The sequence below is a fragment of the Hippocampus comes genome, unplaced genomic scaffold, assembly GCF_001891065.2.
Source record: "Hippocampus comes isolate QL1 unplaced genomic scaffold, H_comes_QL1_v1.1 scaffold381, whole genome shotgun sequence".
In the NCBI taxonomy this organism is placed as follows: Eukaryota; Metazoa; Chordata; class Actinopteri; order Syngnathiformes; family Syngnathidae; genus Hippocampus; species Hippocampus comes.
The window spans coordinates 679954-745054 of NW_017805016.1; the positions used below are offsets into that span (position 1 = coordinate 679954).

Genomic DNA, 65101 nt, shown 5'->3' on the forward strand with positions numbered 1-65101 from the left:
AGTTATGCGTAGGCCTAAGAAAGATGCTTAGACAAAGAAGCTTTCAACTTTCAGGTCACAGGATTCGATTGACAGTTGAGCGTGTTATGGCTTCAGTGTTCAGGGAACACCCCACAGCATTTGAGAGTGGAAAGAAGAACTTCACTGTTGATGCATTTGAAGCCTCGTTTTGTGTACTTGGCAATTGCTTTTTTTTTTTTTTTAATCATTTCAATTTTGGCAGTGTTCTTAAAAATTTAATACATTTCTCTTCACCTAACATGGAGTTTAATGAACATGTTTTGTTCTGACAGGCAAAATTCAAAGGGACGCCCACCCTCACCTGCAATGAAACATCCCCCATCGCCTCAGCCGACGTCAGCCAAACCCCCTCCGATCCAAAAACCGGCTCTCACCCCGCCAGGTCCCCCTACCCTGCGCAAGAGGGACTCCCGCTCCAAGGACATGCTGTTACCCATGCAGGCTGGCTTGCCACACTCGTCCGACTCTAGCAAATCCAAAGAGAAAGACGGTGAGCATCTCGGCGTGGCGCTCACAGTTAATGCCATTACGTGTGGTTTTATTTCAGTTGACTCAACAATGTTTTATAATTCTGGACTGGATAGGTAGAAGCTTCTTTCAAAGACTTCTTAAATTGTGATGCCACACAAACAGAAACATCAAACCATGTCAGCATTTTTCTTTGTATTCAACACACCACTAGCTTTGTCGCTGATTGCTGGCCTGAGATATACACAGTATATATATTTCTCCCCCTCTCCTTGGCCTGTTTTCCCTCTGGTTTATACTTTTGTTTGTGTCTGGTGTACAGTGATGTGGCAGTAAATCTCAATGGAGCAGCTCTTGCAAATCCCAACTGTTGTCACTTCCTGAGCTTCATTCGAGTTGTTGATGCTCCCATCTACTGGACAGAGTTGTGCTCTACAATATACACGGTCACCATATGTAATATCTCGATATCTAAGTCCCTACATGTTCTTGACTAACTCAATTAAATTGGCCACATGCCGAAAAATGAGAGCTTTATTTCTCAAAATTTGCTCGCTCATTTGATAGGTTTCATGAAGCTTCACATGCTCAATATTCGCATCGGCTGTGACTCAACACATTTTCCTTTTTTCCTTCCTCTTTCAAATTTTATGCCCTGTCCAAATCTGTTTTCCAGTTAGAATGTTATGGAATTAGTCACGTCCAATTTATTTATGCAGCCCTTAATCACAACACAATCTCAAAGGGTTTCCCAAGACCACATCTGACAAATATTAATGACATCCTCTGATCTTAACCCCATGAGCATGTGGAGGGAGAAAAAATCATCTGAGGAGTAACAAGAAAGCTTGAATTATCTCGAGTATGCACATAGTACATGCTTGTCTGTGTTCAAGCATATTTTATAACACATAATGCCTTTTTTATCGCAAAGTAAAAAGTTGAAATGTTAAAGTAACTGAAAATGTATCATTTAACATGATTAGTTTTTATAAGTCTTGTTAAAATTTGAGATAATTTGTGCGAGCACTTGTTTTCAACCATTTTTAAACATTCCAGCGGACAACTTGTTGCTCATTGTCTGATGCTGCAAACCTGAGCCAATTTTAAATGACTGACAAAACAGTGCACGTTATCAGTGCCAACAATGGGTGTTCGAAGACTACGGAAGCCACTAATCGAGCAAAAAAAGAGATTTATTGACTAAATCGATACATCATCCAGCCCTAGTATTCATGAGCAACCATCTTGTGTGCGTTGTGAAATAATCCAATTTCACTTCATTGTTCCAACAATTATTTACTACAAATAATCTATCTTTGCTCATTTTCGTATGCCAGTGGGGAATAGTGACAGGCAGAACAATTAAACCCTCTTACACGAGATGGAGTTAACCAGAGTATCCACTTGTTGTGAAATTTGGGCAACACTGTACTATAACCATCACGTTAACGCAGCAATCATATAACTTGTATTTGTCTTTCCTTCCTGTCAGATGCTAAGACGGGAACCAATTCTGCTGCTGAGGCAGCCAAGCTCTTGGCAGAGCACCGCAGACAGATGCGTGAGCAGAAGGAGAAAGATGAGCAACTCAGGATACAGCGTGAGGAAGAGGAGAAGTGAGCATCTTTAATTTTCTCTCACGAGGGGCATCATCAACGAAGATGTTGTCTTCCTCCATCTCAAGTACGACGATGAGAGTGAAGGTTAAAGCCCTTTCGTTTGGTCTTTCAGGGTCAGGAAAGAGGAGGAGCAGCGTCTGGCGCAGGAGGCTCTGCTGAAGCGCCAAGAGGAGGAAAAGAAGCTGGCAGAGGAGAGAAAAGTGAAGGAAGCGGAGGAGGCCCAAAGAGCGGAGGAAGAGCGGGAGAGACTGGAGGCTGAGGAGGCTCTCAAGCAGGCGGAGCTGCAGAAGGAGCGGGAGGAGGCCGAGGCCAAGGCCCTGGAGGAGGCCGAGAGGGTCCGCCAGGAGCGCGACCGCATCATGCAGCAGAACCAACAAGAGCGTATGGAAAGGAAGAAGGTAATTATTGCACACTATCAACAGTATGGCAGGAAATCAAAGATATACGAAAAACTATCTGTGGTTTCAGAGAATTGAAGAAATAATGAAGAGAACTAGGAAAGGAGATGGAAATGACTTTAAGGTGAGAAATTGATATTTCTATCAGCGATGTTCACAAAATAGTGTGATTTACAAGTGTTGCCACTCCTATGCAGAGAGATGAAGACAAGGACCAGGAAGACAATGAAGATGGAATGGACACGTTGAGCTTTGATGCAAGGAGTATGTTCTCGTTACTACCACTTATCAGACAGGGCTACTATTTCAAGGCCTAAAACAACAAGCTGATGCACATCAATTCACTTGGCAGGCAGACGCTCTGAAGCTCTTTTGTGAAATGTGTCCAGGCCCAGAATTAGTAAAGCACTCCAAACTATGATGCCCCTCCACCATTGATTAATTTGTTGGGATGATGTTTTGATGGTGGTGTTGTTGTGTGTTCAACATAACAGACAACAATCAAAAATCTGTGTCAGGAAAGGGAAATATTTTTTGTACCGGATGTTCAATATAAATGTTCAATCAATTAAATAAAATGGGTCAACATCTGTTTTGACTATATAACTGATCTCCTTCAAAGATGAAAGTCAGATGGGGGATGTTGCCATGGAGATGCACAACTGTGGCGATGGAGTCCCACAAAGAGAAGAACCCCTGGGCTGCCTGAATAGGAGAGAGGAAACGGACGACAAGGAGAACAACAACGCCCCGGACGAGACTCAAGCACTCAGGTAAAGACGGCCTCGAAACATTCACCCATACACGCTTCATTTGAACAGAAAAGAAAAGTATTTATGACGTTTGCTGTCGACTGAATCACATTAGTGTTGATATTTGACACATCCCATCGTGGCCAGAACTAGCAGTTAGATTCGTTCTATTTCCCTACAAAGCCTTTTTAAGTCTCTTAACTATTAAATATACGATGATTAGAGTATTCGTGTTCACATAAGCTATACAGCAGGGGTCCCCAACCTTTTTTGCACCACGGACCGGTTTATGTCAGACAATATTTTCAGGGACCGGCATTTAAGGTGTGGCGGAAATAATACAACAAAATTATATGGTATGAGCTGCATGAAAACTGTGGTGTTTTCGAAATATAATAATAAACACAAGGAGCGTCTAATCTGGCCGCAACACTCTGATCGCTATGGTAATGTTTAATGCCTTCAAAATACGATACAATGCAAATTCAAAGTGCATGAAAATGACCACTCACCACAGCCCCGAGCTTGATTTTCTGCAACCAGACGGTCCCATCTCGGGGTAATAGGAGACAATGACACCTCAAGTGTGTGTTTTGCGTCAAGTCTACTTCGTAATTTTGTTTTAGTCGCCGTTGCTGCAGAAAAGCCCCGCCTCACACAGGTAGCATGTCGGAAATAGCAACAGTGCTACTGTGGCGATCTCAGAATATTCAGCCATAACTTTAATCCATTTGTATCGAACGTACTTTGAAGGCCGCTGTCATTTGATCTCCAGCAGTTTTTTACTCATTTTGCGAGCTCTGGTGTGTTTGTTTTTAAGCGGAAATCGGTCACGTGACGGGGGAAAGCGTGGCTTGACGTGTGTCAAGCGTGACACAGACGGATGTAACGGAGAATCCGGTAATTTTTCAAAATAAAACTTCTTTCGTATTCCGAAATAAAACGGAATTAAGGCAAGTTCTTTCTGTGCGGCCCGGTACCAAATGCCCTGCGGACCGGTACCGGTCCGCGGACCGGCGGTTGGGGACCCCTGCTATACAGGCAGTGGATTTATCTAATGGAATAAAAGTACCCTTTATGAGCTCCCGTAACCCATGATTATCTCACATAAGATGACATTGTTAGTTGTCTATGTGCTGGATTTGTCTAGCTATTTTTTTAATCAATTTAAACCACGAGCGCAGCATCAGAAAGCCTTGATCAATTTACTCACAACCTACTCAGTGTGAAATATGGTTGGGAGTCACTTATTGGCAGATAATCAAACTGGCCTTCCTCTCTCCAGTCCAGTTCAAAAGAGCCGTCTGGTGGAGGGCTCGGAGTTCCTGAATGAGCAGGACCCGGCCAAGGTGGAGCTGGTGTCGAGCCTGGGCAACAAGTCCAACCAGTGGAGCTTCGAGGAGCTCATGGACCGCAATGTCCACTCCAAGACTCACGGCCTCATCGAGGCCGAGGACTGTAACCCGGTGCTGATTAACTGCGACGGGCCGGATGGCACCAAAGGAAGCCCAGTCAACTCCCTGCATTCCTCCAGTCAAGCCATCGAGACCCTTTCGGGTGAGTAGAGTATTCCTGTTGAGGTTTAAAGTGCCTTACTCAGATGAGTAACGCATTTTCCAATTCAGCATCTAAAGAGCACAACGTGTCAGTAATCTGAGCAAGCAGAAAATTCAGGATGAAGCCATCATAGTTTTCTTTGACCTTTCTTCGCCAAACAGATACTGAAGTCAAACATCAGTCAGCAAAAGAACCACTCAGTGTGAGGCTAGGCTCATTTTCACATGATACTTGTTTTTTTTTTAAGCTAAATTAACTAGGTGAAGGTATTTCACTGACGGTGGAACCTCGTTTTTTTTTGTATGCTAAAGTTCTAAGTCGATTTTTGAGCAGCTAAAAATGGCTCATACCGAAACCAGCGGTCTGCCCGTGTGACTCCACCACTCTAGAATCGAGGGCCCACACAAAGCAGCCTAAGTGCATTTTCAACATATTTTGTTCTTGTCGTACCTGGGAACGTGTTGTCATGTGTTGCATCATGGTGGTATCAGACATTTTTTATGCTTCTGATCTTTTGTTTACTATTCGGACATGCTCTCTCTTTTTTGATTTTTTTTTTCCCCCCCAAGTCCGTATTTTGTCTGCTGAATTTAAGCTTTGTGAAATGTTGCTGTGGGGTATGGCTCCTCCACACGCACGAGTCGGCGCCACACTGTGCATTTCTCAGAAAGCGTTAAAAAAAAAAATCATACTTATACTATGTAATGAGTGTGACTGTTCAAAAGCGAACAAAGGGTCAAAAAACAGGTCCAAGTGCTTTTCATAAAGAAGACGAGAAACAACATGGAATTCAAGAAAGAACTTGTAGCTTAGCATAAAAATGGCGGGTTTTCCCTCCAAGTAATAACCTCTCCCCGCTTTCTCCATCTTCAATAAAGGTAAAAGTGATGTTTCATCTTCATTTAGGTCTTTTCATCAGTCACTTTTTCTGCGTGTAAGTGTAGTCATTCTATTTTTGGGGGCGTTTGGAAACTGAATTGAATTAACATCATGTTCTGTGGGAAACGTGTTAGTCTTAATACTTTTTTATTTTAGGGTTAGGGTTAGACTTTTTGGAATAGGTTCTACTATATTTCTATTTCCTGAATTGGTTAGGCAATCCCTCAATGTGTGAATTTCCACCACATCTACTCTATTTTTCACTCCATTTAACTTTTGCAATATAAATTAGGGTCGCGAGTGGGTCTCCCTTCCAAACTGTGTAGAAGGCAAAAGTCATCGTTCGGTCTCTTTTCTCAATTTCTCCGCCTTGGTCAAATGACACCTAAGGGATTTGTTTATGAGTTTTGTCATTGGGCATCTTTTCGGCTGCGGAACTTGACGTGACGTGATGATGAATTGTCCACTCAACAAGCTTTTCAACAGTCTTCTCGTCTATTTGCAGAGATATGATGTTGCACACACCCAGCCGGCACCGGAAAGCCTCTCCACTGTTGCACTCCTCAACCTCCTGAGCTCAGTTGAAAAGTTTCCAAACCGCTTCTTCCCATTAATTCCAGAGGGAAGAGGCCAAGGTGAAATGTAAAGACCTCGCCCCAAGTGCTTATGTGTCTCATCTACAAGATGAATGAAAGCTTCAGGGAAATTTCACGTTCCTTCTTCTCGCGTCAGGTCTTCTTCCTTTTGTTTTATATGTTGTGTCTCAGATGTTTTTAAAGTGTTTTTTTTTTTTTTTTGTCTTTGCTAGAGGTCCACTATTGTAATTTATTCATTCATTTTGGCTTATTTGTCATTGGTTGTTTCGATGTATTCCTCTTGTATGAGAGCGTTTTCGTTGTGCACCAACGTTAAAGGCGTGCTTGTTTTCGTATCTCTCTGGGAAGTTGGCAGGTGGCTCTTCTAAATTTACTTGACTGACTGTCATTTTGGCAGCATCTGACAATTATGGCCTTACCCATTTTTTTCCCCCCTCCCCAAAAAAAACTAGTTTGGGTGTGGGGGTGAGGGGATGACATCGCCATGTGTGAAGCATGGAAAGCGGTTTGCCATTTATTCAATCCCCTTATTATCCAACTGAAGGTTCATTTGCCCTAGTAGCCTCTTTATCAAATATGTTAAGATTTATGTACTAGTATGTACATTGTCCTGAATACTAAAGACAATTCAACGTACTAGTAGAAAGAGTAGTGCTCGCTCGTCCGCATTATCTGATAGCCTTGATATCTGTACTGGTAGTGTGTTCTTTGTCCTCACTTGTAGGACAACTTTGGCATACTATTGGGACAACTTTGTTACTAGTGAAGCCATACTGAACTTTGTAACACTTGCACGCTATTGGCACATGTATTTGATTTCCTTGGTAAGACAGCGACTAGCATGAGATATATGCCTACCAGTTGGCTGTGGCAAAGTCATTTACGAGTAAATTTTAATTGCAAAGTAGCAGGCAAGAAGTGTCAGGGGTAGTGGGGGGGAAAAAAAAAACGTTACTAGTCAGACAGTCATTTTTACTAGTGTGCTGATTGTCTCACTAGTGAGGACAAACAATGTACTCGTACATGATTCTTAAGATGACTGTCAAGAATATAAAATAATGCTCAAACGGCTTTCGACATGTTATGTTGTCGTGGCTTGAGACACCCTGCGTTGCAGTCTGTTTTTGGCCACCAGACGGCATAGAAAGAATGTGTACATTTCTATCACAACTTAGAACTGTTTATTGCTATTCAGGGCTCAGTTGGCTTTGTTGAATTTTTGTACATTTGTATATGGAGCTTCTGTTTACTAACAAGATGGTTTTAGTTTACGGAAGTCTGTTCCCTTTAGGAAAAAAAATTAAAATATGCAGGAGAATCCCTATATTTTAATTAAGTCACATCACCAACCCGTTCCATCGTCTTGTACTCTGCACATGCTAGCTGCTACATTTGTAAGTTGGAAAAAAAAAGCATTTCAGCTGTTTCTTTTATTTAATGTGACGTGTGGCTGTTTATATATGAAAATACAGTTCAGCATATATTTATGTGTTTGTATATGAAATCAGTGTTAGGCCAATGAAGCCCTGGTGAGGCCCGAGTAACGACTCTGAAAGTGGATGACAATTTTGAGCCTTTGGCCGTCGTTTTGTTTCCGCAGTTAAAATCGTAAATTTGTCGAATGCGGAGGGCGGGGGGGCCTCCATTTTATGCCTTGTCTGTCGGCGCTCACACCCTCTCGCTAAACCAACGTAAGGACCTGAGACTGCTTTAAGAAGAGCCTTTGTACATCGCAGCGTTCTCCACCCGTTCTGCAGTCTCACATTGAACGTGGTGACATTTTCAGGACAGTCGCTCTGCTCGAGCCACGGCTATTTAGTGCCGCCTGCTGGAGGGAGGCTGCTACCACTTTCCGCTTGATCAGAAGCCGTTTAACCATTTTCGTATCCTTGACCATCTCCCTTCAAGCACTAGTACTGTCTTTGTCCTCACTCGTCAGACAATGCTGCATATTAGCAGAATGAACATCTTAAAGGTTGTTTTTCCTCCACTACTAGTGCCACTTTTGCCCTACTAGTACTGTATACAATTATACCTTGCTACTGTGGGGGGGGGGGGCTCGTACCGCTACTCAGCCCAACTAGTTCCTAATGAAGGGCTCACACTCTTTATCCTCACTCATTGGGACATTGGCATATTATTAGGACAAAGTATGTTACTCGTGAGGGAAAATTTGTTGACAACTGTGCGCTACTACCACATTTATTCCATATGCTGGATAAGGAGGCTCCTCGTGTTTGACACATGCCTAGTTGTGGTACTCATGCAGCACAATAGTTTACTAATAAGGTTGAATTGTCTCACTAATTGTCTCACAACTGGAGTAATGACAAAGGGTTTACTAGCTTCGTATATGGACCTATCTTACTAAGGGTTTTTTTTTTCTTCCACTGTTGTGAAGAACATCCTGCAGACGAGTGGGACAACTTTGGAATAGTCGTACTACTAGCGAGTCACCAGATGTTAACTAGACGTTGATGAGTAGCACGGTTTTGCCTCACTTGGAACTTGTAGTTGACCAGCTAGTATGCCAAAGTTGTCCCACTAGTGGGGACAAAGACTGTACTAGTATATCGATCAAGAACATGGCTGTCCAAACATACCGTTTAGTTACAAGATAGCACTGTGCCTTAGATGGAGGTTTAGAGTTTTTAGTGTTGCTGTTAACTCACAATTGAAAAAAAATTGTGTCCTTACCTCGGCCTCTGACAATCAAGATCTTTGTGAATGGAAAAAAAAAAACACAACTTATCAGCCTGTCCCCAAGTAACATTTGTACTGTAAATATATTCGTGTTCTGAGATGATATAAACTGTTAATAAAGTCTCTCAAAGCTAGACTTGAGATTGCAACCGTCTTTATTCATTCTTATCCATTTTATTTTCCAACTTCACTGCAAAAGTCTTGAATACATGCCCTGCTTATATTTCAGCTTTAAGCGCAAAAAAAGAGAAAAAAAACACCCAAGAAGAACCACATTCCAAAAAAGTGCCGATTCATCAAAACTGGTATGCATGTTAAGCAGGGATGGATAACAGTGAACTGTATTCCCCCCTATTGAAAGCAGCATGTATCCTCAAATGAAATGCTGTTTGCATGTTACTATGTAGATAGAAGATATACACACACAAAACCTTTTTCAACCAAATTATGTTTTTTTTTGTTTTGTTTTATGCTGACTGTAGCCACCGAATATTTTCAGTATCATTCCATCATTGAATTGACTAAAAATAATTTTGCATTCTTCTAACGTCAAACAAACTGAAATTACATCTGGCATTTTGTACTCTCTAATTGCACTTATTTTTTTTGTTTTTCCCCTAATGATGTTAATCTATTGCAGAGGGAGTCAGATGCCATTTCTTTCAGGGCGTGACCACTTTGAAAGCCGTCTCACATCGCACATCTGACGCAGTACATGTTGTCCCCGGTGCGGACGAAGCGCTTGTTGGCCAAGGACAGGCTGCACTTCTTGCAGGTGAAGCAATTCTCGTGCCAGGAGAACTCCTCGTAGTTCAGCACTTTGGTGCCACGGGCGAACCCTGTGGACATGCGTAGACGTCAGACAATGTTGAAAAATCTTTGCAATTATTGATTTGAGTTGTGAAATCAGGGACATTCACAGTTTTTGGGGATCAATGAACATTCTGCTGTGGTCCTAACAGACAGTTGGTAGGTCGGTGCATCTGTTTCTTTTTTAGACAGGATGCAATTGTTTGCAGGAGCACACATTAAGGAAGGCCAAACATTTGTAGCCAGCTCAACGCCGGTTGTGACGACGTCACCCCCCGGACACGGACGTGGAAGCAAAGGAGATGAGGTAAAAGAGAAAACGGTGGAAGCGAATCTTCAGTCTTTGCCAGGAGCAGAACTTGCTGCTGACTCTTTGAACTTTTGCCATACCTTTGTTAATTTGTAATTAAATTGTGATCCATTCAAACCAAATGTGATTATGTCATGCAAGGGGCATAAATGTTGGAGGCAAAGGAGACAAGAATTTTAATTCAGGTCGTTTTCATTAGCTTTTATAGTGGGGCGGGGGGTGACGTTTTTTTCATTAGTTTTAGTTTTCTCATATTGAGGTGTTTGTGAGTTCAGGATAAAACAAAAAGGAACACTAATTGTGAAATAAAGTAAACAATTCTCAAAACGGCGGTTTGACCTTCCTTTGTACGAACTTAAAGCAATACCAAAATAAATGCATCTGAAATGTGAAACTCCGAAAGCTCATGTGTGATATTACAAAAACAAAGGACATTGTCATTAGAACTGTACATAAAATATAGTTTCAGTGTTCGGTTTTTTTCCCTCCCCCTGTTAATTTTCATTAGCTATAATAACCTTGGTCTTTCCCAGGAGCCTGACCTACTGCAGATTGGAACATTTGAGCTTTTGCCATACTTCATTTACATTTTTCTGGCAATTAAGTCAATAATTGATTACGATGAATCAGAAATCTGACGTTTAAGTCATTATTGGATGACGGGGACATGGGTCGGGCTTGCTGATGTAGACAAATAATCAACCCCTGTTTTACTCGTGTCAATAAAATTAAGACAAGTGTAATTCCTCCAGAATGGTGTGCATTTTTTTTTTCAAAAAACACTCAAAATTAAGGGGCAGCGGTATACATACGAGCACAGAAACAGCTTAGAGAAATAGCCTAAGGTGCTGTATCTCTCAGCTGTTGTAAAACAAAGTAGGGGAAAACAGTCATGGCAATCACCGATCATCTCTGATGTTTACAAGTGTGGCCGAGGCGAGAGCATGGTGGAACAGCGTTGCGGTGAGAAAGACTTGATTTGGAAAGTACTTCTTTCTGTCTTGGGAACCCGCTATTATCCAAAACACCACACCGGGTAAGTAAGCTATGTTTGTTTTCGTTTACGGACATTTGACTTAGTCCCCAGAATATAAACGCTTATGCGAATAGATTAAATATGACCATAATTTTCCCACCCTAATCTAGCGTCCTCATTTCATGGTCTGACCTGTGATGGGGTTCTTGCAGCCATGGCACATCTTGGCCACATCGGTGCGGTAGCAGTCCACGCAGTAGAGGGTGTTCTCGTGGTTGGTGAAGCGAGTGCCGCTCAGGGGCTTGCGGCAGGTGACGCACACGAAACACTCTTTGTGCCAGGGGTTCTCCTGGTAGGTGATCCCGCCGGAGGCAATGGGCTGAGGAGGAAGCGCGGGACGTTAGATGTACCGGTAATTATTTTAAGTCAATAAGGTATTTTAGCCTCTTGCAGACCACATAAAATGATGTGGCGGGCCATGTTTAGCCCACAGGCCTTGTTTTTGACACTGCTTTCTTCCTTAACCCCACCAGAAAATGTTGGCTGTACCTCCTTGCAATGGAAGCAGTTCTTGGCAAACTTCTTTTCATGGCAGGCGTTGCAGTAGATATTGTCGCCCTTGGCCAGGAAGCTCTGCGTGCGGATTGGCTGGTTGCACTCGAAGCAGGTGAAGCACTCCTCGTGCCAGAGCTTTTTCTTGTACTCCACGTTCTTGGCGCCTGCAACACGAGCACAATACGTTTCACTTCAAGTGTCCAAAAAACGGCCATTCCTTCAAACCGGTGACACGGGCTCCCTCTAGTGGTACAGTTGGATTTTAACTTTTCAAGTTCAGTGTGTTTGCATGAACATCAATAGTCCAAGTATCAATAGCATCTGATTACCTGGAAAAAAAGTTGAAGCTGATTAAGTATCAAAATGTTGACGCTTTGGCTTTTTGAGCTGTTCACGTAATCACTGTGACAGCATGTGCTGTAACACGTCATTGTTTATTTTGCACTTGTCTCCTGGTCTATTTTGCTATGAAAATGCCGTATGGCGTTGTCAAGTATTGTCATCATTTAGATAGCACTCCTGACCATCTCAGGTTTCATATGTGCTTTGGAGAAAGAGGAAAAAAAATCGACACGTATAGCGGCAGTAGCTGGCAAATGCAGCTAGCCTCCGAAACAGGTTTATGAAAAGCTCTCCATCCGAAAACAGCGATCAATCCCTTACCAAAATTTCTGTGCAAATGTAAATGCATACCCAAATCAGTCTTTCAAAATATTAGAACAAACGTCCATCCATCCATCCATTGTCTACCGCTTATCTAAGGTCGAGTTACACGGGCAACCGATTTAGCAGGGAAGCTCAGACTTCCCTCTCCCCTGCCACTTCTTCTAGCTCTTCCCGTGGGATCCCTAAGCGTTCCCAGGCCAGCGGGGATACATAGTCTCTCCAGCGAGTCCTGGGTCGTCCCCTACCGGTGGCACATGCCCAGAACACCTCCCCTGGTAGGCGTCCATGGGGCATCCTAATCAGATGCCCGAGCCACCTCATTTGGCTCCTCTCAACGTGGAGGAGAAGCGGCTCGACTCTGAGCCCCTCCCGGATGACCGAGCTGCTCACTTTATCTCTAAGGGAGAGCCCGGACACCCTGCAGAGGAAACTGATTTCGGCCACTTCTATCCGGGATCTCGTTCTTTCGGTCATGACCCACAGCTCGTGACAATTGGTGTAGAATAGATCGACCGGTAAATGAGAGCTTCGCCATTCGGTACAGCTCATTTTTCACCATGACAGATCGATACAAAGCCTAATTGGGGTGATCGTTTTATAATATTTTCGGAATATGAAATGGATATGCAATCAATCACATTTTTTAAAAACATGAAATGGCGTTAGTTCATTCGCTCATGACATCAATTGAGATTAAATTTGCTTAAGTTTTGCTAACGCCCCATCTCTAACTAAAAGATTTTTCATTTTCCAAATCTTCCATGTTAACTTCAGACGAGACTTGAAAGGAGTCAAATTGTAAACAAGGGCGAATGTGTTGGTGTGTCTCACCTGGCATCACCACCTTGTAGCATCCCTGGCAGCGGTTGCCGTCCTCGCGGGAGCTGCACTTGCCGCACATGATCTTGCCGTCGTCGCGGGCGCAGAAGGGCTCGCTGGCCAGCGGCGCGTAGCACTTGGCGCAACGGAAGCAGTCCTCGTGCCAGTGGCGATTCTTGTGGTGCAGCTCCTGGACGGGAGGGAACGGAGGTGTCGGTTAAGGCCACTCCAGCCGACGTTGCATTATGCTATGGTGGAGCCAGCTGTGCGCAAGTACATTTTCAGATATCGCTCCTTGACTGGTGTATTGATTTTTCTTAAACTTTTTGCTTTTACCACTGACTCTCTTGAACCTCTCATACTCAAAAAAAAAAAAAAAACTCAACAAAAGTCAACACTTACTCCCACCACAAAAATCTCACATTCACCAAAAGTACTTTCACTCACATCACAAAAACTTTTGCACACAAGAAGTCTGACACCTACTACAAAAATTATCACACCAAGAACTCTCAAATATCAAAAACTCTTTCTCTCTCACACGCAAAAAGTCTTAAATTAAAAAAAAAAACTAACAAACACATAAAATTCTCGTGCACAATAAACCTCTCACACTGACTGAAAAATCTTGAAGGAAAGAACTCACATAAAAATGTCTTACACACCAAAAAAACCTCACACTTACCAAAAATCTCTCACACTCACAAAATGACCCCAAATAACACCTAAAACCTCTCACTCTTGCCCCCCCCCAAAACTCTTACTCTCACCTTAAACTCTCACTCATCCAAAAACTCTCACACTCTCTCAATCTCTTTTGCCCTCAATCTCTCTCTCACTCTTTCTGTTTAACTCATGCTAACGTGCGCAAACCAAAAAAAACTGTACCAAAAAAAGTTAACAAAAATCTCACATCGAGCACACAAAATACATTACACCTAAAAACTTTCATACTTGTCCCTAACACTAAAAATCTTCACTTACATCAAAACTTCTGCCCACATGAAAAATTCTACCTAAAACACTCAAGCATAAAAAAACACTCATAAAGCATCCTAAAATACTTTCACTCACACCCAAAAAAACTCTCCTGAAAAAAAACCCCAGTTACATTCACTCATTAAAACACTTACACAAAAAAAAAACCCTCACTCACGGGAATCTCAAAACAAAAAGCGTTCACATCAATCGATAAACCTCTCGCAAGCCAAAAAAAAACTCTCACTCACACCGAAAAAAAAAATTTTTTTCTTTGTGTGTGCGCGAATGTGCATGCATGTTTGTTCCTCTCTGACCTTGGAGTCTGCTCCGATGGGTCGCCTGCACTCGGCGCAGGTGTTGGCGCAGATCTTGTCAAAGCACTTGGTGCACACATGCTTGTCGTCCTTCTTGACGAACTTCTTGCCGTGCAGGTTGTCGCGACAGTAGAAGCAGTCAAAGCGGTCCGTCATGGTGGAGGTCATGTAGCTTCTGGGGCCTGCCAGCAGAAAAACAACAGCGCAACGTCACTTCTTTGTCTCGGCTCGCGCTGAGGGACGTGTATCTGCGTGGCTGCTGTTGAGGCATATGCCGCTTTGCTGAAGGTCTTGGGATTTCTTGTATATATTCGGTGACAAGTTTGCTGATTGGCGTGGAGGTGATGTGTATATTCCTGTACACCTACAGAAAGCACGGGTTTACCCGGGGGGTGGCCTGACATATATGCCCACCTTAAAAAAAAAGAAAAATGGTACGGATGCTTGGTAAAGCTCGGAACAAGTGGTTTCACATTGCAGTTTGAGAGGCAAAAATAACATTTTGCGCCCCATCAAAGCACACTGAAGAGAATGAACCCCTGAGATGTCCCAGTAAGCTCCTCTGGGCTGAATGCACGTGTCGCTCACGTAATCTACAGTCGGAGGTCGAGACAAGCTCGGTGCTACTTACACTGCAACACCTAGCTAGCAATGAGCTTTGTCTGTCTAAACACGTCGCGGAGTTGCTCCTAAATCGGGAATGATTTGTCTCCATGGTGGCGAATAAGATACACTTCTGACAAGTATTTTTCTGATGAAGGAAGAAACCATGCTAATTGCTAAGCTAACATAAGATTGTTACGGTTAGCGCGTCTAACAACGGAATGAAGTGTCTGGGTGATTGAGTTCACTTTTCACAGAAGTCTGTCTGGAACATCTTTGAATAGCAAAATAGCAGTCAAACTAATAGGTTCAGTGTTAATAAGATACACTTATGACGAGTATCGTTCTCACCAAGTGATGAGAAGACGGAAAGCCATGCTAATTGTTGAGCTAATGTAAGCTTCACAGAGCTAATGCATTTAACCCGCGAATAATGTGCTTGGGTTATCGAGTGCCGTACACTTTGCCTCAGTTTGGCTTCCCCTAATCACCTAATAGTTGTTCCGGTTTGTAGTCTGCCTGGTATGTATTTGCTGTGGCTGCCCTTTCGTTCCTATCCACAAAAAAGCCCCATGAGACGTAGTGATGACAATCTCAAAGGGCAAAACCAAAAATGACTTTTATCCAGCTCCATTCCAAAATTCCATTGCAAACCCCGCCTGCGCACAAAGATGCCCCCGGGGTTGACTGCATTGTTATTGGCAATCCACTTTGGTTTTCGTGCTTTCCATCGCAGGAATGCAGACTGATGTGTGGAAAAGATTTAGCCTGGGTTGCTCTGGCTTATCGGAGAAAAAGTGATTGATGCTGGTGCTTTATTTAGTTGAATACCTCTACAGCTGGAGCTTTGCGCCAAGGGTCAAGGGTTGTGACATTTGGGCTTGGTTAGCATGGTGACACAAATATTTGGGAGCCATGACTGCAAGCAGACTCTTCGACTGACTGTGTGCGCGTGTGCGTGTGCGTGTGTGTGTGTGTGTGTGTGTGTGTGCATTCATGTTTCGATATGCTTGTGTGTCTATATTAGGGATGGGCGAATACCGATATCAGGTATCAGTATTGGGTTGACACTGGGCTTATTCTGGCCACCATGACATCCATCCATCCATCCAGCCATTTTCCAATCCGCTTTTCCTCACGAGGGTCGCGGGCGCGCTGGAGCCTATCGCAGCTGTCTTTGGGCAGTAGGCGGAGTACACCCTGAACTGCTTTCCAGTCCAATCACAGGGCAGACATAGACGAGCAACCGTTCGCGCTCACAATCAGACCTCGGCACAGTTGCAGAGTGTTCCATTCACCTGCCATCATGTTTTGGGAATGTGGGAGGAAACTGGAGTACCCGGAGAAAAACCACACAGTCACAGGGAGAACATACAAACTCCCACACAGGAATCGAACCCTGTGCCTCTGCACTGCGAGGCGGACGTGCTCACCAGTGGACTACCATGCTGCCTGCCACCAAGACAAAAGATGGGGGGGAGAAAAAAATAAAACCATCAAGTAAGTCCTCCTTAGCAATAGTTGGCACTATACATTGATTTATATACCATAAGTACTTGAAGTATTGGTAATTGGTATTTGTGAGTACTCTAAGAGTGAATGTTTTAAAAAAAAAAAAAAAAAAACAAGTGATATCGACCATCCCTACTCTGCAGTACTGTTGTGTGTTTGTGTGTGTGTGTGTGCGCGTGTCTTTGTGTTTGTACATCGAGTGTGTTTGGATATTTGTGTGTATACTTGTGTGTCTCTATGTTAGGGTGTGTTTGTTTGATTCTCTGCACATTGGTGTTTGTTTCTGTTACTGTGTGTCTGTATTATCGTTTGCTTCTGTGTTTGTGTGTTGTTTGCGTGCTTGTGTGCGTGTGTGTGTGTGTGTGTGTGTGTGTGTGTGTGTTTTTGAGTGTGCTTGTGTGTCTGTGTTATTGTGGGTAAATGTTCGTTTTTATGTATCTAAGCATTAACGGGGGCCAGTAAAAAACCTGGAAATGCATGCTGTACTGCATTATAATTACACAAAAGATGTGAAATAATACCTGACGTATTCTTTTACTTTATCCTCCATTATCACAAGTTGGAACCAACATTTTTACGTGTTCCCCTACTTCAATAATTAAGGTGGCACTGCCTCTTTTAAATTGTGCTCACCCCACCGCCCCCTTTTTTTTTCCTGGATGTTCATTTGGAGCATTTTTAGAGCTGGAATTTTTTTTTTTTTTTCATTTACTAGTTTAAGTATTTTAATACATATCCTTTGTGTAAGGGCACGCTGTACCCCTATAAGTGACTGGAGGACACTGCTTTTGCTGTTACCGTCAGGTTTTGCGATCAAGGCTATGAAACGCGGCCCAAGAAATCCCACAGTGCGTCGTCAGTATCCTTCAACACAACGCAGTCAGACACCACCGTAGGGTGTGTCAGGTGTGTGTCTACTTGTGTGTCTGTGTACAGTGTTTGTCTGTTCATGTGTGCTTGTGTGTCAGTGTTGGATGAATGCTATCAATGCGCAGCTGTGCCAAGGGGATCAAGTGGGTCACTTGAGGAAGGAGTCACAGGGCCCTGAATCAGTCATCAGCGTCATCACGCAACAAATCACAGTGGCTCTTTTCTGAAGTCCAAGTTCTATTTTGGGCCCACTAAGCCTCCTCTGGTTATTGTGCTTCCAGTGGGGACAAGTTCAGGACTTGGCCTTTAATCTTTGTTCCCGAGCGCGACAGCTGACTGCCACCGATGCCGTTACATTTCTGCCAGAAGATGAGCCGCTTGGGGTCAGACCACTTTGAGGTATGAGTCAGATCAGCGCAATGTGGGGTCTTGTGTGTGTGTGTGTGTGTGTGTGTGGGGGGGTGGGTGTGGTTGTTTTGCGTTAAGTCTTATTACATGTTGTTATCCTTAAATATGTTCGTGTAAAAGCAGTTTCCTCATAAGATTGTATTCTGTGACAATATAAGCACTGAAACAACCAAAAGAAAGAATAGACTCTTCTTTCACCAGAACGTTTTTCTAGCTTTTGAATTCTTTAGTGATCATTCGTCAAACATAGAGAGGTCGCTTTCACCAAAAACACCGGTTTCTGAGCAAACAGTAGAGAAAGGCGGCTTTTTGTGAAAAGAAACCTGTCAGGATAAATGTTCCTCCTGTTGCCCACTGCAGATCGCAAGGTCATCTGCTGAACATCATGGTACCTGGCGGATTCCAGTCGAACCTCATTTGTCAGACTATCCTTTGCATTACAAAGAGAAAGGGGCTCAGATGGGATCCCTGATGGAGTCCCACCTCCACTGTGACTTCTCTGTCACACCCGCAGCACACTTGACCGCAGTCCGATTGCTCTCATGAGTATCCCGTGCTACTCCAACATACTATGTGTGTGGTTACACACTCACTATTTCTATTTCTAGTTTTACGTGTTTGTGTTCACCTCGATGTTTCCATGTGTGCATTTCCGGGTGGGTAGGTTTTGGGTTTTATTTATTTATTTACTTATGTATTTGTGGGTGTTTGTGTGTGTTAATGTTCGTGTGTCTGTGCTTTATTTCGTGTGAGTGTTGGTGTGTGTGTGTGTGTGTGTGTGTGTGTGTGTGTGTGTGTGTGTGTGTTTGTGTTATTGTTTGTCAATGTTCTTGTGATTGTGTGTCTTCTTTTACGTGAGGGTTTGCATGTCTGTTTGAGGGTCTCTGTGTGTTTGTGTGTGTGGGTGGTTGTTCATGTGTGTACAAGTACAGTGTGTGTGCATTTTTTTGTGCATTTCATTATGTGTTTGTGATTGTGTTTACATATTGGTACATTATGATGTGTGTGCTTGTTCGCATTTGTTAGTGTTTCATGTATGGTCGTGTCTGTGCGTGTGGGTTCACTTGTGTGTTTGCCTTATCAACACAGGGGGCCTTTCATTATTAGATCCAACGCAATGTACGGCTTGCGATCGCCTGGCAACCAATCTTGTGTGTACTCCACTTCTCATCCAAAGTCATCTGGGCGAAGATGGATTGTTGGTGGCTACATCGGCTGTAAATTGAAGCGATTACACGTTGCCCACTGTGTTCCCCAGTTAGTTACGATGGAGCCGGAATGTTCCACCGTGGGGGACTTGACATTTTAGTAGTTTTTTGGGATGTGACCACTTCCCCGCCGTTATTGGACCCTGTTTTTATTTGGGGGAAAAATGATGACTCCATCCTGGGCCAAATATTTTTTTTGAAAGGTCACCGTGGCCTTTGACCAATCCACTCATCCCTCAGTCAGAGCGAATCGCACTTCCTCCGGAACATGTTTGTCACGGTTTTAACAACCACACATGATTTAAGATCACAAATATGCATGGGTTACTTGACTCGAGTCACGTGACTTAAGTCAGACTCAAGTCGTCAATTTTTGGACTTCAAACTTGCTTGGCTAAAAAAAGTCTGTATGGTGAAAATATATGCTCAAGACTCGAGAAAGAAATCGTGACCCATTAGTGCTGTAATGCCCGTCTCTCTGTGATCACATACATTTTTGGGGATACAAAATAGCTTAGGTGTGTGAATGCTTGTTTCTCAGCATTCACGTCAACTTTTGATAGCATATTTCTCAGCGTTGAATGCTGATGCTCACTCAAGGAAAAACAAAAGGTATTAAAAGTCCTTTTGGTGACTACTCATGCTCACTAAGTCTCGAAAGCAAGTGATTGTCTCTCAGCATTTGTACAAAGCAAACAGGAAAATAGTTGGAATGCTTATCGGTCAGCCTATACTGTAAAGTCATATGCTCACTCTGCAGAAATCATATAGTGCAAATGTAAATGCCCGTCTCCAAGCATTCAACAGAAATCATACTTGTGGCTACTAAATGTCAACGTGTTAATGTCTCTCAGCATTCACACATCTATACTAGCAAGAAGGCATATGCCGAATATGACTGAAAAAATCATTCATTGACTCGTCTCTCAGCATGTACGATACAAAATATTTTCCAAATAACGTAGCCTTAATGCGAACGCTTCTCTCTCACCATAAATAAATCTGGTGACCGGTCATATTCTCAAAATAAATAAATCCTATGCTCAAAACTGTAAATGCTTTCTCTCCGCATTCACACTTTAACATTATGGACACAATATAGCATTGATGGCAATTTTTTTCTGTCTCAGAATTCGCACTCATTAGGAAGCATATTGCATATTTACATGCTGGGGAACATATGCTCGACAATGCGAATGCTTGTCTCAGCATAAATTTGATTGCATGTCTCTCAGCAGCAACAGAACTGTTCGGAACAAGGCTCAATATTCTCTGTCTGTGCTCATTATAGTCGTTGGTGTTCATGCTTGTCTCTCAACATTCACACAATGTTTTCAATGCTGACATCTCAGCATTGCAAGCTGCATTTGCTCACTATTACATAATCATATCCTAGAATCACTATCGTGAATGCTTGTGTCTCAGCGTTCACCTGAATTGACTGTATTATCTGGTACTGTTTTGAACTGGGTTCAATCCAATTATAGCAACAGAGTTTTTTTGTTATAGTTTTATGAATGTTCATTTTCACTATCTGAACTGAATCATGGTGTCCCTCAGGGCTCAATTATAGGTCCACTTCTTTTTAACTGTATTTTAGACATTAAGTCATGAATGGCAATAAACTTCTTGCAGCTCATCCAAGAAAACAGTGCTTGTTAGTCATGAAACACTGCCAGGAAAAAAATAAAATAAGCCCTAAAACGGAAGCCGGTTAAACCAAAATTTTGAACCCTGCATCAGACATATCATCAATGGCTTTTATCTTCTCAAAAACATTGCCAAAGTGTGTGCATTTCTCTCTAAAGTCAACAGACACACACTAATTTGTGCTTTTATTCTCTATTCAATTGACTATTGTAGTTATGGTGATTAATTGCCACAGCAAAGATCATTTCAGCCTCGGCATTTGCACACAATACTGTCACTGTTGTTGACACACATTAGCACTTGCTTGAATGCTTGTCTCTCAGCATGCACACTAAACTGTAACTAAATAATCTGGCTGCAAAACAGCATCGCGAGTGAGGCATGCAATCAGCATGGTGTGAATGCTTGTCTCTCAGTACCAACTTGTCACGTTTACAGCCAAATTATGCACTTTACGCCATCCCAAATAGGAGCAGGTCTACCTTTAACATCACCCGTCAACCATTTCGTTAAGTTGCTTCTGTACTTGTAGTCATACCTGAGTGCTTGAAGAAAGTCATCTTGCTTGTCTTCAGGAACAGCAGCAGATGTCGATACAAAAGATGGAGGCAGTGGCAAATGAGGTTGGAACTCACATACGCTTCAGTTCCGGGGGGTCCGTATATACACTCTTGCATACACCCACCCCAGACCACACCGACCCCCCACCCCAGTCCAAATCCAACCTTTGCATCCTTTTTAGGCCTTGGAGAATGGATAGCATAGATTAGATGATGGAGATTCGATTCCAGTGCTGTCCAATCAGAAGGTTAAAAATAGGATTAAAAATCATTCTGAATGATGGCAAACCCACAAGGACAACACATACTCCCAAATCCCCCCTCCCTGTTGAATGTTTTGTCTCTGCCGGCTGGACCGCGTCAGCATCGCAATTCGTCCTGATGACTCAGAGGGGAATAAATTGAGCACGGTCTTTTGAAGTTTATTTTTGTGTTTGCACGTTTTTTTCTAGTGGTCATTTTCAAGGCTGTCAGTTGGGAAAATGGCAAGCACACATTTGGGGTCCAGAGCTGTGATGTGATTGGTGGTGGCAGCCATGTGGCAGATATGCTCCAGATATATAGATCTCTCTCTCTCTCTCTCTCTCTCTCTCTCTCTCTCTCTCTCTGTCTCCCCCCCCTCTCTCTCTCTCCCCCCCCCTCTCTCTCTCTCTCCTTCTCTCTCTCTCTCTCGATAGATAGATAGATAGATCGATATTATAAGGGGATTATGAAAATCATCTTTCATATGAGTCCCACTTGTGTTAAGTGGGTCACCGCTTAATTTTATTTGACTTTTCTTTTCAAATATTTGAGATTGAGATCATTTATTTAGATTATAACATAAATTATATAGATCTTCAAATATCTGGTGACGTATTTTTACTCAACTTGTAACTTCAGTTTTACCTTTTTTTTTTCGTATTTTACACTCTTATTTTGACAATTGTCTTACTTTCACTGGGTATGCCACAACTGAGGAAGTGGCGCGAGAATCTGACTGCTGTTCAAGTCTAGCTTGCGACAAGAGGCGACATTGAGTAGAAACTGGTGTAAATTTCGAAAAAACACGGCACTCACCATTTCAGAATGACTATACTGCCATTCCATGTTTTTTTGTTTTGTTTTTCGATAGATTGAATGGCACTGTTAAATTGGGCCTCTGGGTGTTGGATGAATTTTTACTCTGAAAGTTTTAAAATTCTTTTTACCCGCTTCGTGATGCGTTCACTGACAGTATGAGTAAGTGCTGTGATATGTTTTATTCATTTGAATACTAACATTTTCAGACTGTTGGCTTTCAATTGATTTTGCCACAAACACAAATCATTGCGGTGAGCTCGTGCATGTGCGTGTGCGTGCGTGAGTGTGTGTGTTTGGAGGATCATCTGGATTTAATCACACAGGCCCTAAAATTGTGTTTGTCACTTCTCATAACGCCCTAGCTGATTTCTATTCAAGTTTGTTTTTCAACAACTCTCCCAAAATTGTAATCGATGTTTGCATTGCTTATCAGAGGCAATCAATCACTTTCTTCCCCTTGAGTTGTTTGTCCTTTTTCAGTGCGCGGCTTTCACGTCTGCTTTTGAAATGTGGTTGAAATACCAAACTGATGACCGCAGGAAATTGAATCAAATTAAAAGCAAGGGTTTATTTTATTTTATTTTTTTTGCCTGTACAGCCAGTCGGTCTGATCTCAAGGCAATGAAACCACATATAGGAAAGCTTGATTTTATGGTTAGAGGAGAGTAAGTCTTGTAAACAACAAAATATACAGTACTTAGTGTTTTTTGTGTGCTGCCTGCAGGTACTTTGGACCCCCAAAAATATTCATTAATTTCTTTCAATTGCTGCAATTGTTACATTTTTAAAGCAGTTAAGGTTTAGGTTCGAAATACTCCTTTAAATACGTTCAAATGTACTTGCAAAAAATATTTGCCATGTTGGTAGTTCCATGCTTCTGTATTTTTTTTTTGGACATTTTTAAAAATGTATAAATCTTCATAGGTCAGGTTAGTTTACAATTTTACCAGACAGCAAAATTTAAATAGTTTCACAACTGTCATTTAAAAAAAATGTCTAAGTTATAGGGGTGCTTAATTTTTCTTTTGTAGTGCATGATTTTTCTCATCATTGTAATTCTTTTTTGTGAAGGGGGGAAAAAAGTAACCATATCCACTTTGGTCACACTCGGTTACAATATTTCACAATTTAGTAAGCTGCTGGCAACAAAAGTGAGTACACCCCTAAGTGAAAATGTTCACATTAAAAACCCAATAAAAAAATATAACCCCAGGGACTTTTCGGGGGGGTCTTTTTAAATTAGCATTTTGATAATATTCATTTTGAAATCATTTTATAACTACAATAATATAACATATCGCACCCCCGCCACCATTTCCCAAGTTCTCATTGTTTAGTTAAAATGACATTTCTTTCTTTCAGCATGTTGTGTTTTCTAGTAGGTGTTAATTGTTGGTCTGTTCATCCCATTTCCTGTGTGTTACACTGGAATACGCTTACACCAACACACACTTGTAAAAACAGGAAATCTGGCCAATCTTCAGCATTATCCTACCCGAGAAAATTGTTAGTCTGCGTCCTTAATATTGAGTTAGGGTGCGGACAGAGCAGTGGCAGGCTGCTCTACATTATCACCGGCATGGTGGCAATGACTCATTCGAGCGAGCACACACACACACACACACACACACACACACACACACACACACACACACACACACACACACTTGTGAAGCAAAGGTCACACATGAAGGTTGAGGTATGTGTGCAGTAAAGGCCACCGGGGCAACTGTCTATCAACACACACACACACACACACACACATGCAGATAAAAGTACTTGAGCTCTAATTTAGTCCCATCTGCTTATGCGATGAGCAACTGGAGGCTTGACTACACATGTTGATGTAATTTCGTTTCGTGATCAGATGGTCAAATACGCTACGCAGTCCTTAGTCGGTTGGTGCTCAACTCATTTTCATCACCTGTCATATCATAGTTAGGATTGCCCTCAGCGGCAAGTGCTGGGTCAAAACCCAATGCCAGTGTCAAAAATAATGCATGTGTAAAGAAAACATCCGTAAGTTTCAATCAATTGGCCTCCAGACCATCAGAGTGTGACCATATGTCAAACCACAATCCACTGGAGCACATTCGAGATGCCCTCCAATCCTGTAGAGCAGGGTAGGCAATTCCGGTTCCTTGAGATCCATATCGTGCCTGTTTTAGATCCCTCCCTGCTCCAACACACCTGATTCAAACGATCAACTCATCACCAAGTGAGATCCCTAACCCTGCTGGAGAGGGCGATCACACCAACAGCTGGCGGAACCAAAATCTCATAGGAAGTGCTCCCACATTCATCTGCGCACAGGCTGTTTTTCAAGTTTGGGCATAGTTGTGTTCAAGAAAAACACAGAACTTGACAGCAAGGTTGTCATGGTGACCGAACATCAAATGTACACTAGCAGCTGATGCCAACAAACTCAGTTGAAGTGAGTCAAGGAGCTTAATTTAGACAAATGTAGTCCTTTGCCACCATCTTGTGGTATCTGTATGCCAAGGAACTCTGAAGTGAGTTGAGAAGCTTCATTGTGACAAAAGTAGTGCTTTGCCACCATTAGGTGGCATCTCGGTGGCAAGAAACTATGTTGAAGTAAGTTGAGTAGCTTCATTTTGACAAAAGTAGTGCTTTACCACCTTCTTAATGCCAAAGAATTGTGCTGAAGTGGAGGAGTAACAGTCAGCCAAACGTAGTGTTTTGCCACCATTTTGTGACATCTTAATGCCAAAGCACATTGTCGAAGTGAGTTGAGGAGTTTCATTTCCACAAAAGTAGTGCTTTGCCACCATCGTGATGCCAAGGAACTACAGTATGGTGAAGTGAGTTGCGAAGCTTCATTTAGAAGAAAGTAGTGGACACTTGACTGATGTGTTGGCCTCATCGCTGGAAGTCCGGTGCCTTGAATTTTTCAACGTCCATCCATCCATTTTCTTGAAGCGGCCACTTATTAGCGAGCGCTGAGCTGAATCTCTGGCTGGACAGAAATAGCGTTGGCCCCTCTACGGCTGCCGCTCCACACTGCTTGTGCTCTTCAGCTGACTGGCTGAGACGGTGGCGGCATGGAGCTACTCTTACTCAACCGCATGAGCGGCAGCAAGCATCCGAGACACGGAGCCCTCTTTCTGGATGGCAATTAGCCAATTTCGTTCTGCTAACCTCGTCTGTTTAATGGACGGAAGCTAATTTTGCGAATGAAAAGTAGCATCTCTTACTTTGACTCAAGTAAAAGTAAACAGAATGTTGTCTTAGAATTACTCGAGTAATTCAACCCAAACGTTTTACTAAGAGATCAAATTTGGATCTTCACCCAGTAGCTGACCAATCTGAGTCCAATCTGCTGCTTTTGTGCTGACTTTATGGAAAGAATGTCGAAATAAAAAGTCTTTTGTGGCACAAGCCGATTTGAGAACGCCTGAGAAATGTTTTATGGGCACAAGAAGGCGAATGATGTCATTGTGGAGAGGAAGCAGTGGGTCTGATCCATGATGACATCATACGTTTGGTTTGGGAGAGGCCCAAAAGGAGAAGGGAGGTGACCTTGCAACCAGTCACTTAGGCAGGCCCCACAGCAGCAAAACTACAATACAGTACAGTATTGTCTGATTGACCATCTTAAATTTATACCACAAGCCCTGTGTAAAAAAAAAATGTTCATCAAAATTCTCCCATGGGAAATTTATCCAGAAGGCTCAGCTGACCCACGCAGCACAGAAAGGACAAGGACAAACAGCAGGAACAAAAAATACACAAAGAAAATATATTTCAGAAACGCTAAAAAGAGCATCTGAAAAACGCATTTTGACACATTCGTTTTGCCATGAATTACGACCAGATGAGGGAAAAAAAATCACCACAGCATCACCTGCTCGATCAATATGTTATTATATATTATATATAATATGTGAATTTCTCCATTGTGAGACAAATAAAGGTTTTCTTATCTTTCTTATCTTATTATGGCGCATGTGTATACATTTCAGTGCTTAAGTCCAATCTATTTAGAAATGTAAACGATAAATGATAAGCAACAGGCGGCTATTCCACTCACAATTTAATTAACGGATGTCAAACACACATCTAAAAATGATGAACACGATTTGGATGCTTGACAACAGACTACTTTCGATGTGCGCATCACTTGTTACTACACAAGACAAATAAGAAGTCTAAAAAGAGGTCAATAGAAGGTCATTTGTTGTGGCACGAGAGACATGTTGAGCATCAATATCACATGGCTGGACTCACCTTCTTAAAGAACGCGGCTGCGAGTGTCTCGTCTGTTGGCTTGTTGGCCGGGCTGTGAAATGCGCTCGCCTCTTAAAAGCCGCAGCGGGCAAGTCAAGAGGGAGGAACAAGCCAGCAAAGAAAAAAAAAAAAACGAAAGAGGGGGGAATAAAGTGCAGGACATAAGCCAAACCTCCATAAGCACTCACAAACAATGACCTCAACCAGGAATTTGGAAGCTGGTGCGCAGGCCAATGAGATTAGGAGGAAAAGGAAGACCAGGTGGCACCAAGGTGACTTTCTGTCATGAAAACACTGCTTAGTTTTATTTGACCTGATTCACTTGTTTATGTCAAACTCAAGTTTTGTAAATGGTTCATAGTTAAAATTTAAAAAAAAATCATCAGAACCAGTTATACTTGACAATTTTAAATGTTGTTTTCCTGCTGTCATTTTGGCACTGGCACTGTTGTTGACCCATTGTTGAAATGGTGTGATAGAATTAAAAGTGACTTATATTGTCTATAAAATTGACCAGACGATTACAATCGGGCTAAAACAAGCACAAAGAACATGCTTGAACATCAAATTTTCACCACTATCCTAAAATACAAGAGCAAAAGCTTCAGACTCAAACTCATTTTGACATTTGACAGCAGTTAAAATTGACCTGAAATTTACTGAACCAGAAAATAAACAAAAATGAAAATATTTAACATGTTGATCTTTTGCACAGGTCATACTAAGTTTGTGTAGGCTCAAATTTAATCCATGTCTACTCCTAAAATGTATTGCCATAAACAACAATGAAAGTCCCGCGAACTGTCCGTATATCCTCCACATTTGCATGGGTTCCAACAAAAAACATGCACCTGTTGAAGAGAATCTTAAAATGGTAAATATGTAATTTTATGGGACGATGTTCACAGGGAAACTTGAAAGAGTCCTGGGAACTGTCTGCGTGTCCACCACATTACACATTCCCGCATAAACATGCACCTGTTGGTTTTGAAAGGAGATCTCAAACTAAATACAGTCCTACAAACTAATGACAGTGGATGTTTTTAAAGGATTAATTCACGTCTAAAAAAGTTTGAATACTTGATTAAGTGAGGCAATCGCTTGATCAATGCGTGATATCAACACTCCCTGCAAGATTCCAACCTTTTCTACGCGGGGGGGGGGGGGATACTGTTAAGTGGACACGCTCTCTGTTCTCCTTCTTTGGTCATAAATATGAGAATTAAATGAAGATGACTCATCCTCTGAGAAAAGTATGCGCACATCTGTCTGCTTTCACCTCCGCACTGCCAAAAAGTTAAACAGTTTGAACATCAGTGACACTCACACACTTTGACATTCCTGAGTGAGCAAGAAAAAGTTTATTTTTAAAGACATGAGGTCATGTCTGCAAAACTCGAGACAATGCCGAAATGTGACTCTTTAAATGTGACGCGTTAAATCTGACAATTTGAGCCACAGTCAATTCAGGTAAAATTATTTTTCCAAGAAGAAATTCCACTGGTCTGTACTTTCTGATTAAAATGGCTATAAATAATCATAACAAAAAGATTAGGGCAAAATCTACGGTCAGACCGGCTGATATCAGTCAAATGTCTGCCTCTTAAGTCATATCTTTATTGACATAAGCATTAACAAACCCACAAAACAGCCGTTATGTTCATTATATATTTTGCAAGTTATTCGGCTGATTAATCGGTTATCTTTATCTTTTTGTTTTTTTTTTTAACGGAGAAAAAATAGCACAATGTAATAAGATGCGTTGCAAAAACAGATTCATTATATTATCAACTACACTGTAAAGAATTGGGTAACTGCGCGTCACGATGTACTACAGTAATGCAATTCCTTTCATTATGCTTCTGCTTCTTCTTATGCCTTCCTTGGCCACTGGGTGGCAGTGTAATACCGTCCAGTCGTGCAGACTAAAAGACAAGACGACTTCTACTGCTGTGGTGAATCATTAAAATGCTGTAATATGTATTTTTTTTTCATTGAAAATAAGAAACACATGCCTGCGAGGATCGCTATCTGTCTGAATGTGTTGTTCCACTTTTTGTGTTGGAATATCTGTTGTTTCTAAAACTACATCGATCAGTGCTAACCGTTAGCATGTCAGTAGTGCTTGCCATCGTTTGATAGCTTTAATTAAGGAGACTCTGTGGCTGTCGTGAACGCACGTTTCGTCTCTTTCAAAATTATTGAAACGACATGGTCAGTTCCTTTGCCTTCGTGGCATACTGACGACATTTGGCTTTCAGATCAAAATGAATTTGATAGCGAAGTTGAGAATTTCTGTTTTTATTTCCTGGCATGTACATCTGGATGTGTTGGACAACTCGGGACAGAACAACTTTTGCTTGAAGCCACCAGCAGCAACATCACTGGAACACGTGACTAATGGGTGTTTTTAAGTCGCTTAGTTGCTGCCTTTTAGATTGATTGCTTGTTTATTCTGGCTTTGGGTTTCACCTGTGAAAACTTAATTTGCTGCTAAGCAAACATAACGATCAGAGAGTGGTCCATCGGAGAAAAGCAAACCATTTTGAAACTAAAACAAGGATTTTGCAAAGTAGTACGGAGATGAGCCACAAACGTTTTGGAACAGTTTTATAGACTGATGAGACCAAGGTGAAGGAAGTATGGTGATAGAAAGAATCTGCTTATGATCCAAAACACACAAGCTCATCTGTGAAGCATAGTGGAGGTTGTATGGCTGCTTCTGAAATATACTCACTAGTCCAGGGGTGTCAAACTCATTTCACATGGTGGGCCACATACGGCCTCGGTAGATGTCAAGTGGGCTGGACCATTAAAATGATACCATACTTTGCTATAAATAACCAAAACAATATGTCTTTCCTTTGTTTTGGAACAAAGAAGCACAAGAACATTAGGAAAATGTTGAAATTTAATGAACATATCTTTTACAAAACATTTCATGAAGCACCTTACATTTCCTTCGACAAATGTGCAATTTACTTTTATCATTCACATACATGCATTGCAACTGATCCCACTGATTGTACAAACTTTAACAAGTAATTGGTATTGAAAAATATAGTAATGCACTTTAAGATTAAACGAGATTTATGAAGAAAGGAAGTTTAAAACCATTTACACGTGCATATAAAATCTAAATGTAATCCCTGCCTACATCTTACAAACTAAGGCGAGTGCTATTAAATGTGTAAATGTGAGAGTGCTATTGATAGCGTCTGCTGTGATGGGTCTGTCTCAGTGACGGACTGAGGCTGCTGTTTTCTTCTCTGATCAAAACAGTGTCCCCTTGCGGATACTCAATGAATTCCACCTTATTAAAAATATTAATTCTGTGTCTTTCATGCATTTTTTTTCACTTTTAAATTATCCTGCAGGCTTGATTGAACCTCCTTGCGGGCCGGTTCCGGCCCGCGGGCCGTATGTTTGACACCCCTGCACTAGTCTTTAATGATGATGTAACTCATGATGCTAGGAAACAGAATGTATTCCGAAGTCTTTGGAACCATGTTGTCTGGAAATTTACAGAAAATTGCATCTAAACAAGACAATGACTCCACACACACTAAGGATTTCATCAGGGAGGAAACGTAACAGATCTTCGACTGGCGAAGTGAATCACGAGACCTTAATCCAGTAGCAGAAGCATTTTTACCTCCTGAAGAGGAGACTGGTGGGAGAAAACCCCCCAAAACAAACATGAACTAGAAGAGGTTGCAGTCGAGTCCTGGAAAAAGATTTTGAATGAAGAATGCAAAAGTCTGGTGAAGTCAATGATTCTCAGGTTTGATGCAGTTGTTTTATGTTTCGTCCCAAAGCTTGTCTCGAGCGACCCTGCACATATACAGCTCCAACCTCAGGCCATTCCTTGCCCAAATGGATGTGGAGAGAATTGGGCCAAGGACCACCCAGGCTCAACACGGTGAGGTTTCATCTGGCAGTGAATGTGTTTTCCACTTGAAACTTCTTGTTGTTGCATAACAATGCAGACGTATCGTAACAGGGAGCATTATGAACAAAACACGTCTAATGAATTGCTGCTCTGTTTTGATCCAAAGCTCAGTTCCGGTTTATTTCTCGTCTCATTTTTTCATGAACCGGTGAGAGGAAATGATATGGGCAGTCCTTGCCACACAGGATGTCTGCACACACTTCATAGTCACGAAAAAAAGAGCAAAACTCGCCGTAGAAAGTGGACACAGCGAGCCTATATCGTCTGTGTCATCCACAGAAAAACACTCAGCATCTTTATTAGATTTCTGACATTTTGTTTGTCTCGCCTTCAGAGTCCAGCAGGAGGCGAATTCATGCTTGCTTTGTCGTATCCATGGCGACAGCATACAAATGCACAAAGAAAGAACCTGAATGCTACGGATGGATTGAATACAGTAAGCAATGTACATTTCATTCATTTGACATCAATTCGACAAGCTGAAATTGTCATTCATTACACTTAAGAGTGCTGTTTTTTTTCAGGTCACACACCCACACACAACTTTCCAACACATAGAAAAACAAAGTGACAGATACATGCGTGCAAATATATATGTTTTTTTTTTCCTTTACTGTTCTTTTTGGGGAAAAAAAAAAAAAAAAACACTGAAAGAGAACACAAAAATATAAAGTCAAAATGGCCAAAAAAAAAAAATTCTAGGGATCTTGTCAAAGCATTGGGGCCGGGAAATGAAAACAAACGTTCAATTAATTTCAAGTTCCTGCACAGCAGAAGATAACAGTTGGCAGAAGACCTTCCTCTTCCTTCCACCTCCATATCATCACCAACACACACACACACACACACACACGGAGTTCATTTACTGTTCCTCTGTCACGCAACAATTTAGAGGTTGGGCCCAAGAGGCTAACAAACAGCCACACACACGCAGACATACACAAAGTGCGGCTAGTGCGCGGCGTGTTTTCTGGCTGGGGTTGACGACAACATGGCGGTTGCCACGGCGACGTCCTATCAACACTTCCTGTTTCACCATCTCGACCTAGACGGCAGCTGCTCACAAGCTTGCTGCCCAAAATAGCCTCTCAAAGGCCCTTGTGGTCAATACAACACATCTGTATCTCATTTACAGCTATTATTATCTTCATCGTTCTTATCAGCTGTCATGCTAAAAGTTCTCCAACTTTCTGGGGACAGAGGAGGAATTTTTCAAGGACTCCTTTAGAAAGCATTTTTACAATCAATTTCACGAAGAGGTCAATAGGTCATTTCCGAAATCGTATTTTTATTTATTTCATTTGCTATTGCATCTATTTGAGTCTTCTGTTTGCAAATGCGTTGAAATGTTGTCAATGTACGTTGTTTTCGTAATTTTAATAATTTGCTTCGCCTTTGTGGTAAACTGCTGCGTTCATAAATGCTTTTGCTTGTGTGAAGCACATTGAGTTGTCTTCTGTATAAAATTGCCTTGTCCGATGTTGAAGTGAGTTGAGGACACAAAAATTGGGCTTCAGCACCATCTGATGACATCTTGATGCCGAGGAACTACGATGAAATGAGTAGCGCTTTCTTTCGACAAAAGGCGTTCTTTGTCGCCAACCAGCAGCATTTATCGGCAATTTTAAACCTTTATCAGGAGACCGACAATTACTCACAAATTTTCTGTATTTGGAGTGTGGATTAGAAATTAGGATTATTTATCTTGATGGAGAGTTGAGCATTGTAATTGAAGAAATTCAAAGCTAAGTGCAGTGATGTGAAGGCAATTACCCGACTCCCCCCAACACTTAAATGTTTCTGAGCGCTGTTAAAACGCTCTCTCCAACACACACACACACACACACACACACACACACACACACACACACACACACACACACACACACACACACACACACACACACACACAGTATTCACAGTCAGCGGCTCAGATCCACTGTGCGCAAAAAAACGACTTTTAGCCCCCAGACGTGGAGCGTATTGCTACCTCGCGCACCCTCCTCGCCAGAACTTCAACTGGGTTGAAAGGTCGCCTCCCAGGCACTTGTTTAACAGCGCGCGTACTGTTTAGTGGCGACCAATCGCCATCCGGCTCCAAAGGAAAAGTCCCAAGAAGTATCCTCAGCATGCAAACCAAGCTTACAGTACTGCTGCTATATTGTCAGAAAGGTGGGAAGCCGTTTCAGCGTTTATTCAATTTCCAACCGGTGCGCTGAGTGGTCCACGTACTCTTACGCTCTTTGCCATCAATAGAGACAAACTGTAGAACGACTGTCTTACTCGTGATGATTTTCCGCTACTGTATTGAATGACATTTCTGCATAGTAGTCGAAAGACTAGGACACACTAGTCGGACGAACTAGTAGGACATATATTTCCGACATTTTCACTTCTGAATTATGAGCATCCAACATTTGCTACTAGTGCAGAGAAATATCATAGTTTGTGCACTAGATGGTGCCAAATCAATATTGAGACATGGTTCTGGCCTGAGTGCAAAAGCAGTGACAAAGCTGTGGTTCACTGTCATGAAAAAAAAAAAAAAACTCATCAATTGTCAGAAAGACAAGTCTTACTAGTGTGTTGAATCGTCTGATTGACAGAGCGTACTATTACATGGACTAGATGAGTACACGCACTAGTAGGATATGAAAGAAATGCTCAAACGGCTCGCCATAGAGTACACATGCTGCGTGTCGCTACAATAAGGTGACTCAAAAGCCCAACGGAAATGGACAAATAAATACATTACGGTGATGGTGGACGAGAAGGGCGACGTGACGAGGTAGCGGGAGAAGCGAGAAAGAAGCGGGCCGCGGCGGCCTCACAAGCGGCAGCGGGGGTCTGTGAAGGGCGGCTCCGAGTCGTCCATGGGCAGCACCAGGCGCGTGCCCCGCATCACCAGCTCGTGGTCGCCGTACGCCAGCTCCCTGTCGGGGTCGTCGGCGGCGGCGCCGTCGGTGCTGACGGTGATGTCGCCGTAGTTTAGGTTGACATCGCCGTCGGTCAGGATAAGGTCGGAGTCGTCGTCCTTAATCTGACACTCGTTCTGGTGAGAGGCAAGACTTGAATGTAACTCATTCACACAATACATTGCGCTTGAGAGAATACAGTCAATCCTCAACAGACTGCAAATTTTAAATAGTGTCCTTTTTTTTTTTTTACCGCACCGCTGTATTTTGAGGGCGAGCCAAAATCATTTCAGCATACGGCAGAAATAGAAGAACTGCCCTGACTGTTCCAATACTTTTGGAGGGAGAGCAGTGTCGATAGCGTTTCTCTCAAGACGGTTGCTACGTACGCCCTGTGAGGCTAATGAATGTATCATCCAAAGTACTGCTTCTTGCTTTATATTCTGTAAAATGAATCTTAGCATATTTCAAAATCCAACCAGTTAACGTGGCCTCACCTCGAAGGCCTGCGGGCTGGTGAGGAAGTGAGCCAGGGGCCCGCAGCAAGCTGGTAGCGTGGCTGTGAGCGGGGGGCCGCTGTGGGTCAGGATGGGCTTCAGGTAACTGGGGGCTCCGGTCAAAGAACGCAAATTTTACCAATGAAACATTTTCAATTCGGACCTGCAAGTCTACCCCATGCTGGCCGAGCCACAATTAAACCTCAAATCACAAAACAAACGTACTCCTAATTCTGCAAGGATACTTGTGGTCAAAGTTGTACCAAATTCGGAAAAGCCAGGCACTTTCCTGTTTAGTGCTTTGTCGCTCGGAACCGTCGCTGATGCTCGTCTGTGCAAACGCAGTGAGTGTAAATATGCATCGTTGTATTTGGAAAAAAAATTAAATAAAATTTTACGGGTTATGACAGCTTGGGGCAAGCTGTCATGACCCGAGGAGTTTAAGTATCTTGGGGTCTTGTTCACGAGTGAGGGCAGGAGGGAGCGAGAGATCGACAGGCGGATCGGTGCAGCGTCTGCTGTGATGCAGACGTTGTATCGGTCTGTCGTGGTGAAGAAGGAGCTGAGCGAAAGGGCAAAGCTCTCAATTTACCGGTCGATCTACGTCCCAACCCTCATCTATGGCCACGAGCTATGGGTCGTGACCGAAAGAACGAGATCCCGGATACAAGCGGCCGAAATGAGTTTTCTCCGCAGGGTATCCGGGCTCTCCCTTAGAGATAAGGTGAGAAGCTCGGTTATCCGGGAGGGGCTCAGAGTAGAGCCGCTTCTCCTCCACATCGAGAGGAGCCAGATGAGGTGGCTCGGGCATCTAATTAGGATGCCTCCTGGACGCCTCCCTGGTGAGGTGTTCCGGGCATGTCCCACTGGCAGGAGACCCCGAGGACGACCCAGGACACGCTGGAGAGACTATGTCACCCAGCTGGCATGGGAACGCCTCGGGATCCGCCAGGAAGAGCTCGAAGAAGTGGCTGGGGAGAGGGAAGTCTGGGCTTCCCTCCTAAAGCTGCTGCCCCCGCGACCCGACCCCGGATAAGCGGTGGAAAATGGATGGATGGATGGATGGGTCATGACAGCAGGGCCGCACTCACAGAGTTGTCTTGGTCAGAGTCCACTCCAACCCTGTTCATGAAAGCAAAAGAAATAAAGCAAGTTTAATTCACGTCTGGAAAACGGTATGCGTAGAACAATCAATTGGGAATAACAAAGCAAAAAAGACGTTTCAGGATGAATCTCGTGGTAGAAAGCCTTTTATGGACAAATGTATTGGTTCCGATCCAAATGTGTTCGCAAGGCAGAAGGCTAACTCAAGAGTTAAGTGATATTTCCAGTCCGAGGGACCAATGTATTTAAGAGCTATGTTTCAATACTTCTGGTTGCAAAACAATCGGACAGGGAGTGTTTGGAAAGTCGGTACCGTATGCGCTGGCACGACAACATCTGCGTTGTGCCGCCGCCGCAGAACCACACGGTGAAGAAGACCACGAGCAGCGTGGTTGAGAACATCATCTGCCGCGCGTACGTGGCCGTGTCCCGGATGGACAAGGCGAACGTCATGGCGCCCCGCAACCCTGTCGAGCAAAACGGGGACGCACAGAAGTCACGACAAAGAAAAAAGTGGACAGAAGCGAGGGACTCGAGTCACTTCGCCGGAGTCGGACTCAAGTCGGCGGTTTTAGGAGAGGCGCCCGAGAGCGTGACTGACCTGCGAACATCATCATGTGCTGGAAATTGGATCGGATCTTGTTGCGTCGGCCCAGATTGAGGAGGAAGGAGAGCGGGTAGATGTTGGCCGCTCTGCCCAGGAACACTGCCACCTAGGATGGACGTTGGTGAAGGAGGACTACCGGCCCAATTCAGTGAACAGCTGCGTGTTTGCATTCGGAATTTGCAAATTCAGGGTTTTTTTTTCATGGAATTGATCCACCTTGTGCTCAGGCCAAAGCCATGGCGAATTGCTTTGCTGCCATCTTGTGCCATCTGTCGGCACTTACAACCCATTTTGGCAGATTTTCGCCCCGCATGACCTTTTCCTTCCCCAAAAGGATACAAAAGCGCCAACGATGAACATGGGGTTAAAGACATGGTTCTGGAAGGTGAAGAGGGTCAGACCCATGTAGGAGAAGATGAAGTTCTCCGCCAGGAAGTTCAACAACTCAAACAGCTGCAACACAACGCATCTGTATTTACTACGTCCCCCAAAAAAACAAAACAAAAAAAAACAATCCAACTGTCATTGTGTTTTTTTTCGTTCTAGTCTGACTTGTTTGGTCCGGTCCTGGGACTCGGGAGACAGGTTGTTGAAGGTATAGTGCGCCTGAGTGATTCCACAGAACAATACCGCCACCACACCTGTGGCACAGCAAAATGGAGATACCGTTAGAACGTGTGTGCGTGCGTGTGCATGTGTGTGTGTGAGAGACCTGTGAAGCCACACGCCTCAGCCAATAAGAAGGTGCTCCACGACATGAGGAAGAACAAGGCCGTCTCCAGCAGCTGGAAATCTCTCAACTTTGTGAACTTGGTCACGTGCGGGCGGTTGTCAAGGAGTTGAACCGGGCAGAAAAAAATAAAACAATCTACACAATACAATTGGAGAAAGCATTGATTTGGCGCCATATCATGGCAAGGAACTATGTTGATGTGAGTAAAGGAAGCTTTCTTTTGACCAGGGGAGGTCGGCAACTCCGGTCGTAGAGAGCTGCAGTCCTGCAGCTGCTCATTTGAATGAGGTGTTTTGGAAGAGGGGAAACTTCTAAAACAAGGAGGACTCTCTTTGTCTGGAGTGGCCTACGCCCTCCCTTTAAATCAAAGTATTTCTTTGCCACCAGCTTGCGGCAACTTGGTGCCAGAACTATGTTGGAGTGAGTGAGGGCCCATGACTAGCCAAAATCTGCATACTAAAATTGAAAAAACATTTTTGTTAAAGAAATAAAATACAAACAAAAAAAAAAAAAAACGGTGAAAATAATGAAAACTAACTGAAACTACAGCTCATGTTCAAACAACAAACTAAAAGTAACCTAATTAAAGTTACCTGAGCAATCATGTCCACTTTCATTTTTGTCAATATCAAACGTGATTTTTTTTTTTGCACTTAACCAATACTCTATATAATTAAAAACAAAACAAAAAACTAAAACGAACACTAAAAAAGAAAAAAACTAAAGTAAATCAAAGCCTTTTCAAAAAATAAACTTGCTCTAAAAGACAGTGAGTATAATTAGGTGAAAAAAAAGTCAAAACGAAATAAAACTAATTCTAATGAAAAATTAAAAACTATTATAACTCTGCCGGATACAGAGAAAGCTTAATTGGGCCTTCTGCCATCTGGTGGGAGAGCATTTAATTGGTCACGATTCATCACCGTCACAAAGCAACATTATTTTATCGTAAGTAAATAACTTTTTGGAGCAATGAAGACAAACTGGATGATTTTCCACAGCACATCTAATGACAGTATCGCTCACGTCACACTTTGTTTTTTCTTAGGTAAACAGAATGATGAAAAGGATATGAGCGCCGTGACGACGCCGGTGGCCACGCCGAGAGCGAAGGAGCCGCTGAAGACGCCGAGGAACATGCCGAAGGACTTGAACATGGCCACGACCTCGAACGTGTGGCTGTTGTCGCCCTGCGGCTGGTAAGCCACAATGGACCTGCCGACAACATCCACCACACTCAAAAAATCCCCTTTGAGACGTAAATGGCTCAAGTGTAGCATGTTGCAAGGATACACATTGGACGTGCGCCTCATAATCCAGGACAAGAGTGAATCAGAGATCTTACTTCCATTTCTTTGCAGGTTAAAAAAGGAAAAACAGAAACGAGAACCGTACAGTGTGTGTGTGTGTGTGTGTGTGTGTGTGTGTGTGTGTGTGTGTGTGTGTGTGTGTGTGTGTGTGTGCGTGCGTGCGTGCGTGTTGCAGGGTGTGCCGGATCCTCTGAATGTGTGAGTGTGTGCGAGTCCGTTGGAGTAAGTGTGTGCACATAATGACTATAATTATGATTTGGCAACTGCGTTATATGTTAGTGATAGGCTACGACACATTGCGACTTCGGGCTACATTGCCACCATCGGAACGAGGACCCGTGCGTGTTTTCAACTAAAAAGCAGAAACAGTCTGAACCATTGCAATCAAGTCAGGGCCCGCAAATCAAAATGATTGAGCAGTATGACAAAGTAAGACTGGCTCAGCTTTTCCCTCTCGACCAGTGGCGACTGCAACCTTTCACGATGGGGCAGCATCTGACCTTCTAAGTTCCGCTGTAATTTTCTGCAATCAAATATTTGGCTTTTAACGTGATGAACTTGGCGTGCATTTTTTTCACTGAGTCTACTTTGCAGCGATGCTGGAGAAGTCCATTTTTGCATTCCCCCTCTCTACACTCACTAAAGGACAAATCTCCAGCTGTTTGCTCTCTCGACATCTACGTGCAATCAATAATAACAGCAAAAAGTGATTTCTCGTTTGCCGACTCACAATATAAATAAAAGATTAAAAATAGCACACTTGACTGGTGATTTGTCTTTGGTCCCAAAATATTCCCGTCGCCACGTTCTACTGAGTGCAGCCGTTTGCTGGCTCGCTCCGAGATTATTCGCAGGGATTATGCGAGCCTCTGCAGTGATTCTAAAATGCTTCTGTGGAAAGAACGCAGTCCCATGTCGGCAAGGATGGAATTATATTATAGTGGAGGTCATTGGTGTCTAAACTATGGCCCGGGGGCCATTTGTGGGCTGCCATCCATTTTCAAGTGGCCAAATTTCCATGGCACGTATATAAAATTTAAATTTGACATGGTCCGCAAGGCTAGTTCATAAAAAAGGCTGGAAGGGGGCAGAGTGAGAAGGGAGGGTATTAAAAAAATAAAATAAAATGTCATTACTATTTATAAACGGGTTTACTGTAGAGCTTTTCAAGATATGCAAAGATACAAATAAACTATTTGCAGCTAAAATAATGACAATTTCTCTTCAAAACAGGGTGTTGATAAATGATGAAATTTTAGTTTTCGATGGTTCTGAATATGGAGATGGGAAGTTTGGTCACTGTTCAGTGCAGTAGTCGATCGAGTCCAGTGGAATATAGGATTGATGTGGTGCTCGCCTACCTTTTTGAAACTGATTCAGTTACGGGTTCGGTCAATGTTTTTCAAACTAAAAGCGGATGTTTGCAAATGTCTTATTTTGATTAAACCACCAAGATAATTCATCTGACTTCATAAAGGTCTCCATAAAGCAGAGAATAATTACTGTTCACAGGCTGAAATTAAAGGATGTGTCAATTTGAAGTGAAACAACAGCTCAAAACGACCCTAAAAATAGTTGTTGATTCATTTGACCAGCGATTATTTGTCATTGATGTTGACACCTCTCATCTTTAGAAATCGGAATGAGAAGATAACCGCAGGTGAACTCACGAGGAAAGGACGACGGCCACAGCGTCGTTGAGCACGCTCTCGCCGAACAGCAGCGCGTACAAGTCGACGTCCACCTGAAGCTCGTTGAAGATGGCCAGAACTGTCACTATGGCAACGGAAGACACAAATCTATTTAGAAGCATGAGATCAGTATTTATAAAGGCTTCTATTTGGAGACGATGTCGTTTGAAAAGAAGCCAAAAATGGAGACGCACCGGGGTCGGTGGCGGACACGATGGCGCCGAAGAACAGACAGTCCGTGAAGAAGAATTCGCCACCGAGTTGTCCCATATGCTTCATTAGCATCACACAGCCATACATCAACAACCTGGCAAAACCAGAAACAAAAAAAAAAAAAACACGCCAATTATAAATCACAACAGATGTGTACAGGCATGACAAGTGACAATCTTACCCGATGACGAAACAGGAAACAACTGTCCCCATAAAGGCGTAGGCCAGGATGGAGCCCATATTCCGGAAAAAGTGTCTCTGCAAACAAGACAGACACACTGTCAAATGTGACTCTCCTTGCCTTGAGTGCATGTTGATGATGTCATCAAGAGGAGACCCAAATATTTTTTGTTCACCCGCTTCAGGCTGTAACCGGCGTGGAAGATGATGGGCGGCAGGAGGATGTTAAAGAAGACTTCAGGGTCAAACGTCACCTGAGTTACATGCATGCAAGACAAAAAAACAATTTGGAGATGTGGTAAATAGTTCATCAAATGTCCTGAATGAGCTAAACAGTTTGAAGGTACAATGACTTGAATTAGTCATGAAATGTGGAAGGACAAAGTTGGCTTCGTCCACACGTAAAATATTTCTTAATTTTTGTGATTTTACTGTAAAACTATCGGCCCTTTTCCCCACCTTGCGCAGCATCTCGTTGTCCTGCACGTCGTCCACCTCGCTGGCGCTGATCTCACCCTTCAGCGTGTACTCGTAGAACTTTCCCTTGGAGTGGACAAGCAGCGTGGCGGGGCTAGCATTGACGTGGCAGCTCAACGTCACGTTGCTGACGTCGCGCGAGACGTGGATGCCGTAGCGCAGCACCACCCCCACCAGTAAACCTGGGCACCAGACAAGAAAAGGCACCATTTGTTTTGATTTGAAATTAAATGTAATTAATTTAATTTATTATGTAATGAATGGACTTTCTTGATTTAGAGATGTAGGACATTTGTATGGGATGTTTGCACACTTAAGTTCACTGAAACTGTTTACGTGCTGCTGTTTTGGTTAGCAAGAGAGTCTGTCACGTCTTTGACAGACACACCCCCAATGCTCACTTTTGCCATCCGGAAGTACATGACACGTGATGGTGAAACGTTATTTACAAGGCCTATTTACTGTTCAAAACTAATATATGGTTAGAGGCTCACCATAAATCATCGCCAATCCAGTTTCGTGCAAGAAGCGGAACCGGCGGTGTTTAAACAGCCAAATGGTCAGAATGGTGAGGGTGAGGAGCAGGATAAAGATGAGCAGGTCAGCGCTGTCCTGCCGATGGCTCTCCTCAGCCTTCTTCTCCGTGACGATATTCTCCATGGCACTGTCCTCCTCCTCCTGCTGCTGCTGTTGTAGTTGCTGCTGCTCCCGAGGTGACGAGGATGCTCGGCACACGCACACGCACAGACACAGACTCGCCGCCAGCAGTGGCAGCAAGCGCCGCCACTGCGTCCCCGTCCCCCCGCGGCCTGGGCCAACAGTCCACTTAAGCGCCATGGCCTGATATTCGGCAGCTAAAACGCTGCGGTGTCGACGTTGCGGAATCCAAAACTTTGGCCAATATCTTACACGGACTAGAAGAGCAGGTAAAAAACGACAGCAACAGAGGAATCGATTCTGACCCGGAAGTGAAAATTGTGTTTTTCCAGGACGTGTAAAGAGGCTTCAACTTAAAAGCTACACGGAAGAAGTTGCAAATTTAAATCACCAAAAGTAACGTGATTAATTTTATTGAACTGAATACAATAATTGAGGCTTTATTTGGTATTTCATACAAATGTTACTCTGCCTAATTTTTCTCACCAATAAATTCTGAATTTTTTATTTTGAAGTCCCGTATTAATGTTGCTCATGTCAACGAAATAAAATTAAAATATTGCACAATTTATGTAAAAAAATACTTGAATAACAAAGAATACTTGACGTCACGACGTTGGCGGGGATAATGTGATGTATTCGAACGATATTTTAATCTATCGCACCGCAGTGCTGAAGTAATTGTAGTTGTATTAAACTATTTTGTCTTCAAAAAGTCTAGTTTATTTTGGAAGATCTTCGCTTTTCCGAGGAGCACATGAATGCAGCATGAAGTCCGTTGTTTCACTGACATGTTTCTGTTGGGCGAGTAAAGATGCAATTGTGGTTAATCTACCCTCGACATTATTTTGTATAGTTTTAACGCTTGGCTGGTAATCCCCGATCTTCGCATTCCACGGTTTCGTGGAAATTACAAAAACAAGCATGACATCGAAACAGAAAGGTACGTCCATTGCCCATCTCGTTTGGTTAGCTTGCTATGCTAACATTATCTAGCTAGTTTCTGTGTCAACATCATAAACAACAATGCAAAAGCAAACACATATTACATTAGTTTTAATACTTGTATTAGTAAGCGGAAGCTTTGTAAAAAAAACCCAAACATATACTGTACTGTATTATATTTAATTTTAATACTTGTATTTGTTAGCGGAAGCTCTGTAATGAAACGGCTACGAATTATAACAACAGTTTAAAACTGCACTACCAAAATTAAGCGCATTTGTAACATTTTGGGTGACAGTAATGTGACTTCAGCAGAGCAGTGTATTTTACTGAAGTGACGTTATTAAATTCAAGCAGTTGTCAAAAGTGTTGCAGTTGTTTATGTAGCCTTTATGTATTTCTCGGCAAGGGTAATTTATTGGTATAGTACCTTTCATACACAGTGTTTTAACAACGAAACGAAGTAAAGCTTAAAGGGTCGGATTTTCCACACCAATCGGGCTGGTGCAGTCCTAACCGAGCCTTGTTGAATGAACCGATGAAGCCTTCTCGCATGAGAAACGAAAAACAACCAGAGCAGTCAAGGTGCAATCGATTTAATGCCCGGAGAAAGAAGTGACGTGGATGAATGAGAATATGCACAAGCATGAAACAAAGTAATCGTAACAAATAAAGTGAAATGAAATGAAATGAAAAGATGACAAGATAACATTGTGTGTAACATTGTGGTTATGAGCATGCTACAAGTTAACGTGAGATTCTTTTTGGCTCCAGCTGGTAAAGTTGGCTCCAAAAGTAAGGAAGATGCTCCCTACGAGTTGGAGAATCAGTTCGTCCTGCGGCTGCCAACAGTAAGCATCTGCAGGTTTTTATTTCCTTCATCTGTAAAATGAAGTGTGACCAATTTCTACCCCCTCCTTTTTTTTTTTTTTTTTTTTTTTTTGCAAGGAGTATGCATCTACCGTGAGGAGGATTGCCCAATCTAGTAGTATGAATATGAAGGACAGACTCACCATTGAGTTGCACCGTGAGTCACCTCTTTGTGTGGGATCTTAACATTTTAGAAGCGAGTCTTTTTTCAGTGAAAATTGGATTCCATCTATTTGTGCTACTTGAATATTTGTGGTGTTCCAACTTCTGCTATTGGTCCATGACATCAGATGGATGCTCAGATATGTTTTTTTTTTTTTGTTTGTTTATATTAATTCACAGCTGACGGTCGCCATGGCATCGTGAGAGTAGACCGTGTCCCTCTGGCCTGCAAACTGGTGGACCTGCCCTGCATCATTGAGTCTCTCAAAACAGTGGACAAGAAGACTTTTTACAAGACAGCTGATGTCTGCCAGGTAGAGCAGGACCAAAGTATTGTCTTGAGGAATAAAAATCCCTCCCTTTTCATTCTGTAGGGTGGCTTAATCATGAAGTACGGTACCGGACTTGTGTGCGGAGAGCGTGGGATCGGTTCCCGCTCCATGACGGTGTGGGTGCGAATGGCTGTTCGTCTCTATGTGCACCCGGCTGGCGACCAGTTCAGGTTGTAGTAGTCTGGCTTTCGCCCAAAGTCAGCTGGGACAGGCTCCTCGCGACTCTGCATAAGCAGTGTGGAAAATTACATGACAGATGACAGAAAAAGAGAAATAAGAACAAGAGCCAAAAGTGCAAAAACAATGACAACATTACAGCGACATGTAACAATAACTTCGATTTTTAACATGTGACGGGAAAGGAGTGTGGTGATGCAAGTGACTTAGCATGGGTAGTGTATCAAACAACATTTTGCGGATCCAATTCACAGTAAAAGGTTATATTACAAGAAAGCCATATTTTTCCAACAACAAAAAAAAAAAATCAATGGATTTCATCATTTCAACGTAATTTTCACGATATGCGAATTGCACCTTTTATTCTGTAAAAATTGCCCTCATTTGCAAAAAATAAATAAATAAATAAATAAATTTGGGCTTATTCTCTCCACTGCCTGCCTGTGTGTATTGCCAATTATTTCGAACCAAAATATGTCATGTACTCACTTTGTGTGGTTAGATGCTCGTGTGTACACTAGATGGAGACCTCTACCCTCCTTTAGAGGAGCCAACGGGCACTGATCCCAAGACCAAGAAGAAGGACAAAGACAAGGACAAGAAGTTTATTTGGAACCACGGCAGTAAGAAGACAAACGCGGACACGTGTACATGCGTCACACGATCATCTTCGCCGCACTAATCACCTTGTTTTGCACCCGCAGTCACTTGTCCCCTCAAGAACACGCGCAAGAGAAGATTTCGCAAGACTGCCAAAAAAAAGGTTTGCACATCACTTTTTTTTTTCTCCCTTTTGCCTTCCCAGCTCTCATTAGTCTCTTTTTGCATCCGTCTCCTCCTTTGGCTCTTACCCAAGCAGACGTTTACATTTCTTATAACAGCACCTCTATTGAACCTTAGATTTACATATAAATAAAGCCCTTCCATCTTGGTTTATCTCGAAGGCAAAGCAACCAAAAAGCAATTTTACCGGCGCTTCTTTTCAAAGTGAAGGCACGCATGCCCGAGCGCTACACTTCAACTTCGTCTTTTGAATCAATCTTCCCGAAGGTGCAGAGTTGAGTCGCATCGATTTGGCTGCCATCTCTTTTTTTCTAATCGCTAATGTTCTCACTGGCACGTGGCCAGGTGCTTTAACCCGCACGCCATCTCTCTCTCTCTCTCTCTCTCTCTCTCTCTCTCTCTCTCTCTCTCTCTCTCTCTCTCTCTTCCCATCTCCTCACAGTACATCGAATCGCCCGACGTGGAAAAGGAGGTGAAGCGGCTGCTGAGCACAGATGCCGACGCTGTCAGCGTTCGTATCCTTCCTCCCCAAACGCTCGTCCGTCACAGCACGCAGCAGGGACGAAACTGCTTTCGTGCCATGACCCGCAGCGCCTCGTCTTAGCTGACATGAGGCCATACAAAACTAAACAAAGCAGGTCATGTGAGCAGGTAATTCTAAAAATGTGAAGCGCAGGGGTGGCCAAGCCTTTTCCCTGTTTCCGGTTTAGTCCTCCAGGGGACCATACTATCCCGCCATTTTTATATTAACCACCACAGGTCTGCTTATAAGATTACGAAGTCTAGGGCAGGGGTGCCCACATTTATTCAGCATGCGAGCTAATGCTCCTTGCGAGTGTTTTCATTTTGTGTTAGAGCAGACGCATGGGGCGAATAATTAAACTGCACACAAGAAGGTCACAGCTGAGATTCAAACCAGGTTGGTTTGTTTTTTTTTTGGGGTGGGATTCACAAACTGGGCGCGTTGACCTTGACCTGTGATGATCAGGATGGGAAGTCATAGCAGAGGACGACATGAAGGACGGAGACCAGCACGGCTCTCTGGCCAACCTGGACTCATCACCTGGCACGTCGGGACACAAGATGGGTCACGGATCCTCAAGTAAGTCGTCTCCACCCAACAACTTGGCTAAAATGGAAGGACTCTTGCTTCAGAAGTCAAAACTTGTTTTACAACTTGGAAAATAAATTAAATTTTGGGGAAAATGAGCCTCAAAAGTCATTTGCGTTAAATCTTTAAGAACAATTTTTATTTAGTTTTTTTTTAATATACAGTACATTGTAGTTGATTATTCAAGTACAGTAAAAAAAATATTTAGCTATATGTAAGCACAATGCAAATGTTCAAACTGCTTACTGTTACAGTGGCTTGCACTATTTTCAATATTTTTTTTAACAAATAAATGTCACACAACAGGCGAACATTTATTTATTCATTTATTTAGCTAGCTGGCTGCACACAAGAAAGCCACAGCTGAGATTCAAACTAGCTAGCTAGCACAAATTTGGAGTTATACTCCAATTTCGTTTTGTCTAAATTGGAAGAATCTTTTGTGCCATGGCTGCATTTGCAACATAAAATGGCAATAATGGCTTTCTATTCTCTTCATTTTGATTTGGGTCGATATTTTGTTCCACTTTGGAGGTTCCGCTAGAGTTCAAGCAGCCCAGCAGCTAGAAAGTCTCTGCTCATTGACGACTGTTATTCGCCAATGCCAGATGCTTAAAACATTTCAATATGATGGCCCGGTCAATAATAACCTTCACAACAGCTGCCGAGGTCGGAATGTGTCAGTATCCAATCGGAGTTAACGGGCGATAACTCTTTACGTCGACCAGCCCAGCGTGACGAACTGCGGGAGATGTTCAACGACATCAGCAGCTCCAGCGAGGACGAGGAGGACGACGGGGACCGCCACGAGGACGAGGACCTGAACATCGTGGACACGGAGGACGACCTGGTCCAAGACAAGCTGGACGAGTCCGACCCTGCCCAACGAGAGTCGGACACAAACAACCAAATAGGTGAGAGAGGACTTTTTCTTGCGAGAGAGCACGGAAGATTGCACCGGGTGTCTTGACCAAGGCATCCTCTTTACATTTTAAGTCCTGGGAAGCCCCTATGGGGGACACATTTTTCAATCCGAACCACAATGAAACTTAACAGCCAAAGTGCGAAGTGCCACAGGAATTGACATTTTCTTTTGACTCAAAAAGTCATTTTCAGATATTTTATTCATGTAGTCTCTCCTGGAGGAATGTTGGATTTGTGTGATTTGTCTCAGTCGTATCAGAGCCCAAAGTTGAGATGGGAAGGAGTAACCAGTTTATTAGTTTGTGAGGTATTAGATTTTTGAGGGGGTGGGGGGTGGGGGAGGAGCTGTCATGTTGCGATAAAAAGTCATATTTTGAATGTTTGTTATAAGCGTAAAAATTCATATTTGGAATGTTTGTTGTGAGCGTAAAGTCTGAATCTGTAAACGAACAAAAGACATTACTGTGTCAAGATAAGACTTAGTCATCTTATGAGAAACGAGTCGCATTTTTCCAAGTGGTAATATAATGACCAAAGTTTTACAAAAGGATACACTGCTAGTTTAAATTCTTTGAAATATAATGCCTTTATTCTGGAAAAAGACATTCTTGAGGGAAAAAAAATATCCACTTTTTTTTTTTTTTTTGTCCCCCCCGCTGTAGTACGACCGCTTTAGTTCTTCACCAACTCTTTCGGTGATGCCCAATTTTTGTGATCAATGATACGTCATCATCTGATCTGATCTTTTAATTGGCCCAAAGCTAATGCAAGGATGAGGAAGTTGGAGAACCACAGGTCTAGACTTCTTGAAGCCGAGTTTTCCAGGTCTCTCTCTCTCTCACACACACACACACACACACACACACACACACACACACACACACACACACACACGGAAATGTGTAGGCAGACGTTCACTCGAATGAAGTGCTTCACAGAGAAGCAGCGCTGACACGCGTTCCAACGCAGGCAGCTGCCTGTACCTTTTCATCTCCATTTGGCGGAGCTGTCAGCCCGCAATATTAGCCGCCAGCTTTGCCTCAGAAGTCCTCTTTGGACAATCAAGTCCAAGTCCAGCTGGTCTGCTCTTGCCCCGCAACAACTGCGAAGTTGGTTACAAGAATAAAAATCATTCAATCGAAGTCATGGTCCAAGAGTGCATTTTTCTATTTGTGAGGAAAAAAAAAGGTCATCTCGTTGGACTAATTTGGACTCAACAAAGAAAAAGGTTACTTTACAAAGGGAAACCTTTTTAATTTGACAAGTATTCATTTATAACCCTTTCAGGGACAGCGGTCAATACAGTGGACAGCTTCTCGTGGTATCATTACTGGTGCATGATAGGGTTAAAACGACATGCACGAATGCGCCGCTTTGTTAAGATATAGACTGTTGTGGATGTTATCGGTTTATGTTTGACAAACGACGAGATATTCAACCTTTAATGGGAATGTGCGTAATAACGATAGACGCGTAAATAGCCTCTTTTGTTTTCTTTGTGTTCACATGATTCCTATTTAGTGATATTCTATCCAGACAGAGAGGTTTGTGTGGGAGTTTACACAACCGTTCAATTCTGATCATTTTTTTTTCCTCCCCTCTTCCATCTTTTGTCTTAGTTTTTCCCTTTTACGAGCCGCTCTAACACTCTAGGAAAAAGTCGCAAGGGGAAATAAATTGCCTCCAATTAGTTGCAAAGGGGAGCCACAGTTGAGAGTTGAGGCGAGGTAGCGGGCCGTCGCTTTAGTGTAATTTAGCGGCCGCTCTGTGTGCAGCCCTGAGTAGGCTCATTTAGTTTTCCTGAGTGCTTTTGTCCGCTACCTCACATCTTTTTTTTATATACATGTGTTGTACCCATTAAGCCTCGCCTGACTGTCAGCCATGTGAAAATGACCATCATCATTCTTTTCACTTTCCCCACAAGAGCACATTCTTGTAAAAATTACCGTATTTTCCGCACTATAAGATGCATCCGAAAAGCATTCACTTTTCTCAAAAGCCGACTGTGCGCCTTATAATCCGATGCGCCTTATCAATATTCCGATTTCTTGGACGTCGTATTTTAAATGTTCTATAAAGCGCTTTGTGACTGCTTGCAGTGGTTGTGATAGCTCGATATAAATAAAAGCTTTATTGCATTGTATTATATTCCCTTTAGCATAGCTCCACCTAGTGGATGCATAACGCAACCGCAACCATTGTTGTATCTTCGATTCTATGCGCCTTAGAATGCGGTTTTTGTCTTGACTAAAACCGTCTCCTGGTGTTTGTTGGTCGCAGTGATGGAGTACCAAGTACAAATCAGCGGCGTCAAAGCCAAGCTTCAGGAAACGCGAGCCCGCAAGAAACAACAGGAGGAGCTGATCATGAAAGTGGAAAACCAGGCCCTGAAAGTGAGCGAGCACGCACGCACACACAAACTTGATGAGATTGAAGTTGTAATCATGCAGGCGTACATTTTTGTTAGTTATTTTTTGTCTTTTTTTTTTTTTAAATAAAAGTCCATTCGTCTGAATCATGTTGTAATCTTACAAGAAATGACAGAAAAGTCATCATTTAAAAGGAAAAAAAATGGAAAAAAGCTTTTTTTTTTTTTACACTGACAAAAAATGTGTGCTTTTATCAGAATGATGTCAGAATATTATGAGAATTAAAAAAAAACGTGAACCTTGGATCCTATGGGGTTTTTGAAATGTTATGTTGGGGGAAATAATTGCAAACGGGGACAGATTGTGTTGAAGCTGACGGCTGAGCTGGCGGGACAGCGAGCAGACACGGCTGCCATTTAGCGCTCCCACTGTCCTCCTTTTTGGGGGGGGGGGGGGGGCGGAGGGGACACCGTCTGCGGTCGTTAACATCACGGTCGCCACGCAAAAAGGTCAGCCGTGTCTGACTGACATTCCGGGTGGCCTTTCTGTCGCAACGAAGATAGTCGCACGCATTTGAAGCCATCACAATTCAAGGAGGTGCGAGAAGGCAATGTCACACGAATGTCCCATCTCTCTTCTCCCAGAACCGATTCCAAGCGTGTTTGGATGAGATCATTCAGCAGGAGGAGCGCGAAATGGAGCAGGTAAGATGTCCACGCAATCAAATGCCATCTGGCGTTTCCCCCTCAGTGCCAAGAACTGTGTTGATGTGAGTTGGATAGTCCTTTGCTGCCATTCTGTGCTTTTGTGACACCTTCCAACTTAAAAAAATTAAAAAAAACATGACAGAGAAAACTCGGATAATGATAAATCGTTGAGTGACGCTTGCGAACTGCAAGGCTTGATTTGAATGTTGCCATCTTATTTTTACATAGTGTTCCCCTTTCACTCTGCGTCATCTTCTCTAACGATCGTGACACAAACTTTCTACGGCCGACCGCCACCTGTGCTCATTTATATCACACGTGCACATACTCCGTTTGAGTCTTTGCCGCCTAAACTTCCGACTTCTAACTTGTTGCCGTTTCTGTCCCTCTTAACCCACGTAACAAACCGAGATTCTCCGTCTAATTGTGATCCTCTCCTCAAATCTATGGCGGTCATGGCGCCAGCCACGAAGATTGGTTTGTCGGCCGTTTAACAAACTTGGTATTTGCAGAAAAAAAAAAAAAAAAACGGGCGAGAATGGCCTCCTTGAGAATCAGTTCCACACGGGAAAAAAACAACAGAAAATTGGTGAACAAGTGAATAGTGAAACACTCGTAGACTGTAACCTGCTTTTGGCTACGAGCTCATTGGGCAACATTTCAGAAATGTCATTTTTACTCAATTGTCTTTGGTTCCGCATGATGAAAACTTGTTCATCCGTGGCGCTGAGCCTCTCCTGCTTGTCCTGCTTTTTCAACAGCTGGCCTCGCTCCAGGAGCAGCTGGACTCGCTGATTGAGAAGTAAACACTAGGGGGCGCCCTCAGCACCACAGGAAAAGCGAATGATGAAGAAAAGGAGGAGGAGGACCTGAGCCTTGACAGACTTGCTGTGTCATTCCTTTTTAGTTTGGTATTTTTACACAGATCGCAGAGAGGGCGCCGATTTGCATATCGGCTCAGATCACGTTGTTTGTAGCCGTGTCAGTAAAGTGTTTTATTTCAATAGAGAATGATGTGTCTTCCTGTGTTTTTTTTTTGTAGTCAAAACCATTAATGCAGCCCTTGATGGCTTTCTGTTATGCACGCTCGCAGACAGGAAGTTTATTTGGCCTTTTTACTGTTTAGAGACTCTGGCGTATCATTTTTTTTCCCTTGTCGGTGGATCAACCTTCAAGGTGTGTTAAATCACTGAGCAAATATATTCCTGCTGTGAATTCTGCTTAATTCCTCACACTGCCTTGGTTACACTTTTAAATGAACCTCATTTTATGACACGGTTGCCCCCCCACCCCCACCCACCCATCACTTGAAGCACACTGGCACTCATGAGAAACTAAGAATGATCATTGGGCGATCTTAAAGCTGTACAGTTTTGGAAATGGTTCAAGTTGGACTCTTTTCCTGTTAATTATTGAGAATTCATCATATAGTTATTGATTCCTCCCCTGCTCCCCTCGAGGTGTTGCACTCAACAAATAAAAATATGAACATTTGTTTTATAGATCAGTAGATTTTACTGCTACTTTATTTAAAATCACACTCTGAAATCTTACTTTCGGGGGAGAACACATTTTACAAGAATTTTATTTTTCATCAGAAAAAAAGTTGTGCTTTTTACGAGAGTACTTTTTTTTAATGGGGGGGAGCAGTACTTTTTATGATATTGGTCATAGTGTTTCAAGGGGAAGAAAAGTTTGAATCAGGAAAAGTTTTCTTGGAATAAAGTCATGATGAACAAAAATGTCATTGAAAATTGCCTCTTATTGAAGATGTTGATCCTTTTTGGGGAGAATTAATATTTAAAATATTTGAGTTCTTTCATTGACCATGCAATTTTCTGACAAAAAAAAAGTTATGTAGTGTTGAGGAGAATGGCATTTTATGAAAATAAAGTTATATAAGAGTAGGGGGGAATGTACATTTATTAGGGATATATTTAAAATATGAGAATAAATTCATTTTTTTGAACGTCGTCGTTTTAGTGCTTCAGTGACCGAGCAAAAACATGAAAGTGCATGTCATTTTTCTTCCCAATTTAATTATTTAAATTGTCCAAATATACGTTGAACCGTTATTTTACAAGACAGTCACCATTTGAAGAGTTAATACATAATTCAAGTAAGTCATATTATTGAGTACTTTGTATTTATTCTTAGCATTATTTAAGAAAAAACAAAAAAACGAGAGTAATAATTTAAGATAGTGATTTTTTTTTCATTGGAAAGAAGGTGAACTTTCTTTTTCTTTTGTTTTGTTTTCGCTCCTTTTGAAGATTTATTCAAAATATTTGAGTTCTTTCAATGGCCAAAATCAAAACATGTATGTCCTTGACAGTCTGTTGCGTACTGCATGTTGTGGCCCGTTCCCTTCCCCCCAATTGGATTACCGGTACATCCCCTTCCCGAAAGATCTTGGGCTGTGCGAAAGTCATTTTTTTCCCTTACTGCAGGGACGCTCCCGCCAATGCTAAAAGCCATGCGGGGATTAGCTCCTCAGATTAAAGTGGCCACAGATCGCCCCTATTGGGCCTAATCCCGCCATCTGTCAGAGAGCAAGCGACCGAGCACCTCTCTCATCTCCGGGCCAAGAAGGAGGCAGGCAGCACCATGGAGGACACGTACCTCCTCAAGCATCCGGGCGTGAAGAAGAAGATCCTGGTTGGAGGCACTGGCCCGCTGCCTCACTTCCCACCTGGGACGAAGGTACTTGTCACTTGACGCCTTTTTGATCAGGCGTTCTCGAGGTTTTTTGGGGGTTCAGGGAGGATTTTATTTTTATCTTTTCCAACCCTTTCATGCACCCTGGAACCTGATAACATGATAAACTGTCCACCGAAGTAACCGCTGTCCCTGAAAGGGTTAAACATGTCCCCATAATCTGAACGCTAATTAACTACCGATTGAAATCTTCATGATCTGTTTCAAAGAAAAGAACAAATTCCACTAAATCGAGCTGAATGTAGTTGAAAATGTCAATAGAACAGAACTAATGATGTGAAAATGATTTAAGATTGTAAATTGAGGGGTTCATTGGTTTGAGTGGTAGCTCTACTTTAAGAATGGGCAAAAGGAGAGATGGAATCCTTTGAACGCAGCTTTTATTTTTCCAACGTCTGTTCCGCAACTCCCGAAAGAACGAGAACACACCTCCTTCCGACTACTCAAACACTTCCTGCTTTCTTTTAGCCAATCAGACAATATCAACATAAACTTGTTTAAGCAATTATTAAACGTAATATAATTTAGGTAATCCTAACACAAAAAAATATAATGCTCAAACATAAAAGTACAATAATAAACAATTTAACAAAAGCTTACAATATCAACTCATCTTAGTAGACCCTGAAATATAAAGGCCAATCAGGTGATTTGAATTTTTCAAAACGTGCTCCAGAAGTGCCGCGTCAAATGTGGTGAAGACTCTTTGTAATTTCCACGAAACAAACCAGGCTAAACGTAGCTCCTCCCCACCGTGCCAAGATCGGAGTCAGTCCGCTTGAGAGCTGTCACTTCAACATCCTTTTTTTTGGTGCTTTTTTTCCAGCAAAATATGTGAGCATAAATTCCACAGACAAAAATGTGAATGAGAAAGATTTTATTTTTATTTTTGTCAAAGTCAAACGTGACAGCCATCATGTGGATCGGAGCTTCTTGTTGGCCTTTAGAGAGCCTCGTTTTCGCGATGATCCGGCGGGATACGGTACGTTCCAGTTTGCGAGCTCTTTCAAATATCAGAGCTTTTAATTGAAACAAAGCTAAGGTAGGGAGGAATAATTAGTGTAATACTGTATATATGTTTTATTGTCTCGTCAGACACCATGAATATGCACTTAATAATGACATATATGACATCATAATCACGCGTCGCCAATTAATTTGTGGACCCTCAAAGTATGGCTCGAAGACCCCAAAGTGGTTCGGTGATCCCATTTTGAGAGCTTTAGAGGTCAAACATGTTGATGTGCTGTGTCACGTTTATTCACCGTCAATTCGAAGGTGGTCCGATATTCACATGAGGGAATCGTTTGGTGTTTGACACTGACTCACCCAAGCAAACGTTTGGTCAAGCAAACGTTTGGTCAAGCCAACTGCGGCATCTTTCATGGCAGCGGCTCTGTGTTTGTCTCCCAGTGTCTCTGGGACTTTGTGTGAAAAAAAAAGTGTGTGTGTGTGTGTGTGTGTGTGTGTGTGTGTGTGCGTGCGTGCGTGCGTGCGTGTGTGTGTGTGTAGTTGTCCTAATTCTAGTCACATCCAGCTATTGGCACAAAGCCCGGATACACTGGCAAACATTTTTTGTGACAGTGCCAGCATGGATGTCCATGAATGTCTCTTGTGCGCCGACATTACTGTGTGTGTGTGTGTGTGTGTGTGTGTGTGTGTGTGTGTGTGTGTGTGTGTGTGTGTGTGTGTGTTTGTACATGTGTGTTTGTGACCTACCTGCTCAGGCAGTCCCGAATACTAAACACTGTTCTCACTACATTATAGACTAGTCAGAATAGCTAAAAGTACAATATGACACATGCATTAGCATATTTGATCAACAGAGCATTCCAAAGTGGATAATTTTGCTCGCATGCGATTGCAAAAGATAGCCTCATGTCCTCCCATGATTTTTATTAATTGATTTGCCTGACATGTTTCATCGCGCTGATTGGCTGTGTTGTATGACAGCACCATTTCATCGATTTCAGGTTGAAAATGTGGCAACCACTGTGACCATAACCGTGACTTTTTTTTTCTTTTCTTTTTGTCTTTGCATCGCAAGCTGGTTTTCAATTTCCAGACCCTGCTGGACAACTTTGAGCGCACGGTGGTGGACGACAGCCGACTGGCCGGTAGGCCCGCCGAAATCTTTGTGGGCAAGATGTTCAAGTTGGAAGTGTGGGAGACGCTGCTCACGTCCATGCGGGTCGGAGAGGTGGCCGAGTTCTGGTGCGACGCCGTTGTGAGTTGGATAGCACGCACGCACGCACGCACACATACACACGTTACAGTGAAGCCACACAAATAATTTGAACTTCTAAAATTTGTGACTTAGCATTTTAACCTTCAAAGCACTTACTGAGTCTCCCCTGTGAGAAGGGCAATTTAAATAAACTTCACTGACCTCCTAAATGACAAATTTGACAGGGTCCTTGATAATGAAAACGCTCAGTGTGCCGGTTTAACCCCATTCATCCACCTTCTAACTCGATAGCATGATAAGCTGTCCACTGTAGTAACCGTTGTCCCTGAAAGGGTTAAAGAACAGAGCGTGTCGTATGTGTCCTGCAGGACATACTTTGCCCACCCCCGGCATGAATCTTGATGATGTAGGTTAAAGCAGCTCATCCCGATGCACGCCGCATCACCTTACGCAACCCGCAGTATTGTTTTTCCTGGAGCGCGGCATTGACTGAAGCTGCTTTTTTTTTTTTTTCCCCGACGGCGCCGCACAGCACACAGGTTTGTACCCCATCGTGTCAAAGGGGATGCGGCTGATTGCTCAAGGCAAAGACCCCCTGGAGGGCCAGAGGCACATGTGCGGCATGGGGAACCTCTTCCACTATCACTCCACCGGCTTCCCGGAGCTGGATGAGCTCATGAGAACGCCGCAGCCTCTCATCTTTATCATGGAGTTGCTACAGGTGAGGGGAAAAAAATCATAAGTTACCAAGTTATCACCACCGCTGTTTTCTCAGAATGTTGAATTCAACTTACTTCAACTTCGCGAGCAGCATCAGCTCTTCAGCCCACCCAAATCCAATCTTCAACCCAATCTGCCGGGTCAGTGTAATTAACCCAAACTCGGGTAAAAGTAACCCAATCTGCTCGAAATGCACATCTAATAACTGGGTTAGGAAAACAACCCAGCTCATGTCAAGCTCCGTATTATAACGATGTGACTTTGACATCAGCCAGCGTGTACTCACGTTGGGTCGATGTGATCCCGTTTCCACTTCAACACATTCATCCAACCCTTTTCGGCATGTAAAACGTGATATTCCTCAACAATCACTGACAGCGATGACAAAAAGTGAACCCCCCCCTTCCCCGTCCCCGCCTACTCTGCCTGCAAACACTGCACTTTGAAGTAAACCCACCGGGGGGTCCAACAACAGCAGCATCCAAAACAAAAGTTTCACAAAAGCTTCTCATGTTCGAGCAGACAATTGTGTGTTCCTGTTGAGCACTCCCTTGTAGTCGCTCCCGCTGTTTTATTCAGTGGTGGCTTTATCTGGGAAAAAACAAAAACAAAAATTCCTGCTTCACGCCATACCTGGAGAACAGCAGCATTTATGAACACACGGGCCAGAAAACAAACAGCTTTTGCTCTCGATTTTTAAATGCTACGGTTGGAATGTGAATACCACTTTGTAGACTTTCACCAAGGCTGAAACAAAAATAAAAAATTGTTTTCTCATAATTGGTTGGCCGATGTCTAATAAGCGACTCTGTAGGTCATGAAAAAAAACCGTAGGGTAATTTCATAATCCCCCAAAACTAAGCCTTGACAGGACTAGCTAGGGGGTGGGGTTGAGGATCCAGAGCCACTTTCAAGCAATGGTTAAGGATTTGCATGAATCACTTTTAAATATCGCTGTACCTTGACGTACGAGTTTAAAAACAACGGAATAATGACGGAATAGTGAATACAATTTTGGGGAAAAAATGTGAAGATGTGAATCTGCAGTTGACGATCTGCGAGTATTCGGGGATCCGTTAGTTTTTATTTTCATTTTGACTTTTGTTTTTTTATATTACTTTTTGGTTTTTATTAGCTTTTTTTAATGCTTGGTTTTAGTTGAGTTTGTATTAGTTTTATTATTAGTTTTTTGCTTTTTTCAAATGTGGTGTTGTCAAGTGCAAAAAAAAAAAAAGTATTGTTACTAAAGTAAACTGCAATTGTCGAAAGACCGAGCTTCCTCCTTCTATATAGATAAACAGCAAGACTGAAATAAATACATTTAAAATGAACCCCGGCAGCTATATGTGTCATAAAAATTGACAAAGACGAAAACATTTTTGCTATAAGTACATTTAGTTTTATAAACCTGTGATGTCATTTTAGTTGGGGTTTTTTTTCTGATTTTGTTTTAGTTATGTTGTCAGTGTTTGTTGCTGTTAGTTTTCATTACGATCATCATCTTGGTCCCTAAATTACCTACATCAAGGTACCACTGTACAGTGTGATTCCATAGCCACTTGTGGCCCCCATGCGTGCGCCCAAACTCTCCAGGTGGGCGACCCCATGTCCTACCACAGGGAGTCGTGGATGATGGAGAAGGACGAGAAGCTGAGCACGGTGCCCCTCCTCCACATGCGGGGCAATGCGCTTGTCAAGCAGCGACAGTTCCAGGAGGCGGCCAGCGAGTACAAGGAGGCCGTGCTGCTGCTGAAAACGGTCCAGTCGAGGGTGAGCGCATGTGGGTGGGAGATGACATTACGGCGTCCTGCAGGGGATGGCGACCCGAGTCATAGCGACTGGGACTCGAGTCGAGTCAGTGTTTGGATGATTATTGATGTGACAAAATCACTTCCTTGCATTGAACAAAAACGGACACATTTTGACTCAGTAAAAGTCACATGTATATTCATCAATATCAGTTGATATGAAATCTAGTGATGGAAAAAAAAAAGCTGCCCAATGGTCGACTGGTTAGTGCGTCGACCTCACAGTGCAGAGGTGCAGGGTTCGATCCCGGCTCTGGCCTTACAGTGTGGAGTTTGCATGTTCTCCCCATGCCTGTGTGGGTTTTCTCCGGGTACTCCGGTTTCCTCCCACATTCCCAAAACATGCATGGCAGGCTGATTGAACACTCAACATTGTCCCTAGGTGCGAGTATGAGCTCGGATGGTTTTTCGTCTGTGTGTGCCCTGCGAATGGCTGGCAATCGGTTCAGGGTGTCCCCCGCCTACTGCCCGAAGGCAACTAGGATAGGCTCCAGCACCCCCCCGCCCCCCCGCGACCTTTGTGAGGATAAAGCGGATTGGAAAATGGATGGATGGACGGTTTGTGATTTATTTTGGACTTTAATTTGCTTTTGCAGCGTGACTGTTCTTCCTTTTGTCGGGTCTTTCTTTAAAATGATCTGTCATTGGTTCAAGAGAAATTTTATGTATCAAAAATACAAGAGTTGAGTACACATACTAGTATCAGTCTAAAAAAAAAAAAAATTATATATATATATGTTATCCAGCATCCCTAATTGATTTGATTGGATGCAAATGGAGCGGGAAGGGGAGGATGGAAGGAGTGCAGCTTTGATATGAAGCATTCAATCAGTCTTTTAATCAGTGCTCAAGGCTCTTAAAAAATTCAAAGATGCAGAGGCCAGCTCGCTCTTTCATTTTCCCTCCTTCCACATATGCATGCAGGAGATGCCAGGCGACGCCGACTACATGAACTTGGCCCGCCTGATCGTCCCCCTGGAGTTGAACTACTGCCAGTGCATGCTGGAGCTGCACGAGTACTACGAGGTGATCGAGCACGCCAGCGAGCTGCTAGACAAACACAAAGGTGGGTGGCGCACGGTTATCCCGTGTTTGCCAGGCGTTTTGACCGATTAGGCTAGCGTCATCTTATCAACTATCGGGCAGCAAACGTACATTCACACTCGACTCTTGGCTCAAGGATTTTTTTTTCTTTCCTAGAATAGTTATACATACATTTAGCAAGTCTTTCAAAGAGCTCCTTTGTGTCATATGATCGCAAAACCAATATATATTTTTTTTGTACAACGAGGCACGCTCGTAAGTTGGGACACTCTAATGTCAAGTCAGCACTGTCGTTTCCATTTGTTCTTTGTAGACTGCGTGAAGGGTTACTACAAGCGAGCCAAGGCCCATGCCGCCGTGTGGAACGAAAAGGAAGCGCGCCGGGACTTCAACATGGTGGCCCACCTGGACCCCACGCTGGCCTCGCTGGTCCACCGAGAGCTCAGGGCCTTGTCTGAGCGCATGAAGGAGAAGTACTGGCAGGAGAAGGACGCCTACTGGAACAAACTGGACGTCAAGGATGCTGCTGATGAAAAAGAGAAGAAGGAGTCGGTGGATGAGGAAGAGAAGAAGGATGCCCAGGTTGGAGATGAAGGCGGGAAGGACGATGGAGGTGATAAGACGGAGGGAAAGGACTGGCAGCAGATGTTACGTCTGGTGATGCTGCTCCAGGAGCAAGGGAACGTCCTGATGAAAGAAAAAGACTTCCAAGAAGCTTCTACAAAGTTCAAGGAGGCCTTAGATTATGTGGACTTCCTTCAAAATAAGGTTGGTGTGACAGTAAGCCCTCCAAAAATGCAAATTTACCTTGATGCTCACAGAAAACAACAAGGGACACATGCATGTCTTAAAGTTCTCATTTTACCATTAAAAAAAAACATTGAATTTTGAGCAGTGTGTGTGTGTGTGTGTGTGTGTGTGTGTGTATATTTGAATATGAATTTAACTTGTTAACCATGGTTCCACAATATACGTACAATACGATACAAATGAAAGTACTCACAAGGAGCACGGTGGTCATCACTGAACTAGCCGCATGGTACTTGGCTCTTTTTCCTTCCTAAAACGTTACAATGTCGAGGTATGAAATGTACGGTCCAAAAATATCAACGCAACACAAAGCTATGACAGCGACAAGCAACCTTCCTCTCCACTAGGCCCTCGTCCTCCTCTTGCTATAACTTGCTCACACCAACCACGCCATCCAATCTCCTCCAAAATCCATCACAGCTCTTATTTGCCCTCATGTCACCCCTTCCTCTCGGTCAAATGGCCTCAGCAGGTGCGTCGAGGCGATGAAGACTGGGAATCTTTGGAGAAAGTGCGGCTGCCTCTCACCCTCAATCTGAGCCAGTGCATGCTGGAGCTCCAACGCTACCTGCAAGTGGTGCAGCTCAGTGACAAGCTATTGGAAAGCCATCAAGGTAGTATGGAAGACTGTGTTGGTGTGGGCACGGGTGGGTGGGCGCTGGCACAGTCAGTGTTTTGATGTAGGAATGCATTTAAGAATGTTTTCCTCAGACGCACTTTTTAGAGTTGAAATATGAAAATTTCTCGCTCAGCTTGCGGCGGCATTTGCTTTCATGCCGCAGCAACGCTTGATCTCGCTGTTTTGTTTACAAGAGAAGACTCAAGACTTCTTCTCGGTTTCCCTTGGCAACTACCTGTGGGCACCACATTCAAAAATAGTTTCTCTTTTTTAGCAGCGACTCTAAAGTTAACTGCTAATTACACAATTGTTCAAAAGTTTGGTGTCAATTGGCTATGGCCTTACTTTTGAAAGAAAAGCCGTAGTGTGTTTATATTGACTGAACAGGCAAGTTTAACCAAAAGCAGCCAGTTATGGTTACAATGAAACTATGAACTGATGAATCAGTGCAACACGTGGAAATAAATCAGCGCACAACTTACCTTCATGGCTGACACGCTCCATTCTGCACCGAAGGCTTACAGCGATCCATTTCAACAAATGACTCAAATGTTATCTGATCTATTTTCACTTGTTATTGTTTTAAAAATATCCAGAACCTTGTCTACCCAAAAATGGTAAATTGCATTTTTTTTCCTTCACAAGTTCATACTGTTCGTCTGTCCTCACATCGTCTAAAGAGTGAACGTTTGCGGACTTTTTCAACAAAACTTTTGAAAATAATTGGGCTTGATAGGCCTGTTTTGTTGAAAATAGACAGCGGTTTGAACTGCACCCCCGCGCTCGTCCATCTTCATTTCAGGTCACTTCAAGGCACTCTACCAGCGTGCCCGGGCACATGCCGCCTTGTGCAACGAGGAAGAAGCACGGAAGGACTTTGCCGCCGTGGAGAAGCTGGACCCTCAGTTCAAGCCGGTCGTCCGACAGGAGCTGAAGAAGCTGGGCGAGAACCTCCGCAGCATGCACGCCCACCAGAACAAGACCTACTGGCTCGCCACGCAGGAAAAGTGGGGGCCCGGACAGGCCCAGAGGAAGACGTTCACACTGGAGCTTGGTGATAGCGAGAAGCGAGCGAACGAGATAAAGCAGAGCTGTAAAACCAACGAGGAGGATTCCGATAATGAAAACACTGCGAGCGCCGAAGTTACGACAGATCCCAATTAGGACGGCCGCAGTCTGACCACCGCCGCTGTTAGCGATAGCGTAGCCAGCAGGTGATCGGCTTGAGCTAAAAGCATGAAGAAGTTCAGACGCCAAACAAGAGCAGCGGAAATAAAGCGGCCAAGGTGATCAAACAGGGAAGGCCTGTCAGTCAGTCAGAAGAGAGCAATAAACGGGGGTTGTCTTGAGGAAGTATTGATTTAGCCACGAGCTAATCCAAATTCAAACACAAAGAGAAAACTAATATGATGAAGTTCTGTGAGTCATCTTCCTGTGCACACGCGCATGCACGCACGCATGCACGCACGCACACACACACACGCACGCACGCACACACACAGTGCAAGTCTCAGTGTTGGTTTTGGTTGAGGCTGGGAGGTAGGGTGGGGGGTTAGGGGTTTGGGTTAGGGATAGGGGCAGGGGGAGGGTTGGTGTCGTGTTCGGGTTGGGGTTGGCGTTCGGGTTAGCGTTAGTTGTTTAAGATAGGGATGGGTTAAGGTTGGGGTTTCGGGGTTGGTGTTAGGGTTCGTGTATGGGTCCTGGTTAGGGTAAGGGCTCGGGTGAGGGAGATAGGGGTAGGGGTCAGGGTTTGCTTTGGGTTAGGGTTAGGTTTAGGGCTAGGGGTTAAGGTTAGGGTTAGGTTTGGATTGAGGGGTTAGGTTTAGTTGTTAGGGGTTAGGACTAGGTGTTGGGGTTGTGGTTAGGGGCTTGGGTTGGAGGTTGATGTGGGGGAGTAGGGTTTGGATTTGCGTTAGTGGTTAGGGTTAGGGTTGAGTTCGCGTTAGGTTTCGAGGGTTAATGTTAAGGTTTGGATTGGTCTCGGTGTTGGGGTTAGACTTAGGGGATTAGGGTTGGTGTTGGGGTTAGGGTTAGTGGTAGAGGTTATGATTAGGTTTGGGTTTCGGGGTTAGTTTTAGGTGTTAGGAGTTGTTAAGTATTGGGGTTGTGGTTAAGGATAAAGGTTATTGTTCGGGTTGGGCTCAGAGTTAGGGTTACCACAAGGGGTTCATGTTCGGGTTAAGTTTAGGGGTTTGGTTTAGGTGTTATGAGTTCTGGTTGGCGTTGGGGTTCGGGTTAGTGTTAGCGGTTCGAGTTAGTGGTTAGGGTTGGGTTAGGGTTAGTGTTAGGGTTGGGGTTGGTGTCGGGTTCGAGAGTTAGTGGTTAGGGTTGGGTTAGGGTTAGTGGGTTAGTGTTAGGGTTGGGGTTGGTGTCGGGTTCGGGTTTGCTTTCGGTTGGAGTTATGGCTAGCAGGTTAGGTTTGGGTTTTTTTGTGCTACCTCTCAGAGATGTCATCAGCAAATTGAAAGGTTTCTCTTATCTCACTTGTACGTATACTGTATGACTTTCCGATTTATTTTAACCTTGATAGTGCGGATGAAACTGCAATTAAGGGCTGTATGTCATAGAGCTCATTTTGTCTGACTGGGACAGAAACTGAAGCATTAATTGTTGTAACACACAAAAATAAATAAATAAATGGCTTACAGGTGATTTAACTTATTTAAAAAGGTCTCACACACACACAAACACGCAGGAGTACAAATAGAAACTTTTTTATTTCTGTACACAAAAAGAGTAGAAAGCATCCAGTAAGCCAGCACTTTTCTTTACAATACAAAGTGTTCGTACACACTTCCAAAACACTGTTGAACCCATCAAAGGAATACATTGAAATGGTTAATGAGGTATATTCATGGTGATGTTACAATAGAAACGTATTCAACAGTAAAATGTGTTTGTGTTAAACTCACGTGTTAAGGTCGAACGGGTGATTGATCAATCACTGGATTGAAAGATTGATAGGATTCGGATTCACAATAGCAGAAATCGGGGCGGATATAATGACATGTTGGGTAAGCAAGTATGTGTGCAGTTTGTATGTTTATATATGTTGTCACAGTTTGGAATAACATGTTGATGAACATAACGTGTCCTAGCAGTCATTTGCTTGTACCAAGTACAACAGTGATTCTCAAACTGGGACCAGTGAACCAGAGTTTGAGTCTGTCAAATAATTTGAAGTAAGTTGTCATGTTGTTTCATTTTAAAAAGCACAAATCTATACTTGAGGGCCAGAGTGACACCTGAACAAACTTAATCGACATCTACCTTAGCTTGGGGCCATTTAAAAACTTGACATGATTGTGACATATCCTCAAATGAATCTGACATTTCCTCATGTATAAAGCTTTTTTATTTCTTCTTTTTATAGCGGTGGGAGGAGTAATATATTCTTAAAAATATAGTCCTATTTTGTGTGGTTCTCAATGTGTGGTACATGAGCTCCCTCTAGTGGTACGTGAAAGAATCACTAAATTAAATGTTCAACTTTTGTTACACGGGCTTGAGCCTTTTTTTTTTTTTTTTTTAATCCGGTACAGTAAATTTATTCAGTATAAGTAAGTAATATACACGTTCTTTTAATATTTCAAAAATGTCTTTAAAGGTTCGCCCTGTCCTAAAATGTCAGTTCAATGCTTAAAATATGAAGTTCATGATGTCACATTTTTGTTTGAAAACGATTACATTGTTGTATTTTTTATCGCGACAAAAGATGTCTAAGTCCTTGTAAAGATGATGACTTCTTTTTTAAAATTATTTGTTATTACTGTGTAATACAAATGAAATGTCCTGGTGTTTTGTAAGGAATGGTCAACAACACCACCACCAACGTTGATGAGGATCCTTGTGGCTGAACAGCTACAGGCTTGAAAGATGAAGAGAGTGGCCCTTTAGCGCATCCCGCTTACGCCTATTCGCATTTGTATGAGGAGCCCGTCACCTTCCGTGCAGCTGCATCCTTGTGGGCTGTTCCCTAGCAACCGCATCACAACGAACATGCCGACATCAACGGAGAGAATGACGTAAACGCGCAAGGTCAAAGTCTGCTTTTTCAGGTTCCAAATTGCATATTTTTCTCCACACAGTGGATTGTGTTGTGACAGGCCGATCAAAGTGCATCGCCCCCGGCAACAAGAAGAGTGAGGATTTTTTTTTTTTTTTTTATCCTCCGCCTTTTCTTGCTTGTCTGTCAGATCACTCTGAGAGGAGCCCCCCCGAGCATCATGGCTTCACACTCTTTTTGCAGCCTATAAACGGTCGCGATGTGTGCTTCTTCCCCGAATGGGTCAAAAGACCGCAAACGCTCAGCTTGGATGGATTTGCCGTGTCAGACATCATCACATAAGCCGAGCTGTTTTTAATTTTAATTGATTTATTTATTTTATTTTATTCAGAACAATATCAGAAACGCAATGAGCGAATACAGTACACACCTCCAGATTTTTAAATATCTTCAACCAATTTTTGAGGCATCCCGCAAAAATGGGCAAGGGTGTAATGATTGCTCTTGCAGAGCCTGATTTATCAAAATCGCTTGTGGGTGTGATTCACTTACGGAGAACCAATCACCGAGCTGATCAGAAGATGAACCAATCCATCCAATACATTTTATTTAAGAACTTGTTTATTTACTGTTGAGTCGACTTTCGCTATTCACGGAGGATTAAGAACGGACAAAAGTTGCCTATCACTAACGGCCACTAAAAAGCTTTTGGGACAAAAAAAAAAAAAATCACTTACCCTCTAAAATGTATCCCCAAAATGCAGATAAAAATGCAACACACAGAAAATGCGGCTGTAGGGGGCGATGCCTGAACATCTAAAATATAGGAGTTATTTATTTATTTTTTACAATAACGCTCTGTCAACCTTGAACGTCTTTTATGTCCTGCCCACGCCAACTGAACAGCGTTTACAGTCGGATGAAAACGTAATATGACATCAGTTCGCATAACTCCAGCCGATGATTTTTGAAAAGGCCAAGTATCAGCCTGCCATTAATCAATTCAACCGTAGTTTTGATGACGGTACTTGGTGTAAAAAGTTTGAGAACCGCCAACTTCGACAATTATCCAATAACGGTAAAGGGACGTGACTTGGTCCCACCTCGCCCTCTGGCTGTAAAAGTTACGTCGACGAAATGGGAGCCATCGTGAATCCATAATTGTAAATGACAATAGACTTCATTTGTGTCTTCGTTGAAGCGGCGCCTCGCCATCCATCGTATGAACGGACGCCGCGACTCGGTGAAGGGCGAACACGTGAGCAGCACGGCGGCAACGACAGTGACAAGCAATTGGAGAGGATTAGAGCGACGGTGTGTGCAAACAGAGGCGCAGGGCTAGCGGGCACTTTGGCTGTCGTACATAAATAAATCATGGATTGAAGTGATGGTGTGTCGCTCGGGCGGTGCAAATAAACTGCCGGCGGGTGCGGCGGGCGGCCGCATAACACAACCGCAGTCCGCCTCGCCGGGGAATACACGACAAGACAACCTCGCCTTTTGCATTTCTCACACAAGCTGAGATATTTGTGATTCCAGTGCAATATAAATGAAATGCTCCCCCTCCCAAAAAAAGAAATATATTGTTAAAACGATGCCTTTTTTTATTATTATTATGATTGATCACCTTGTTAGCATTCGCCTTTTGTTCGAATAATACTGGACACTTCATCTTTTGCAAATGATTGTTAGCCCCAAGCTATGACTTGCCTACCCCAGGGTGTCCGAGGACCCCAGTTTGAGAACCACTTGTATAAAGCTGCACACCTTTAAACAACACACACACACACACACACACACACACACACACACACACACACACACACACACACACACAGTGTCTCCTTCCACTTGGCTAACACGAGTTTAACTTTGGCCGGTCGACACGGCGTCGGGCAGCAGGCCATCAAGGAGCTTAGCCAGC

At 43.1% G+C, this 65101-nt stretch overlaps 5 protein-coding genes and 2 long non-coding RNA genes across 21 annotated transcripts in view; 5 read left to right on the forward strand and 2 right to left on the reverse strand.

Annotated features, from left to right (window-relative positions):
• Window positions 1-8339, forward strand: part of map7d3 (MAP7 domain containing 3) — a 33418-nt gene extending 25079 nt beyond the window's left edge. For all 13 annotated transcript variants that reach the window (XM_019863340.1, XM_019863341.1, XM_019863343.1 and 10 more), the window contains 8 exons: window positions 294-511; window positions 1985-2108; window positions 2224-2509; window positions 2580-2633; window positions 2707-2773; window positions 3132-3282; window positions 4547-4818; window positions 6203-8339. In XM_019863340.1, the coding sequence (XP_019718899.1) occupies window positions 294-511; window positions 1985-2108; window positions 2224-2509; window positions 2580-2633; window positions 2707-2773; window positions 3132-3282; window positions 4547-4818; window positions 6203-6210 (1180 nt within the window). In that variant the 3' untranslated portion in view covers window positions 6211-8339. The remainder of the gene's footprint in view (window positions 1-293; window positions 512-1984; window positions 2109-2223; window positions 2510-2579; window positions 2634-2706; window positions 2774-3131; window positions 3283-4546; window positions 4819-6202) is intronic.
• Window positions 8340-9133: 794 nt separating this feature from the next.
• fhl1a (four and a half LIM domains 1a) lies at window positions 9134-26643 on the reverse strand. Of its 3 annotated transcripts, none has more exons than XM_019863357.1 (6): window positions 26547-26643; window positions 14428-14610; window positions 13145-13322; window positions 11642-11811; window positions 11285-11471; window positions 9134-9835 (listed from the first exon to the last, which is right to left on the reverse strand). In XM_019863357.1, exons 2-6 carry the CDS (start codon window positions 14593-14595, stop codon window positions 9687-9689), a joined length of 852 nt encoding a protein of 283 aa, XP_019718916.1. In that variant the 5' UTR covers window positions 14596-14610; window positions 26547-26643; the 3' UTR covers window positions 9134-9686. The 3 variants fall into 3 exon arrangements, with proteins under 3 accessions (XP_019718916.1, XP_019718917.1, XP_019718915.1); XM_019863358.1 differs by lacking the exon at window positions 26547-26643 and adding an exon at window positions 24937-24943 and having other exon boundaries at window positions 14428-14609; XM_019863356.1 differs by lacking the exon at window positions 26547-26643 and adding an exon at window positions 21217-21322 and having other exon boundaries at window positions 14428-14609.
• Window positions 16897-19926, forward strand: LOC109511952 (uncharacterized). The gene is made up of 2 exons (XR_002167432.1): window positions 16897-17811; window positions 18910-19926. It is a non-coding gene; the product is annotated as an uncharacterized LOC109511952 (long non-coding RNA).
• A 3843-nt stretch (window positions 26644-30486) lies between the features above and the next one.
• On the forward strand, window positions 30487-39446 carry LOC109511951 (uncharacterized). The gene is made up of 4 exons (XR_002167431.1): window positions 30487-30936; window positions 37405-37555; window positions 37952-38095; window positions 39301-39446. It is a non-coding gene; the product is annotated as an uncharacterized LOC109511951 (long non-coding RNA).
• On the reverse strand, window positions 32356-41275 carry slc9a6a (solute carrier family 9 member A6a). The gene is made up of 16 exons (XM_019863354.1): window positions 40722-41275; window positions 40210-40409; window positions 39927-40004; window positions 39752-39828; window positions 39552-39664; window positions 39337-39442; window positions 37430-37571; window positions 36336-36441; window positions 36176-36264; window positions 35963-36076; window positions 35618-35729; window positions 35330-35483; window positions 35004-35034; window positions 34158-34243; window positions 33913-34018; window positions 32356-33552 (listed from the first exon to the last, which is right to left on the reverse strand). Exons 1-16 carry the CDS (start codon window positions 41062-41064, stop codon window positions 33328-33330), a joined length of 2082 nt encoding a protein of 693 aa, XP_019718913.1. The 5' UTR covers window positions 41065-41275; the 3' UTR covers window positions 32356-33327.
• A 200-nt stretch (window positions 41276-41475) lies between these two features.
• On the forward strand, window positions 41476-51011 carry taf7 (TAF7 RNA polymerase II, TATA box binding protein (TBP)-associated factor). The gene is made up of 12 exons (XM_019863355.1): window positions 41476-41827; window positions 42604-42680; window positions 42778-42856; window positions 43042-43175; window positions 43873-43993; window positions 44075-44133; window positions 44596-44668; window positions 45142-45255; window positions 45993-46178; window positions 48469-48581; window positions 49202-49261; window positions 50026-51011. The coding sequence occupies exons 1-12, from the start codon at window positions 41809-41811 to the stop codon at window positions 50068-50070; spliced, it is 1080 nt and encodes a 359-aa protein (XP_019718914.1). The 5' UTR covers window positions 41476-41808; the 3' UTR covers window positions 50071-51011.
• Window positions 51012-51780: 769 nt separating this feature from the next.
• LOC109511918 (aryl-hydrocarbon-interacting protein-like 1) lies at window positions 51781-60732 on the forward strand. Its single transcript, XM_019863301.1, has 8 exons — window positions 51781-51967; window positions 54030-54209; window positions 54703-54891; window positions 56484-56660; window positions 57623-57764; window positions 58056-58510; window positions 59022-59166; window positions 59974-60732. Exons 1-8 carry the CDS (start codon window positions 51872-51874, stop codon window positions 60333-60335), a joined length of 1746 nt encoding a protein of 581 aa, XP_019718860.1. The 5' UTR covers window positions 51781-51871; the 3' UTR covers window positions 60336-60732.
• The last annotated feature ends 4369 nt before the right edge of the window (window positions 60733-65101 follow it).

Bases quoted from the DNA above. Each gene is read 5' to 3' on its own strand.
- taf7 (XM_019863355.1), top strand. The intron at 44,669-45,141 runs GTATCCTTCCTC...TGTGATGATCAG, and splicing joins TGCCGACGCTGTCAGCGTTC to GATGGGAAGTCATAGCAGAG. The intron at 45,256-45,992 runs GTAAGTCGTCTC...TACGTCGACCAG, and splicing joins GATGGGTCACGGATCCTCAA to CCCAGCGTGACGAACTGCGG.
- fhl1a (XM_019863356.1), bottom strand. From the start codon at position 21,238: ATGACTTTCTTCAAGCACTCAG. The intron at 13,323-14,427 runs GTCAGAGAGGAA...CCTCCCGTCCAG, and splicing joins CCATCGGAGCAGACTCCAAG to GAGCTGCACCACAAGAATCG. The intron at 9,836-11,284 runs GTCAGACCATGA...GCATGTCCACAG, and splicing joins CTGCAAGAACCCCATCACAG to GGTTCGCCCGTGGCACCAAA.
- slc9a6a (XM_019863354.1), bottom strand. From the start codon at position 41,064: ATGGCGCTTAAGTGGACTGTTGGCCCAGGCCGCGGGGGGACGGGGACG. The intron at 36,442-37,429 runs ATATCCTTTTCA...AACCGCCCGCAC, and splicing joins CCGGCGTCGTCACGGCGCTC to GTGACCAAGTTCACAAAGTT. The intron at 36,265-36,335 runs GTCTCTCACACA...GCTGTGCCACAG, and splicing joins TGAGGCGTGTGGCTTCACAG to GTGTGGTGGCGGTATTGTTC.
- LOC109511918 (XM_019863301.1), top strand. From the start codon at position 51,872: ATGGAGGACACGTACCTCCTCAAGCATCCGGGCGTGAAGAAGAAGATC. The intron at 56,661-57,622 runs GTGAGCGCATGT...ATATGCATGCAG, and splicing joins TGAAAACGGTCCAGTCGAGG to GAGATGCCAGGCGACGCCGA. The intron at 59,167-59,973 runs GTAGTATGGAAG...TCTTCATTTCAG, and splicing joins GCTATTGGAAAGCCATCAAG to GTCACTTCAAGGCACTCTAC.